We start from the raw sequence: 71006 nt of genomic DNA on the forward strand, positions 1-71006 counted from the left end.
GCCAAGGAATGGTAGACCTGACCCTGAGCGGCTAGTTGGCATTTGCTGCTTATGTCTGTAGCGGTGAACTTCATGGTCTGGGTGCCCTGCACCTCCTCAGGACTCAGTGTCATTGACTAGCTCTTGGCTCTAGGTCACCATGAGACCATCCTGCCTTCCTGCCAGCCCTGACCAGGCTCTAAAGCCCACTTGCCCCTTTCTGGGTGGGGTCTTAAAACAGATGACCTGTGTGTTCTGTACCGCATCTTCTGGGTCCTCCATGCACAACGGCACAAAGTCGGTGTGACAGGGAAACATGGCCCACACTGGTTCTCTGCTCAGGTAAATCGAGACCTCTGGCTATGTCTCCAAATGAACTTCAGAGGAGTTGGAGGAAGCAAAGTCAGCGAGTATCTAGACAGTTGCAAATGTGCTCAGGGCTCATACAGGTATTTAGAGAACTGTGTCCTTAGGTGTCCACAGCAGCTGTATGTGTGATTCTGCAACTTACGTTGCATTACTTTGATAAAAAAAAAAAAATCAGGGCATGGTGGCACACACGTTTGGTCCCAGCACTTGGGAGGCAGAGGCAAGAGGCTCTCCATGAATTCAAGACCAGCCTAGTTTACAGAGTGAGTTTCAGGACAGTCAAGGCTACACAGAGAAACCATGTCCCAAAAAACAAACAAAATAACAAAAAACAACCAAACAAATAACAACAGAACCCCGGGATTTTATCTAAATGAAATTATAGTGGTATCATGAGGTGTATTGTTTAGACTTAGGCATGTGAGAGCCGTGCATATGACGACAACTCAAGCAGCAAGCTCCCTGCCTCTTACTTGGAACTCACTAGAAATGTCTTCAGGAAGGCAAACCAGGTTCCAGAGGTGGTTTCGGTGATATTAGTTGTACTGAGAGTTTCTGACTCCCTGCCAGATTCCAAGGGAATCATCCTGTCCCGTGTCCTCTTAATTTTCTGTGTCTCTATCCAGCCCCTGTCATCACAGAGACACAGCTCCCCTTTTTTCTCTCAGATGGCCCCTTAGGCCAATGAAGGCCACACAGTTCAGGAGGTCTGAGGAGGTAAGCTAGACTGGAAACAATACTCAGTGGTCAGTTTCCATAAACCACCTAGTCCCCCAGCCTCAGAGTGGACAGTTCTGGAGGGGTATGTACCCTGAGGACTTGAGCCCTAGGTGCCCACCACAATATCAACTCATCTATTCCTGTGCCCCCGGCAGCTCCTCTCTTATCTAAACCCCCATTGTCCTCGCCTCACTCTTGCTTTCTGGGTCCTAAGTAAGTGACCTGCACCCAAGTCTAGCCTGTGTTTCACGATCTAGATTTGCTCAAACGTTTGCAGGCCTGTGGTACCCTGGGATTTATGGCGACCCCAGTAAGCTAAAGCCAGGCCCTCCCCTCTGGAATCTTGGGAAGCATATCCACCTATCCCTCCTGGCACGCTGCCTCTCCAGGTACTAGAGCAAGAGCTAGAGGACATTGGGAAAATTATTTTCTTTCTGTGGATGCTCTGCATTGCTGCCTGTGTTTTGTGAAGAGACCAGAGGGCCTCCTCACCCACGGTGAAAGCCACCAGCCCTGTGCCATCCCCCTGTGGAGGCTTCTGGTCACATGTAGCTATTGAATCAACTTGTATCCTCTTTGCTGTTGTTCTCCTTCTTCCTTTTTTTTTTTTCTATTTTCTTTTCTTTTTGGAGACAGTCTCACTATGTAGCCCTAACTGGCTTGGAACTCACTATGTAGAACAGGCTGCCCTTGAACACTTAGATTTCCCTGCCTCTGCTGGGATTAAAGGCACACGCCGCTGCCACATCTGACTGGCACGTGTTCTTAAGGAACTGAATTTTTATTTATTCAAAACTTAAATTAAAATTTAGATATTGCTTCTCAATGCAGTTACTAGGTAAGTTTTAAGTATATTTGACCCACTTAGGCATGTGAGTCTACTTTTCCAACTAGAAATGTTAGAAAACATAACTCAGATTGAATTTTTTCTTTTCTTTTATATAGTTACATCATTTCCTTCTTGCACTTTCTCCATACTAGTCCTCCCGTATAAACCTCTTACTCTCTTTCAAATTCATGGCCTCTTTTTTTTATTAATTGTTCTTATGTGCATATATCCTAGATACATAAATCAGAATGAGAATTTATTTGTTGTTTGTTTTTTGAGACAGGGTTTCTTTGTAGCTCTGGCTGTTCTGGAACTCTATGCAGACCAGGCTGTCCTCGGACTCACAGAGATCCTCCTCCTTCCTCTGTCTATACTGAGTGCTGGGATTAAAGGTGAGTGCCACCACTGCCTGAGTTGGTGCCACTTTTATTGGACAGTTTCTTTTAGACAATACTCCTCTGCGGCTTTCATGTGGAAATCTGCAATGTTTTGTTTTTTGTTTTTTTGTTTTTCGAGACAGGGTTTCTCTGTGGTTTTGGAGCCTGTCCTGGAACTAGCTCTTGTAGGAAATCTGCAATGTTGAAAGGTAAAATTCAATGTGTGTTTCCTATTGAGAAACAGTACCTCCAGACCAGATGCATCATCTCTGTCTCTCTGAGAGGATGGCAGACTGTTCTTCTCTTCTGTGGCTTCAATATGGAAGAAAGACTATTAGGACGAGGTTTTCAGTGAACCTCGTTTCAGATAACCACTCAACTGTATTTGCTGAGGTGCTTTGCAAAGGTGGAGCACAGGTTGGTCTCAAATTCAGTCTTGTCCCAATCCATCGGGCACTGGGATTATCCTTGTATGCCACCAGGCCTGGCAGATTTGGATTTAAACAGGGCCAAGGATCAGTACTTCCAGCATTAGGAGTGTCCCCTTAACTGGCGGGAAGCCAAATGATTTTAGGAGTGTCCCCTTAACTGGCGGGAAGCCAAATGATTGGTTATAAGGTGGCCACTTGACTCAATGGGATCCTAGCGGTACTTACAGCCTTCTGAAACAGCAAAGCCAGAGCCCTGCTGGTAGGAGTCATGGCTAACCTTTGTCCCATTTCTCAGGTCATGAAAGGCCAGGTTAGAAGGGATAAAAGAACCCTCGGAGAAGGCTTCCTGGAGATTTACTCAGTTCTCCCTGGGGTTCTAACCTGAGAAACGCCCATATCCTTAGAGTCCATTCCACCTGGGGTCCTGGTACCTGGGAAGGAAAACCGCTTACCTAGTACACAGTCATGGCTCCATACAGAGAAATTCGTGGAGCAGGTTTGTGTTTATAGCTTAAGGAGAAAGAACTAGATGCATTTATCCATTTTTTTTTTCACACTAGAAAAAAACTGATGAGTAGCTTTCTTGTTCAGTACAGTGGGGCCGTTTCCAGCACCACCCCACAGCTGTGCTTTGGGTTCAGCAAATTTGCGGCTGGTCTGGGAAAGGATCGCCGTTTATAACATTGTTTCTATGGGAGACACATTCCAAGATCCAAACAATGAGTTTAGAAGAGAATATCTGGCTTCCAGGCAGACGGGATGCGCTGGTTGGCATGGCACATTGGGTTTGGCCTCCCTTTCTTTAACTGTTAGGTTATCTTTCCCTTCCTCTTTGGCTTGGGGATCCACTGCAAGGTCGGGGATGTATAGACAGAATTTTGGTGGGAGGTTATAGAATCCGCAGCTGGGTGCTTCCTATTATGCACTAGGTTCTCCAGAGGTCTAAAGATGGAGAAGAGGAGGAGGCGGGGGATGGACAAAGAAACTTGACTTCCTTCACATTACTGTCACGTCTGCCGGCCTGTGAAGTCGAAGGGGCCCACTTACCCTTTAGCGCTCCAGCCCTTTTGGTAAGGAGGCCGGGTGTTAGAAAAGAAACAGCACCCTACCCCGCTAACTGCACATCCTCTGCTAGGAAATCTGCATTCTCTAGGCGGGCTGCTCCCTGGAACTGTCACTGTGCCAGGCGAGCCTTAGGGTCTGGGCCAAATCTCCTCGCTGCTTGCAGAGGGCAGGCTCAATGGGGTGAGAGGAGCCACCTTATCCTCTTCACCCTGGCTTCCCGCCCCCTCCTCATCCACTCCAACCCGTCCGGAAGAAACAAGGGCAGCCAGCGCGAGCTGGGGGAGCGGGGAGCTGGGGGGGGGGGCGAGAAGTCACAGCATTGTCTGTCTTGTTGGGAGGGGAGAAGCTCCGCCCCCTAGAGGGAGAGGGAAAGGAGGGAAGAAAGGCGAGAGAAGAGGGGTGGGTAGAGGAGAGCTACAAGGGTGACGGGTGGGTTGGCCAGGGATCGGCAGATAAAGGCAGAGCTCGGGGAGGCGGGGCGGAGGGGCCAGGAGGGCGGGGCGCCCGCCCCCAGCCGCGCTGTCGCCGCCCAGCCCGGCCCCAGCAAGCCGGTCTCGCGGATCGCTGGCCAAGCACTCTGGAGCACCCCCCACCCCCGCAGCGGCGCCCCCACTTTCCAACCCCTGCGGCGCGCGGATGCAGCTGGTCCGGGACGCAGGCAAGACACAGGGCGCGGGGCGCGAGGAGCCGGGTACTGGAGCGGGATGCAAACGCAAGGTGCGGGCGCCGGTGGTCCTGCCCCCACCTCCCACTACCCATCCCAAAGTTTTCCCACAGAGGCCTTTGGCCCGGCCCCTGAGTCTCTCTTGCCCCCGGCTCGCCAACCGTCCCCCTGAGCCACAAGGTGCTGTCCCATGAGTAGTGCAGGCGGGCGCCCTAGCCCACTCGTTTTCCCCGGGTAGAAAGTTGTGGCTTAGAGTTCATCCTGCCGCTCTAACCCCTTGAGGTTTTTCCAGCGGTGGACCCCTGATGCAATGGCAGGGAAGTGTCCCCCTCCCCGAACTCCCTAGCGAAGTGAAGCGGGATAGCAGGTGCAGGCCTGGGTAGCTTAGGGGAGGTTCGGACTGTAGTGCGCCCCCTGGCTCCCGGGGCGGGGGTCGTGTCGTTGGTCCAGACCAGGACGAGCCCAGCCCGCCTTGGCCTTCAGAGTTTCAGGGCACGCAGTGCTTAGGCGCACTTCCCGCTACCGAGTTTCGTGACCCCTTCTGAGGTCGCTGGAGGCCGGGCTAGGCAGGTGCTTTCAAAAGGCGGCCCGGCCACTTGAGCATCTACAGTGCTTACTCTGTACCCGGCTCTACCCGGAGAGCGTGCTGGAGACAGCGGAGTGGTGGTGTCCGGACAGGGACAGCTCTGGACCGGCCACAGCACCCCTGTGCTTCAGTGGCAAGCTCAGCGCCAGGCTTCACAACGCTGCTCTCGCTTTAGTCCCAAGCGTCCAGAAACCAGGGAGTTAGAAACACTTCGCCCTGAGAGCAGAGGCAAGGGTTACGGTAAGCGCCCCCCCCCCCCCCCCACCCCGAGGAAGATTCCTGCGTGAGGAAGCGGTGGACAAATGATAACTAGTCAGAGCGGGCTCTGTCCCTGCGGTATTGATCCTGGGGGGGGGGGGGGGGAGGGAAGAGAAAGAAAAAGAATTAGAATCACAGTTCACAGTTCTTATAAACAGCCTTCAGATTCAGCCAGGGGATTTTTGAAGAGCACATGAACGAGGAGTCTGAGGTTAATTTGTCATACTTCCAATCCGCATTTGTTAAGGGGAAACTTTTCTACAGGTGGTCTGAGGGTTAAAGAAACCAAGCTATACTGAGTTTGAGAAGAATGCCCCCCTTCCCTCCCTTGTCCCCTTCCTCCCTTGCTTTCTGTCCTAGGGGACTAACTGTGGTGTCTTCCTGAGCGGTGCCCATTTGAGCTCAGAGGCCCTAGAGTAGGGCTGTCGAGTGTGGACAGTTTTCTCCTTTGGGCAAAAACCAGATTCTTGGGACCTGCTACCGTCTAGTGGGTCTCAGGAAGATAGAGAGGAACATGTAATGATGGCTGAGCTTGGAGAGATGACCTTAGTCTGCAAATAAGCATGCTTCTTGCCCTGTAGAAACTGTGGGAAATCCACCTGGCCACCGAGGGATATGGACTGGTAGCCTGTGCTGGGGGTTATGGGAAGCCACACCCATTCCTTCGTTGCCAAATAGAAGAGTGGGGGGGGCAACAAAATATGGGGTTCCAATGCAAATGATGAGGGAGTAGCCTTCAGAAACCCAGCTGGAAGACCAGAGGATCCAAGATCCCACACCCACATCTGTGGGGTGGACCAGGTTGGTCAGCGCATGCTCTGAACTTGCACCTGTGTTTTCTGCAGCCAGCATTATTCTGACTTTGCCCAGGGTGATGGCCCAGAGCGCCTGACCTCCACAGCACACCTCCCTCCATCTCAGTGTGACTTCTCTTTAGAGGTGCCTGCTTTGTTTCTGTTTTGTGGTATTTTAGGGGGAGGGCAGTAGATGCCACACCTTGTTTTCAGTTTTCTTCCTCATTCTGATGTTTGGGTTCATCTGCAGCGTCTCAGAGGCCCCCTGATTTCTCTTTGACTTCTTTGCTGATGCTTCAGAGCCAGGCTCCTTGTCTGGCACTGTGTACAAGTTACTTAGGGATGGCTAAAGATCCTGGCTAGAGGTGCCAAGGGTCGGTACTTTGACTTCTCTACTTCTCATTTGGGCTGGACTCTGGAACTAGCCTGAAAGGAGACCGGCTGTCCAATCACAAAAGAACCTGAGCTGATTGCTGCCTTTAGTCCTCTTTGGGATTCTTAGGCAGGAAGTGTCCTCCCAGCTTGGGGGAGATGGCAGTGGATAGTGCAGAGTGTGGCTGCCAGAGTCCTAAGGAAAGGCCGAGAGGGACTGGGGTGGGGGTGGGGGATTCCTAAGAACAGCCTTAGGGCCTGCCCAAGCTTTCTCTCCTCTCCTCTGGTGAAAAACTGCTCAAGTCTTGTCGTGTACTTGGAATGAAAGATGTCCTGCCTCTGGTCTCAAGTCTTAGCTGCTGAGAGCTGCCTTAGCTGTGTTTACAATGCCAAGGCAGCATCCTTCCTGCCGCTTCCTACTACGGATGTCCTGACGTCCTTCACAGTGCGCTCCATTTATTTACCCCAATGACACACTGTCACCTATAAACACCTCCCTGCCTCCCAGAAGTTTTATTTTGTTTCTTTCTTTTGTGTTGTATTTTGTTTCTCTCTGTAGCACTGGCTGTCCTGGAAACTCACTGTGTAGACCAGGGTGGCCTTGAACTCACTGACATCCTCCTACCTCTGTCTCCCAAGTGCTGGGACTAAAGGCTAAAGTCATGTGCCACCACTGCCCAGCTAACTCCTAGAAGAATCTTTTAAAGTCCTCAAGGCAGGGTGAGCTCCCCACTTAAGCCTGTGACTGCTAGTTTGCATATCCACAGAGGACATGGCTGTGGTCTTAGTGGATGGAGCAGTAGGTACAATAAACATGGACATGCTTAGGTTCCACCCAGTGGGCCACTGCTGGTCATCCCTGGATAAAGACACCAGCGCCTATAAGCACAGCTCAATGCAGCTGCTCAGGCTAGTAGTGTGGGCTGCTGGGAATGCCTGCTCAAGCCAACTGTGGCTACACCAGAGAGTGAAGGCCGTTTGGCTGACTCTAACGACTTCCAGGTTCCCTCTCCCACACTGAACAACTGACAGAAAGATACCCTGTGCTTTCTTTGGCTGTGTCAACCCAAAGTGATTGACAGAACAGACAGAGTCCATCACTGTGTGGTTTTACCAGTGGTTGGCACTCAGCCGAGTTGGCTTAGTTAACTGCTCCGTTTTATGGGTATAATGGGTTGGGAGTTTGTCTTCCTTCCTGTCACCTTTTAGCTGTAGGGTATAGGCCATGTGGATCTGGTCAGTGTCCTCCTTTTGTGTCCTTGGCTGGTTTGTCCTCCCACCAGTGACTGATGGGAGAAGCTATAGAAATGACCTCAGTTTTCTCACTCTGATGGGACTACCTTGGGACGTGCCCTGTGCTGTCTCTAGGGTTCCTTCTTGGGACACTTTCCAACTGCTCACATTCTCTCTCTCTCTCTCTCTCTCTCTCTCACTTATTTTTATTCTGTGAGTACCTGCATGTATGGATTGTACCATGTGACGCTTGGTGCCCACAGAGGTCAGATAAGGGCATTGGATTTCCTGGGACTGGGGTTACACATGGTTGTGAATTTCCATGTAGACGGTAGAAATCGAACCTGGCCTAGACAGCAGCCAGTGCTCTTAACCACTGGGCTGTCCATCGCTCTATTTCTGCCTTCTTGTCTCACATACCCATGCCCCTGGCACTTGAACTTGAATTCTTGTCTCTGCTTCTGGGGGAAATCTACTTAAAACAGACTTTGGTTTTAGTTTTAAATTCATTTAAAGCCTTGTGATCCTCAACCATAAGATGGAAATTCTAGTAACTATCCCCTAGTGATATTCTGAAGACAGTAAACTGTCACCTACCTGGCACACAGCAAGCATTCGGGAAAACGTTTTCTAGTTCTTTGATTCATAAGCAGGAGGCTGTGCTGGATCTGAGAGCGTTGTGATGGTGGAGCATGGGGAACTAGGGTTAGAAAGAGAAGCTATTCGGTGAGAAAATGGAGGTCCGCAGCTTGGACATAGCTCGGTTGTGACCAGTAATACACTGTAGTGGCTAGTTGTCTGAAGTGGGGCATGGGAAAGCCTTGCTTTGGGCACTCACCTGTTTCAGCAGTGTAAATAGTCTTGTTATGGCTGGCTTTTAGCCATCAGCGTGGTGCCATTGAACACTAAGTTGGCAAGACACGAGTTGTGTGAACCCTTTGGCCACAGCTGAGCTGGGATATACCCCAGTGATCTCACATTCAATCTTCTTACACACAGAGAAGGGAGGATCATGACTGTCCTGGGTGTCCAAAATTCGCTCTGACTTGTTTGAGTCACCATGAGAGACAGCTCTAGGGCCCTATGATGGTTACTGAGACATTGCCAAGTCTTTCTGGGCCTCACTTCCTCATCTCAAAGGCAAGGGATTAGGTGGTTTCATGTGTTCCTTCTTGCCCCTGGTTCCTTTAGGAAGGGTCTATTGCATTTTAAGAAAATGTTTAAACGTCTACTCAAGACCAAAGTCTTGAGCAACAAAATGCTTTGCAAAAGCATTTGTATATCCTCGTGGACGTGCATCCCTGGGCACCCTCAAGGGGTGTTAGGGTCTCCTGCTGGATCAGAAGTTCAGTGGACATTGACCCAGGATAACCCTCTCTGCCTTTCATGGCCCATGCAAGATGCAAGGACAGAGAAGGCCTGGGAGGGGAAGTAAGGATGCCTTCTGTGGAAAAGACAGTCTAACTTCCTGAGCACTGTGCAGTTTCTAAGAAGCCAAGTGGAGAGCAGAGTTTCTGTAAGACAATTTTTTTTTACATCCTTGAAGTAGCTTACTCTTTTCTGCTCACCAGACAGTCTTCCAATGGGAGGGAGCCCCTGACTGAGCATGCCACCAAGGATATAATTGAACAAGTGCTTGGGGACATCCCTTGAGTCATTGTTTACGATGCCTACAATCCCGAGTTAGTTAATTATGGTATGGAATATCATGTGGCTTCAAAAGTAAGGGTTACGGATGTGCATCTGTAAACATGGACAGATGCTATGTATTTCTAAGAAGGAAGCTACTAAGAAGGGTACCACTTTTGTGAAACATTCCCTTTAGATTTATGTCTGCAAGGATGGACAGCAATGCACTGATGGCAGGTCTCTCTACATGGCAGGATTTGGGGAGCTCTTGATTTCCAATCTTCTTTTTTCTATGTGTAATAACTTTACATTATAGTGCCCTATTTGAAACCATAAAAATTATCCCTTTGATGGTTTTTATGTGTAAATTTACTGTCAGCAAATCCATGTGTAATCTTGTAGGACCATTGCCACTAAATATTTCATAATATTTGTCACTCTAAACAGGTGCTGTACCCCTTCAATAGTCATTCCTACTCCCTGCTCTCCCCGTCCCTGATTATTTACAAATTGTCTTTATGAATTTGCCTATTCTAGGTAACCCCTATGTAAATGGGATCATTCAATATTTGTCCTTTTATGGCTACTAAACTTCCTGCTTATCCCTATTTTAAAAAATACAAGCAAAATATGTATGCTGTTTGTATAATAGTGAGGGAAGCCCTGGGAGAGAGGTGTGGTGTTTGGTGTCTCTGGTTCCTTTCATGCAGGGCCACAGGGCGCTGGCCTTTCTCCCTGACCTGGGACAGGTGTCACACTCCCACCTCCATCTCAGCCTAGAAGGGTGGAGGTAGATGATTGGAGCTGAGGTGTACAGCCCTGCTGGCTGGGAGCTGACCATAGCTGGATTTGATGGTTGCTAGCTGCTGTGTCTCAGACCCCTACTGCTGAACCATCTCACCGCAGGATCATCTGTGTGGGTGGTGATTTGGGAAGGTGGATCAGTCAGTAGCTGTCGTCTGGTGAGTGAGATTCACTGTTGGGGTTGTTGAGACCAGCTTCATTAAGTATGGACTCCCGGCTTTTCTATTTTAAGCATTTGTGTGTGTGTCCCAAACCCTGTGGCTTACCTGGACTTGCTGAATGCCCTTCATGGAGACCATGAGTATGCCTGTTGATGCTTTGATCACAACATGGCCTGGGGCACAAGGGGACTCTAGTTGGTGGGGTCCACGAAGCTTCAGGTATTCTGAGGAATTAAGTAATAGCTGAAAGTATGGGTCCCCTCTTTACGAAGTCCTGTGCAGGATGACCTTGACCATGGGGCCATTCGGGTGAGAATCGCTGTACTGCGCCCGGGAGGGACTGCTGTGGTATGGGGGCAGGTCCAGCAAACGTGTGTGTACTTTGAACTGGAGCTGAGGTGAAGGTAGACAGGAGGATGTGGTGCCCAGGGCTGGGAAGCCAGGTCTTGTGGCTCTATTCAGGTACTGCAGGGTCACTGAATGGGTCAGGATGCTTTTCTAGGAGGCCATGTTCTAGGATGAAAGCCTTGAGATTCTTGCTAAGGGAGGTCTTCTTGGGTCCGTGAGCCTTCAGTGTATTGACCAAAGGTGGGTCTGGGAAGCTTCGTAGGAAGTCTCTGTATCTGGTTCTGCCTTTTCATCTGCCTGGTGGGAGACTGCCCTTTAGATCCCAGGCACGGAGGACTGTGAAGCCGATTCTATACAAACTGCCACTGAGGATTTTGAAGAGTCTCTGTGTCTCATGGTGCTGATTTTCCTTGTAGGGCTGGTCCACCCATGATGGGGCAGGCAGAGCAGGTGTGACTGTGCTGCTGTGGAGGATTTCCCACGGGATGCTGTGGAAACCCCAGAGATCAGCTGTATGACCTGAGTTTTCCTGTGTTCATGGTTGGTCATTATGTTTAAGAGGTGGCTAAAGTACCCTGTTAGGGCTGACTGCCTGGAGGCCTTTTCCTCTAGTCCAGGGGACCTGTGGGCTCTGGAGATAAAGGGAGTCAGCCATCCTGGCTTTTGATTTTCAACCCTTTTGACTTTCAAGGTGAGAAGTGGAGGAAACTCCGAGATTTGAGTATACAAAGTTCAGATTCTCAGCTTATAGCACCAAAAAAGGAAACCGTGTGGGGTTCCCTTCAGGAAGGGGATGTGAAGTCAGAGGTGAGTCTCAGTATGGCCAGTGACTTGGAAACCACGCTGTAAACAGGACGCGTGGCCCTCACAGAAACCTATCATGGGAGGAAACCAGAGGCGGCCCTTCCTTACCTGCTGGGGTCAGTTGGTAGGTCTGCTGAGCGGGAGGGCCAGCCTGACAATGGGCAGAGAGGGCCAAACACTGAATCAGAAGGAAGTTCAATTGGCCTTCTAGGGAAGACATCTAAACTACCCTATAAAATAGCCCTTGCTTTTGAGACATGCAGGGCGAGAGTGTCTCCCCTTGTTCACTCCGCTGGGGTCAATGCTGTCTCCCCAGCACCCTCTGACCACTTTGAGGCAAACCAATCCCAGGAAATTTCTGTCATGGTTGAGTTTTAGTTCACAGTGGGGGATGAAATATGTACACTGTGGCAGGGCCCCTCTGCGTGGTGACAGAGGGCCTCCATGGACTTCTGGCTAAGTTCTTCCCTCCTGGGTCTGTATATAATGAAGTGCAGGGGGAGGGGTGAGGACCAGCATTCTAAGACTCTGTTCCTCTTGAGCCAGTCTGAATTCTTTCATCTACCTCGTCTTACAGTGGGTGACACAGCTTCCTTATTCCAAAGTGGTCTTGCCCCTTGGAGGGGACCTGCTGAGCAGAGAGGCCAAGATGCAGGGGCCCTTGCTTCTGTCCTCACCTAGGGCTCAGGCACTGGATCAGACCCTTTTCATCCAATCGCATTCCAATCCAGCTGTTGATTCTTCAGGCATACCTGTGTAGGGAGGTCTCCGTGCTCGAAGGGATGGATAGGACTTAGAGCATTATTGGGGCCTGGCACCCACAGAGGGCGTGGAAGCAGGCACAGGTCTCCCAGACCTCACACTCTGCTCCTCATCTCCAGCTCACGTGATATGCTTTATAGCCAGCCTGCAAGTGTTAAGTACTTCCCTGAGTGCTGTGAGCTGCCATGTAAACTAGCCAGACCAGAGGAGGGGTTGTGGATCCTGATTGGTCGCTACCCAGCTGGTCAGAAGCACAGCTTCCAGCCTGGGTCTTGTGACAGGCATATGAAGGGAGGGCATGGCTTAGGGCATTGAGTTCCTAACCTATGAGACCTGATGCTGCCTCCAAGATAGCTAATGGCAGGACTTAGCTGGTTTAGGGGGCACTAGATGACCAGAACCGATTGCTACTTGCTGGTGGGAGAAATCCCTTTGTCATGGGCTTCTGTATTGAATGTGGTGTGACAAGGGAAAACGCTGACACATAGTACCCTAGACACCCCCCCCCCCATGCATACACGCCACACACAGCTCCCTTACCCTCATTCCACACCCCATAACACTCCACACACTCACACTGCCATGTCTGTCTTTACACACACCCTCTCTTAAACACCTATACCCGTACAGAGTTTCTACTTCCTTCCGTGCCTTTTTTTAGTGTGCACCGTGGCCTTTGTTTCCTCATAAGAGATGAAGGGCCTCTGAGTTTCCTTCTATAAACATCCACCGAGAAGGACAAATCCTTTGGGATGCCCAAGGGATGTCCCTCTGTAAACAGGCTGCTCTCCTGGCCAGGCCAACTGGACTGTCTAGGTGTCTCAGGGTGGCTCCCGTCACTCGCTTGGCCAGCCCCAGCCGGTGTGGAGCAGGAAGCAGGTGCTTGGGGCCGTTGCCTCCGAGTCACTTCCTGAAATCTGCAGTAGCTGTGCTGGGGGAATTCAGACCTGAATGTGCAGGTCAGAGGCCCGGATGTTGTGGATGGAGCTGGGCTTTGCCGCCCCCTCTGGTAGGGGAATCCCAGCCCAGCCCCCTGTGGCAGCTCAGTTCTGCTTCTACCCAGGGGCCCGTGGGAGTGAGGTGGTTTGGATGGGGACCCGGGCCTTTGCTAGTAGTGGAGGCTTATTTCTGAGGGTAGGGGTGAGGTGAGGGACAGAATGTGGGGTTTGTGATGGAGAAAAGTGGTTTATTCTCTGGACAGTTGCTATGACTGAGGATCCATGATTGTGATTGCCAGGCCCGAGGTCCTGGACAAGGATCTCAATGCTCTGCCCTGGGCCTGGCTCTTACGGGTCTGCCTTTCCTCCAGTCGGTTTGCTGGACCACTTCCCTTACCCCAAGACTCCCAGCCTCTGGTGAGTGGTGCCAGATCCAGCCTGCACTGTCTCACTTGCTAAGACCGTCTCAGCTACGTCCTGCACTAGGAAGCCTGGACTCTGTGTGGCCCGAGACAGTCCTCGAACCTTGGACCTTCCATTTCTTCTCTGGGGCTGCTTCTTCTGTGGTGTGTGGGGTCAACACATTTTCCTCATAGTCAGAATCTCGTGTTGTCTCTCCCCACCCCCCCTTCTCACACCCCCATGCAGTCCTTGGTCACTTACTCTCCTGCTTCCCCACTTTAATCTATCTCTCCTAGCACTGCTAAGGCTTCCGGTGTTCTCCTCCTCAGGACTGGATGTGGCCGGAAGATACACGGTTCTTCCCAGTTTGTACCCACCTCAGGTGTAATCATGACTGCCAAGGTCTGAAGGTGCTCTCTCTTAATGACTCACTTTCTAAAATGTTTAAGGAGTGAAAAGAGTAAAGCTTTGTGTGGGACACTTTGACCGCAGTTCAGCTCCAGCCCTCCCTGTGGTGCTGTGTGCCCCCAGGGCGCTCAGGTGCCGTGTGCAAAGGAGGGAAGTACTCAGCCTGGCCAGGAAGTGGGCCCTCCGTTGATCTTTGATCGAGGCATTTAGACGGAGGTGAAGGGTTCGAAACCTGAGTTTGCTCCTACCGAGTTGGTAGCCACTGTGTGGAATCTCCTGACATCTGTAGATCTTGGCAGGGCCTCAGCCCATAGCCCAAGTCTCCTTCCTTGAGTGGTGCAATGGGACTGGGGCTTCCTGTTTGCCAGTAGCCCTTCTTCCTGCCCTGTTAGCAGGGGCCTGAAACACAGAGGGCTTGTTACCATCTCCTCTCTGCCCCGGCTCCTCCACAAAGCTGATTATCTCAAGTGGCCGGACCAGTTAGTCTTTATAGTATGAAGCACTGTGCGATTGCTCTTAGAGAGGGCTGGGGGCACAGAGGAGGGGTAAAGACCAGTCCCCAAAGGGGAAGCTGCGGCCTCTAGCAAGCATTTCCTTTGCATCAGACAAGGGCCCGGGGCAGACTTCCTCCCTTCTAGTTTGCAAGAAGAGGTGTTTGCACCAGCTCCGTGCGTGCATGATCCCTAGAGATGTCCTGTCACCTCCTCTCTCTCTGGAAGCAGAAGTCACAGGGAGGGATGCTAAATACCAGCTCAGTTCTTTTTTAGACGGCACTGCTCCTCCCTGTTTGAAATACATTTGATATTGTTCTGGGTCTACACAGCACTTTATCAGATTTCACAGTGGCTCTTCCCCGGATCTATGCTGGCTTGACCTGGAGAGACTCCCAAAGACGCTGCTAATCATTGGTTTTCATTGTGGCCTGAACATCGTGGTTTTTTGAAACACTCCCCTTCCTGTCCCGTTCCCTGACCCATGGGTGCTGTGCACTGAGTCCTTTCGTGGTTGCTGAGGGGGGGGGGGGTAAGGCAGGGCCAGGTTCCAGCTACACATCCAGGAAGACAGGTTGGGAGAGGAAAACAGCAACAGCCCCCAAAGGGTACTCTCCATCTGCCTCCCTGTAGGCTGTCCCACCAGGGTCCTGCCCTCTGTCCTGGACCTGCTTTTCTCCCCTGGGCCTTTCCAGTGGACAAATAGGAGAGGTAGTCTCTCAGGGCTGGGACAGAGCCAGAGCCAACTTCTGGGCCCCCTGACCACAGGGAGTAAGAAAGTCAGGAAGAAACAGACTAGGATGAGAGGGATCCCACTGTCTTTGGATGGAGCTGTGACCTTTCTCAGCTCCAGGGGCTTCTTTAGGCCTGGCCTTTGCTCTTCTCATGGGAAACTGGGCCTGTGAGTTTCTCAGGCTTGAGCAGCCCCTCACTGACTCTGTGGAGCCTGGTGTGAGAGGCTGGAAATGCCTGTGAGCCAGGCTTGTGGAAAGGAAGAGGGAGACTTCTTAGAAGGTCAGTGATAATGCCATCACTGGCAGGTCTGTCCCCATCCTACCACCTGGCTGCTCAGAGCGCCAGTCCTGCCTTGGATGGGCAGTTGTTTTACTATGGCCAAACCAGGAGTGTTTAATTCCAGACATGGGTTGGTAATGTAACCAGGGCAACAGCCTGGCTGTGCAGCCATAACTGGCTGGGCTCAGTCACCACCCCACTATGTTAAAGAGACCCGCAATGGTAAAAGTCTGCATAACCAAGCAGTCTGCTGTGAGGTCGCCACCGGCTGGGCTCTGGCCCTTGTGGTGGTCATGACTCGAGGGGATCAGAGTGGTTTGCTTTAGGACACATCTCCCACCAATGACTGTCACCCTTTTAGGGTGGCCCATCCTGTGAGATTCTTACTATTCCTAGAATCCACAGTGCTGCAGGTTTCGGCCAACTTATTTCTGTGCCTTCAGCTTTGTCGAGGGCTGAACTAGGTAGTAAGCCTCTCCTTGAGTGACTAGCAGGCTTGTGCAGAGGCTAGAGAGAGTTTGACCCAAACACATCGAAGGCAGAGATGTATCTAGTTACTTAATGACCTCAAGCAAAGAGTGCACATCTTTTAGACAAAGCTGTTTCTAGTGCCTGCCAGGGTGTGGTGGATGCTGCTGGTACCACCTGGACTCCTCTTACTATTACATGATGAGTGTATTGCCCATGTAAGTCTTAACCTGTGAGGTCACTCTTCCTCCCTGGAGGGGGCAGGGCCTTTGGGCTAGTGATAATGCTGGTGTCACGGGGCAACTCCCTGCTGTTCTTCACACCCCAGGGCCCCTGTGGGAGCAGGAAACCACTTGTCTCCAAGGGAATCAGCATTGCTCCTTAGCTCCCTCCCCGCCCAGCCTTGTCATGTGTTTCTCCCGAAGAAGAAGCTACATCTTGGAGAAACCCCAGGTGCAAGAGTTGTCCTCCGAGATTGGGCTCTGCTCTTGGGTAATCCCTCACCCTGAGAGCAGGCTTTCCTTCACAGCTGCAGTTGAGCCCAGACTCAGCATTGCAGGGGTGATCATTCCTGGGAACCAGGGCAGGGGAGGGCTCAGGATGGGTGCAGCTGGCCTGTGAGGGTGAAGAAGGCCTCAGCAGGTGGCTTTTGTGTCACAGTTGTTGAGTGTTGTAAGGAAGAGCAAGCTGAGGGTGAGTGCCTGTCCTCCAGCACTGCCCTGGTTAGAGGTGGTGGGGTTAGCTCAGAAGGTTAGGAGAGTTTGGGCGAGCCTGCCAACGTTTGAAGCCCGTACGAGGGAAATCATGAGTTCAGTGTGGGGCCTGGGTGGCCTGTCCAACAATAGTAACATTTATAAATGTCTTAGCAGACGTGCTCTGTATTTAGGGACGTTCAGTCTTTACCTTAGTTTCTAATGCACTGGCTTAGAAGTCCCGTGTGGATGACATCCCTGTTCACAGAAGGTCAGTAGAGGTAAAGGTTTAGAGTGCCAAGGAGCAGCTTCATGTTAGTAACTGGGTGAAATTTCTGTGCGTGTGTTCGTGTGTGCGCACACACTCTTTCCTCCCTCCTTTCCTTTCCTTTCCTTTCCTTTCCTTTCCTTTCCTTTCCTCCCTCCCTCCCTCCCTCCCTCCCTCCCTCCCTCCCTTCCTTCCTTCCATTTTTCCTTCCTTCCTTCCTTTCTTTTTTTGACACAGGGTCTCTCTGTGAAGCCTAGGTCACCTGGAACTCTCTACATAGACCAGGCTGGCCTTGAACTCAAGGAGATTCCTACCTCTGCCACCCCTGTGCTGGAATTAAAGACGTGCGCCTCTACACCCTGCTTGCCCTTCTTTCTTGTCCCCTTCTCCTCTTTCTCTCCATTCTTCTGTCTCTCTTCTTTCTCCTTCCCTCTCTTTCATCCTTTCTCACTGTGGTAAATCATTGGGAGTTTCTGCCCTGTGCCCAAGATGCCAGCTGATGTGGCCTCTGGTTCCTTTCTTTTTGTCTTTTCTACAAAGACATGGCAACCACCAGTTTGATCTCAAGGCACTGTGGGACATGATGCTCATAAATGATCCCTCCAAGGCACCTAGAGTACAGCAGCCTACAAATTCTAGATAATAACAGGGAAAGCAGGAGGATTACAACCAGCAGCTGCCATGTCCCCTTTTCAAGGGCAGAGAAACTGTGGGTCACCCTTGGAGGGAGTCTCCAATTGAACCCACATTCCAACGCCACCAACCATCTTCCTTTGACCCTCCTCCTGTGAGGAACTTAATTCTAAATTTCCAGGCCACTGTTCGGATCCTCTGGGGCTTGCCCTGAGTTGTGTGTGAACTTAGCTTCATTTTTCTAGCTGGTTGGGAGGAGATGGAGGGTCCTGCAACCCACCTGCAACTACTTCCCATGTCAGTTCGACAACATGGGAGCCTATGGATGTATTCACCTTACACTCCAAGAAGCATAAAAATAAGGAAAAATATGTGAGGAGAAAGCAGGGCAGCCTAATGTGAGTCTATAGGGCAGATATCTTATGCAGATACAGTAGCAGACCATTTCTGGCTCTGCCCGTGGGAAGACTGTCCTGTGGCTAGAAAGAGGTGCTGAGGAATTTCTACAACTGGGGCTGCCAGATGACTTGACTCTATTAATCTGGCAAGTAAAAATGGTCACAAGAGAGATGGAAAATTTTTCAAAGATTTGTCAATAACTTGAATTTTTTTTTAACTTTTTATTTATTTAACTTTATTATGTTCGTTGGTGTGAAGGTGTCAGATCTCATGGAACTGCATTTTCAGACAGTTGTGAGCTGCCATGTGGGTGCTGGGAATCGAACCCGGGTCCTCTGGAAGAGCAGTCAGTGCTCTTAACCGCTGAGCCATCTCTCCAGCCCATAACTTGAATTTTTTAAAGTTTTTTTTATATATATTAAGCACATTAACTGTCACATGCATTGTGACTATTTCCCCCATTTGCCTTTTGACTTTCTATGGGGTTAATTTTTTTTTTTTTTTAAAAAAAACCAGAAGTTGAAAACTTTGATTTTTTTTTTAAGTATTATGTTTCTGGATTTTGAATCTTGACTGGGAAAGGTTTCTTTTTCTCATATCTAGTTTAACACACACATGTCAAAGTCTTTTACCATTTTATTTTTTGACATTGAAACTTCAGTCCCTCTATAATCTTTTGGTGGAAGGCATAAAAGAGAATTCATTTCCCATCTCGGCATCGTCCCTGTCCCAAGGCCAGCCGGCCCTTTAGTGACATTTTTGGCTAGTATGTCTTTTCTCTGTTATTTGGAGATGCTGCTCACATCCCGTGTTCCCAGATATGTTTGGTTCTAATTCTGGATGTGTATTGTCTTGTTGATCTGTCTATTTCGCCTCTAGTATCAAGTAGATTTTAATAACTACACAGACGGCTCCTATTCTCTAATTGGTATTCCCAGGAGGTTTAAGAGGATGTGGTATCAAAAAGGAACTGTCTGAAGAGCAGGGTAGATTGCTTTCAGATGCAAAACAAAATTACTAAATTATAGGTTTTGAGGGAGACAGTGAACAAAGAGAGCTTTACAGAAAATACACTTGGTGAGTTTGAGACTAGTTAAATAAATCTGAAGAAAATAAGGGTTGGAGATTATGGGTGGAAATGATAGGAGGCTTGGTATATGGATGGACAGATGGATGGTGGATAGATGGGAGATAGATGGACAGATGAGCAGATGGGTATATGGGAAGAGGGATGGATGGATGGATGGGAAGCTGATGATGGACAGATGGCCACATGGATGGGAGGAGGGATGGGGAGGAGGGATGGAAGATGGAAGGATGAATAGGAGACAGAAAGATGGGTGAGATGATGGATGGATGGATGAATAGATGGATGATTGGAGATAGATAGATAGATAGATAGATAGGAGGATGATGGGTGGTTGGGAGGATACACAGATGGAGGATGGATGAACGGTATTAGATAGAGGGGATAAGGGTTTCAGAAGAACAATAATGGAAGAAAGAAAGAATTAGGCAAAGAAAAGACTACAATAGCACTTCTGTGTTTGATGTGAGAAAATTGCTAGTGGTCAGTCTCATCCTTTGTAGCGCATCTCCTGCCATATGCGCTACGGTACGGTTTGCGAGTCGGGCAAGGGCCTGGAGATTGAAATACACACAGAGACACACACACACAGAGACACACACACAGACACACACACACAGAGACACACACACACACACAGACACACACACAGAGAGACACACACGCACACACACACAGAGAGAGAGAGAGAGAGAGAGAGAGAGAGAGAGAGAGAGAGAGAGGAATGTTTTCTTTATTATGGTCCAGGGCAGCTTATATAGGGTCTCCTTGACAAATGGCCATGCCCTAACTCTCAGATGCAAGCCCACCAGAAACCACTCCCTTGCCATCAGGAACTCCTGAGGGTCTCGTGCTCAGAGCAGCTGTAAAACAAGTTGTTTGCTTAGAGCAGCTGCAAACATAGGAAAACAAGTTGTTTACTCCGGCAGGCAGAGGGTCACAGGAAATTCAGGGTCTGGGGGTCCATAGTCCTCAACAATTCTTTACCATTAATGTGATTGTCATTGAAACCTGCCTATAGGAGTCTGACCAAAGTCCCCTACTGCTTTCATGTAGTTCCAGCCAGGCTCCAGTGTCTATCCATTCCCTGGGCTGCACCACCAGCTCCTGACTCCACTATCACCGCTCTCTTGGATACCCTGTCCTAAAGGCTGTCAGCACACCGCATCTCCTGTTTCCCCTCTGTCTTCTAGGGGCTCCTCTCCCTCTGCCCACTCTCTTGGCTGGGCTACCTGGAAGCTTGCCCTAACACTCTCCATTCTCACGACATTATCTGTTCCGACTCAGAGGCTCACACTCCCATCTTGTACAAAGGGTTTGGTTGTTGGTTGTTTTTTATTCTTTGAACTCTTTAGGGGGCCTGCCACCCAGCTTCTAAATAAATACACACAGAGTCTTATTCTTTCTTATGAATGCCCGGCCTTAGCTGAGCTTGTTTCTTGCCAGCTTTTCTTACCTTAAATTGTCCATCTATTAGGGGCTGGAGAGATGGCTCAGAGGTTAAGAGCATTGCCTGCTCTTCCAAAGGTCCTGAGTTCAATTCCCAGCAACCACATGGGGGCTCACAACCATCTGTAATGGGGTCTGGTGCCCTCTTCTGGCCATACACACAGACAGAATATTGTATACATAATAAATAAATAAATATTTTAAAAAATTATCTATCTTTTGCCTCTGGGCTTTTACCTTTCTCTATTTCTGTATATCTTTGCTTTCCTTCTTATTCCATGTCTGGCTATATGGTTGGGTGACTGGTTTCTGGCATCCTCCCCTCCTTCCTTTCTTGATCCTCTGTCTCTTCCCAGAATTCTCCTCTTATTTATTCTCTCTGCCTGCCAACACCACCTACCCTTTCTCCTGTCTTGCTATTGGATGTTTAGCTTTTTATTATACCAATCAGGTGTTTTGAGCAGGCAAAGTAGCACAACTTTACAGAGTTAAACAAATGCAACATAAAAGAACACAACATAGTTGATATGGCAGACCTAGTTGACTTCCCAGGGGAGGCTTCACCCTCTCTGAGGAGCGGATGGGGGAAGGGGGAGGAAGCAGGAGGAGAGGAGGAAGGGGGAACTGGGATTGGTATGTAAAAAATAAATAATTTTTTTTAAAACGCCACATATCTTTGCATCATTAAACAGATGTTCCACAGCATAAACAAATGTAACTCGTCTTAAACTAGTATTCTGCAACAGGTGTGCCTCTGCCTGGACCCATCTACCCTGTGCTGTTGGCACTGACACCTTAAGGGGGGGGTCACTGAATCCAGCTGGTCCCCAGGCCCCAACCTAAACTAGATGTCGTGTCCTTCCTTGGGGGCCACCATGGTCTTGCCCCCCCCCCCATGGAACCGTTTACTCCTTCTGTCTACCTGCCCTGCACACTGAGAGCAGGGAACCGTTTGCTTTGCACAGCTAGTCACACGGCCAGTGCTCGTGGAGTGTGAGAACCTGCAAGGGCGCAGGAAGGGGCCTTTTGGGAGATTTGCTAGGTGAGAGTAACTGCTACTTCAGAAGGAAAGAAAAGCTTTTAAAACACTCTTCCTGCCTTATTGTTTTCTTTTTATACAGTATATACTCAGTTTTTGTAGTTAGATTTTGATGGGTTTTTGAAAAAAACCCAAGTTTTAGAACTTAGACCCCACTGTGTGCTTAGGGTCCCCCTGTTGAGGACACAGGTGGGCTATGACTCTTCCTCTGGCTGTGGAAACCTTTTGTTCATTTCTCATAGTTTCTGGAACAAATCACCCCAACTCAGGGCCTTAAAACAACACAGTTTTATTGTCTGACAGTTCTGCGGGTCAGAGGTCTGGCTCAGTTCCCTTGGAATCCAGTTCAAGGTATGATCAGGGCAGGCCCTTTCTGGTTCCACAAGCACAGTGAATTCTGCTTAATGACAGACATGCTAAAGTCTGTTGGGGAAGATGCCTGGTGCCTGTAGTGTCGAGGTGGTAACTGGCAGGAAGGCAGAGCAGGCGCCTGCCGGAGTAAGTACACTGGAGTGGTGGGGACGGGCTAGCACTGGCTGAGCACGTTTCTCTGTAGTCTAAGCTTGTCTGGAACTTGCTATGTAGCCTGGGCTGGCCTCAAACTTGTGACCCTCCTGCTTCAGCCTCCCAAGTGCTGGGATTGCAGACATGTGCCACCATGATCAGTGTTAGACACCTTTGTGATCGTCATGGCTGGGGCAGTGCTACTGGTTTTGAGCAGGAAGAGGCCAGGGAGGCTGGCAAGCATCATCTAAAGCGGAGGGCAGACCCACGACAGAGCATAATTCAGCTGCACGTGTCAGCAGCTGAAGGCTAGACCCACATCAGAGCACAGTCCAGCTGCACATGTCAGTGGGTGAAGGCTAGACCCACAACAGAGCACAGTGCAGCTGCACATGTCAGTGGGTGAAGACTGGTCTAGCATGGACCAGATTTGAATATGTGGTTTCGTATGCTTGGGCGGTGTAGACATGCATATATTTCTGTGAGATGAAACAAACGAGACAGGGTCTCCTAATCCCTTACTTGTTTTCCCAAGCAATGAATCGCCTTTGACTCTGCACTCCAGGGGCACTCACCGAGCTAGGCTGCACTGCTGGGCATGGCTTATTTGGACATTTCAGGTGGTTCCCTGCCCTCGGTCAACTTCAGTAGACTTTGAGAGGTCCCTGCAGGATGAGACTCTGGTCTGTGGGGCAGATGTCCTTTCAAGAGAAGACTCCTTGGCCATCCTTGGACCAATTTTGTTTTCCATATTTTCCTTGGCTGGGGCAGAAGTCCTGCTCTATCCCGTGGTGTTTTTTCTAGGGTGTGAGGGTACAGGGTTAGTATGGCATCTCATCAGCTCTGCTTACTCTGGGCTGCTCCAGCTGTGAATCTGGGCGAAGAGGAGCCATTCCGGCTGGTTTTGTCTCCTTCTGTCTCCTGTTGGCTCTGCCAAGGTCATAGCCTGGCTCTCAACTCTGGCTTCTCCTTTCAATTACAGGCCTCTCCTTCTGATGAGACGAGAAGGGAAGGATGGACTACACGCACCAAACTGCCCTGGTCCCGTGCGGACAGGATAAATACATGTCCAAGTAAGATGTCTTATAGTATTGCTCAGCCATTGCCGGGGCTCTGTGGGTAGACAGAGGCCACCGGGAGAGGAGTTTCATCTGTGTGAGCAGATAGCAGCCAAATGCGGACTAGTGAGAGCGGGAGAGGTAACCAGCAGCTGTAGACGAACACATGCCCCCAGTAACCAGTCAACCCAGCACCTTTGGGAACTTAAACAAGGCTTCCAGAGAGAGGGATTGGCTGTTGGCTGCTTGCTAGGCTCTGAGTGTGTGTACCCCCAAATTCCCTGTGAAATCTGAAGCCTGTGGTGATGGAGTGGGATGTGGGCTTCTGTCAGAGTGGAAACCTTATCTGTGGAATGAATGGACTTAAGAAAAGCCAGAGGGTGTTGGTGCATCCTTCTGCCACGGGAGGAAGCAGGGAGGAGACGTGAAGGACTGGCCCTTGCTGAATGCTAAATCAGCTGTCGCCTTATCTTGACTTCCTCAGCCTCAACTGAGAGATGAAATCCTGTTGTTTTGAGGCTCCCCAGTCTCTAGTATTTTGTCACAGCTGCCATAAATGGACACAAATGCGGCTCATTGCCTCTGCTGTGGTGTTGCCTAGGGAAAGACAAGGCTGCAGTAGTGAGCCATGGACAGCCATGGCTTTGACTAAAATAGGCATGGGCTTGGTGACACACACCTTTAATCCCAGCAATTTGGGAGGCTAAGACAGAAGGATTGCTGGTTCAAAGCTAACCTGGGCTGTGCTGAGTTCAAAGGCGGTTAGGGTAACTTAGTAAAATCCTCTCTCAAAATTAAAAAGAAAAAGGAGCTGGGCATGTAGCCTTGGCTACACTTGCTTAACAACCCAAGCCCATTTCGTTCCATACTATGAGGGAGGAAAAAGGAGAAGGGTCTGGTCCATGGCTTCCTGTACGTTAATGTCTGTGGAACAGGCTTTGTTGATAAAACACCAGAGGTTGAGTAGACAATGATTCCGATCCCCTTGAGATCAAACCCAGGGCCTCAGGTATGAAAGAGGAACACTAAGCTGTCCCCCTGCAAGTCTAACCATATGTCTTTGTGCCCAGCACAGGGATTTTAGCTCTTGGATGCTCCCCACCTTTAAAAATTATTTAGCTTAGCCGGGGCAGTGGTGGCACATGCCTTTAATCCCAGCACTCGGGAGGCAGAGGCAGGCGGATCTCTATGAGTTCGAGGCCAGCCTGGTATACAAGAGCTAGTTCCAGGACCAGAACCAAAAAAGCTACGGAGAAACCCTGTCTCGAAAATTAAAAAAAAAATTATTTAGCTTATCAGACACTAAATATTTGTAGACACTACACTTGGCCATGTAGAGCTGCATGTTATATGAGATCCAGAACATTCTCGAATCTTCACCAAAGGGTTTCCCTGGAGACTTCTAGTGAGCAAGAATTTTGAATAGCACAGCGAGCTTTTGGTTGGGGTTTTGTGGGGTCACATTTTTCTTTAACTCAGTCCAGCTTGCATAGAATGACTCCTTTACTGAGGTTTAACTTGTCTTGAGTCTCAAGGACTCTCCAGTGGGTTTGACTTCCGCTGGGGTCCACAATCTCTATTGGGATCTAAAATCTTCCTACTGGCCTGCTGGGTTTAGAAGGGCTGAGCTCGGTCACCTCTTCCCTGCGAAGCAGGTGGCACACAAGGTAGGCAGCCTCCCAAGCTGTCACCGGGTGTCCCTCATGGAGTGTAAACAGCAGGCACATGTATCAGGAGTAGAAGATTGACAGGATCCTGAAGGTTCCTCAGGCCCATGTCTGTTCAAGGCTCTCCAAGGGTCTGGCTTCTTCCACTTAACGTGGGACACAGGAGCTTCATCCGTGTAGTATGTGGTAGTTTCGTGTATTCATTGCTGTGTTGCTCCATTGCGTGACGATAACTTCCTTTATTTATCTGTTCTGTTTATGGGAATTTGCTAAACAGCAGGGCTTTGTCAGCGAACCCCAATGTCAGGGACAAGCACATCCTCACCCCTTGCAAACCTCATGGCCTGCAGTGGAATGATCCATGGGAGGGTGGAGAATGGAACTCAGGATGGTGCCATCTTTGTGGGCACTGGGTCAAGCCCTTTAGGGACTGAGCCCATGGTTTACTTTCCTTACACATTTAAACATAGTAGAACTTGAGACCTGTGATCTTTACAATAAGAATGGATTCTATTGGCTGATAAACAGAGCTCAGGGTAAGGCCTGGAGAAAGTTCTGTGATGAGCATCAGGATAGGTTCTATTGGTGGAAGATGCCAAGTACATGGGTCCTCTGTCATAGGGATGAGCTCTATTCACTGCAGGATCATGGAATGAACAATACTCAGGATATTGGGGGATTCAGGCCGAGACAATAGAAGAGCAAAGAATCACCAGGTTGATTGCCCACTTTTCACTCTGGTGTTCCGGTGACTAAGCATCATTCATTTCCTTCCATTGAAGAAAACAGACTCTTGTGATCCACAGTCTTGGTTTCCACAGTGCTTTAAGCTGAGCCTCCTACAGTCTTAAGTTATCTCTATCAACTTCCTAAAAGGTCTGAAAGTCTCAGAGCTTTGTGAAAGCCAATAGCAGTCACCCGGTCCTCACTCACAGCAAGCAGTAGAGAAGGAAGGTCCCCAAGAAGCAGGAGAACTCCTGCTGGCACAGATAGGGCATTTGTCTCTGAGTCTGTGACTTATGATTGCTAGCCTGTGGGTTGGGGCAGAATGCTGGAGATGCCAGTCTTTGTCTACAGGCTGACATGATGTTCCAAGCTGTTTCTTAACGTTTATTTTGACCTTGGTCATGGGGAAAGGTGCCGATGGGGTGGTTGGTGCAGAACTCTCCATGCATGTGTGTACATGTGTGTGTGTGTGTGTGTGTGTGTGTGTGTGCGCACCCATGTGTACAAAGACTCAAAGGGCCACTGAGGCCAGTTGAGGGGGTGAGCAGGAGAGGGAATGCCTGCACTGTGATGGCTTCAGCTGGTAATGTAATTCTCCCCCAAGGAACGAACTTCTCCTCCATCTGAAGACCTACAACCTGTATTATGAAGGCCAGAACCTGCAGCTCCGACACCGAGAGGTAAGGTGTCCCTCCTGCCATGGCAAATGACCCCACCGGGACTTAGGATGTCAATGGGTGTCCTTTTACTTCATTTCATATCTGTCTCTATAGACTGTAAAGAATCTGCTTAGAATGACTTGTGCTCAATTGCACTTGGCTGACTAGAACACATTTTCAAGTGATCGGTACCTGGTGATTTAGTTCACAAAGAGAGAGAGAGCCGCTAAGGGAAGCTGTTGGGGAACAGAAAACAAGGCACAGTGGCTTTCCTGTCTCTTAAAAAACTTCGCTTCGAGTCCCAGTATGGGTTAAATTCCACCCTGCTATTAGGCAAAATAAAGGCGCAATGCCAGTCCTGGCCAGCTGGAAACCATATAAACAGCCCTGCCCACACAAAGCCCTTCTCCCTAAGAACACCAGCTGCCCTAACGTTGTTGCATTCCTCTGCCATCTTGTTTTGTCTCGCCCTCCCCACGAGGATGATCCTCTGGCTCAGGTTGGTTGATCACTGAGCAGATGTTGGGGAAGGTGTGCATGGCCCCGCTCTGACACCCGTGAAAGCTTGGGTTCAGAAGGAAGAAAAGAAGCCTGACCCTCGAGGGGGCTAACTGGCAGCTGGGCTGTGAGCATGGGCCCAGCGTGGCTGGCCTGCTTCTATCCTGGGATTACTTTGTGTAGCCGTGAATGCACAGCCTGGCAGACGACTTAAAAAAGAGTGAGGATTTATTTGTGCTCACATTTTCAGAGGGCGTGGTCTACGCATGGTTTCATGTGCCCAGGTAGAACATGCTAGTGGTGGGAACATGTGGTAGGAGAATTTCTTCACCTCATAGCAGGTAGGGAGTGGAGACGAACAGGAAGTTACTTCAGTGACCCACTGCCTTCAGTTAGACCTCCTTCCTAAGGTTCCCACCAGCAATGACCCAAACATTTAGACCATAGCCTGTGGGAACATCTTGTAATCAAAGCAGAAAGACTCTGTAGCTCCTCTCTTGAGATCTCACAGCCTGAATAGGATTGGGGGGGGGGGGGGGCTGCACTTAGGGAGCTTCTACATTGGACTTCTTGTTGGTCAACAACCTTTGAGTATAGCTTTGGAATTCCGGAAGGATTTCTTCACCTCTTGGGAAGTGTTGGGGTATGTTAGACTATGACAAGCACAGGGGAGTTTTGCTTTAAAAACTCAGCCCGGCAGCTGGCAGACACTTGACACCTTTTAAGGCAACAGTCCTGCTTCAGGAGTGTGTTCTGTAAGTAAACTTGGGGAAAGCGTTGAGTCCCCGTTACCCAAGTCGGGTTGGATTGCTAAACACAAGGGGAACAGCCCGCTCAAGGATTTTGTTCTTGCTTCTAATTAGTAAGGCCAGTTATTTTAAGATCCTGACCCTCTCTCCCTCCCTCCTTCCTTCCATCTTTGTTTTTTTCCTCCCCTCTCTATTCCTTTCTTCCTGGTCTTTTTTAGTTAGGTGCTCATTCTGTAGTTCGTATTGACCTGGAACTGATGGCAATCCTCCTGCCTCAGCTTCCTCAGTACTGGTACCAGAGGTATGAACTATCATACCTGGGGGCCATTGTATTCTGATTTCCTTAAAGTCATTAGGTTAAGGACAATAAGAGGGTTTGATGAATTGCACACGTGTATCTCAGGTTCAGAGACACAGGGGTTTGGGAGCACGTTGCTGGGGAATCTCCCACATGCTGCCTTCGCCCAGCTCAGTCCCTCCACAGAAAGTTTTGTGCTTCTGACCTTTGAGGTCAGCTGCAGAGAGCTAGGGACTTCACAGCACACCACTCGCATAGCATGGGTCCACTCTGAGCTCAGCACCCCGGTTGTTTCGTGGCAGGAGGAAGACGAGTTCATTGTGGAGGGGCTGCTGAACATCTCCTGGGGGCTGCGCAGGCCCATTCGACTCCAGATGCAGGATGACCATGAACGCATCCGTCCGCCTCCATCCTCCTCCTCCTGGCACTCTGGCTGTAACCTGGGCGCGCAGGGGTGAGTGACGGAAGCTGAGGCTCCTGGTCCAGTTCCTAGAACCCCCACTGCTGTCTGCCGTGGGTTTGGGAGGGGGAGAAAGGGGCCTCTGACCTGACTCCATAGACAGGGTGAGGAGGAGCGGTGCTGAGTCAGCAAGGGGAAAGCACTGAGGAACGGGGTGGCAGCGGGTCCTCCCTCCAGGAGAGCCCTGGACTCTCCAGGGTTCTTCTTAGTCTCACTGATCCAAGTTTGCAGGCTTCTGAGAGGGTGCCAACCCACACACATCCTCCCAGCTGGATTTGGGCCTCTTTCCAGGGACATCTAGGATTTGAACCTCCTAACCAAAGCTTTCTCAATCTTGGTGGAAGCTAATAGAAGAAAAGGAATGTTCTATCTGAGGCAGCCAAGTGAGGTCAGCCAGGGGTCTCCTGTACACCTGGACCAGGTCATAGCACACAGGCAGTAAGTAGTCTAGGGGGTCCCCTGTTGGTCCTCACTGCAAGGTCCCTGATCTCCCACCTCCGGTGGCCAAACGAGCAGCTGGTTGCCAGCACCAGGAAGATGTTTTGTTCTCTCTGGGACTTCAGTTTTAAGATCAAGTGACTAGCCTTGTTCCCCTTGAAACTTGCTGAGGTGGGTGGCGTTCAGGCCGGAGCCTGGGTGGAGTTGGGGATGGAAGCTGGGCCAAAACCACAGTGATGTGCTTTCTGCTTTAAAGGGGAACTGAGCCCAGCCTCTCTGCTGGCTGCCTGGAACATTGTTACATTCCACAGCCAAGTGTATCATTCTCCTTAGTTGAGAAATAGCCACAGAACAGCCAAACCCTCGAACCACCTTGGCTCTTCCCAGGAGAAACAAGGAGGCAAGTTGTCGCTCCGCCCACTGGGCATAGAGAAGCCTCCACCCGTGGTTCAGTTCCACTGAACTAGACCCTCGCTGCTCAGCCCTGTTACATTCTGTTCTTTGAGTGAGATGGGTTTGCAAATCCCGTTTTCCCAGGATGCCCTGAGTTGGAGATGCCCTTTAGTCCGCATTCTTGGTTTTTTTTTTTCTCCATTCCCCTTGACAACAAGCTGGTTCTTGAAGCCTGTAAATATTTTAAGGACTTTCAGAAGTGTGTCCCAGATGCTAGCATAACTGAAAGGTTGCAGACAGGACTGTGTGTGAGATACCAACTTCAGTTTCTGCTCCTGACCCCAGAGAGAGGGGTGCCACCTGGGCCAGGCACCTGCTATGTTCTAAAGGGTGCAGACTGAAACTTAGGCAGCTCTGAGGAGAAATTCTTGCAGCTTCTCAATTGTACTTTTCTTCCCTTAACACTATCATCATAGGAACACAGGCCTTAGGAAGCCCCCACTCTTCTCGCCTTGGTCCTTGGTATCAAACAGGATTCTCTCTTTAGGCCAAACCCCCTGTTGGGTTTGGATATGTTTTTCTGAGCTGCCTCCACTTGTCTTTGGGGCTCCCAGTCACCAAACCCGGATCTCAGCTCAGGTGACCTGCTGTGGTCCCTTCTCCCGCTTGAAGCCCTGAGAGCATTCATCACTCGTGAGCCATAGATGCCAGAGGCAGTTTCTGAGATATTCTTCCAACAGAAGGAAACTGAGCCTGGAATCCTGAGAAAATGAGTTCTAGACCCCCACGAGCTTTGAGACTCCATACAGACCACACACAGGCTTTGCTGGGCCTGACAGATTGAGGGCTTATGCTGCTACAGCGGTGGGGCCGGACATCTTTCTCCCGAGTTCCTTGCCCCCATCCAGCACTTAAAATGGGGTCCAGATCAGCCCCCTGGATGCCCAGCACAGCCTGCCTGTCTCTTGCTTGCCTGATGTGTGCTAATGCCCTCTTGCATGGCATGCGACAAGTCTCCCATTGCAGGAAGGGGGCCATGAAATTGGGACACGTCCTCTCAGGGGCTAAACAGATCTGTCCTGTGTGTTTGCCACCCTCAGCACCACCCTGAAGCCCCTCACCATGCCCACCGTCCAGATTTCAGAAGTGGATGCGCCCACTGACACCAGCGAGACACCCAGCCCCACAGGTATGTGAGCTCCAGCTAGAGGCCATGTGGGTGACAGCAGCTGTGTTTTTAACCTGTGGCTTTTTTGTATAAATATATAAAATCCACATGAATCAATATCTTTTTTTAAAAAAAAAGTTAAAAGGAAAGAATTTAAAATCTCTCTCCTCCTCGCCTTTAGTTTCCCTTCCTTAGAGCAGCCTGCAGCACCCTTCCTGATAGAACAAGCAAATGCATGCAAATTCACACAGATCCAAGCAGATGGCCTGCTGTCACCTCCTGGAGTGGTTATGGCTCCTTCTCAACCTCTCTCTAGACAAGTGACAACTTTCGTCAGTAGCCCCAGTCCCTCAGGCCCCTCACCAACAGCAGCCACCATTTGACTTCCTGTCTCGGTGACTGTGTCTGCTCTGAGCACCTCACGTGAGCTGATTCATGAAGTACACGTCCTTTTGTGACTGGCTGATACCCTCAAGGTTCTCCCTGGCTGTGCCCTGAGGTAGCTTGTTTGCAGCGTCTTGCACGCCCTGGCTTCAGGCTTAGCCTGAGTCCGGTGCTGTTCTCAGCCCTGTTTTCTGTGTTAACTTACTTACACCCTCACTATGATCCCACAAGCAGAGGCTCTTGTTACCCCTCCAGAAAACGGAGGCACAACAGGCCAGGGAAACATGGCGGGGACAGAGCTGGGATCTGAGCCTGGGGGCCGGCACTGAGGCCTGTGCTTGGAACCTGTGCGCTGTTAACTCCTCCGTAAATTAAATGTTATGTCTCCTCCAGCAGGAAATCATTTTTATAAAACGTGTTTCTAGGAAAACAGTGGTGCCACAGTGTCAGCCTTGAAGGGAATCGGGCTCCAGCAAACAGTCCATCCCCCCTTTCTTCTCAGACTCCAGGGGCCTGAAGCCTGTGCAGGAGGACACCCCACAGTTGATGCGCACACGCAGCGATGTTGGGGTGCGTCGCCGTGGCAATGTGAGGACATCCAGTGACCAGCGGCGAATCAGACGCCATCGCTTCTCTATCAATGGCCATTTCTACAACCACAAGGTATAGGGGAAACCTCAGGGACATCGCTGCTTTCTGGGCGTCTGCCACTTCAGTGCTATGGCCATGTGATCCTAGGGAAGTGGGATGACCCGCCCAGCAGGTCCTAAGTTACTCCAGGGTCTTGAAGAGGCACTATCTGAAAGACATGGGGGGAGAGAGAAACAGACGCCAAGCAGTATTCCTTGTCAAGGCATCCCGTTTATTGAAGCAAGTTTTATGTCTTATATACTCCTCAGTGAGGAGCTCAGGCAGGGGGGAACTGAGGAAGGGGGAAAGGAGGGAAGGGAAGGAGGGGCTCAGTAGCTAGGCAGCTAAGCTGGGCAGTTACAAGGTCAGTGGCTAGAGCACCTGCTGTTAGTGTTAAGCAGCAAACAAAAAAGACACTCTGAGGTGCCTTCTGGAGCTTGAGTCTCCAAGGTCAGTATACAATGTCTCAGTTAACTTTTAAGTTTTTCTGTCTCAAGATTTCCACCTCAAGGCCCTGTGAGATGTGAGAAAGGAGAAGCCTGAAATGGCTCCTGACAAGTGGGTTACCCAGAGAAGCCAGGCATTTTCAGTTCAGTCTCAGGGTTGTGAATGAGATGGGGGCTTTTGCTGGTTTCTTGAGATACTCAGTACTTTGGGTGAGGAATAGTTTCCGCTAGGTGTGGGAGATTTCAGAAGCAGGCTTAGCTTTCAAAACTGCACAAGCACATCTCATGTCCCCTCTCCTTGTCTTGGCATGTCAATCTGTGTAGTTAATTCCTGCTCCCACCCCTGGCCTCCCCCAGCACCCAACACCCTATGTGAGCAGCACTGATCCCCACTTTATAATAAGAGTACTAGAGACTCCGTAGAGAAAGCACAAGAATTTATTTCATGACTTTGCAAAGTCAGTGGCATGCTAGAGAAAAGGCGAAAGGCTGGCAGGCCATTTGGTACAAAACAAGGGTTTTTATACTTCCCAATTGGCTGAGATCTTTAGAGTGGTACAATCTTCCCCGAGTCTAGTATTATCCCCTCCCCAGATTCCTCGTCCTATCGGCTCAGGATGCAAACTTGTCTAATTTCTACCCTGGGACTTGAGTTTCCCTCCTTTCTCATTCCATGGCCCAGTCATGTAGCAGGCAGGCCGCCTGTAGCTTTTCCACCGCTAGGCTGAACTGAGAGTGTTCTGTCAATCAAATCCTGGTGCCAGCTAGAGAAGACAAGGGCTTGGCGCCTGCCCGCCCGGACCTGCTGCCTCTCTCTGGTTCTCTGACAAGCTGTCAATGCATTCCCTGAAAACGGACCGTGATGATTTACTCTCTTCTCTGCTGCCCTCTGACCCCCAGAGCTGATGGCTGTTTTTGAGCAAGCCTACAGGTGGCAGTTCAGCTCAGGGACCCCAAGCTAGCTAACCCTCCCTTCCTTTCTGCTGCTTAAATCTCACCAGAAGCAAGTGCATGGTGGGAGGGTGGCCGGAGACCACCTCACACCCAAGTGCGTGGTGGGAGGCTGGTCTCTCAGAGGAAGGGTCTCTGAGAATGTTTTGCCTATCTGGTCTCATCTCTAGCCCTGCTCTTTGGAGCTCAGACCTGAACTTGCTAGGGAAGCATAGTCTGAGCTGGGCAAACACTAAGGGCCACTTTGTCTATATCCACGGATGATACTGGCCAGAGTGCTTGGGGCTCTCCTCGACATGTTTTGAATATTGTCCCTGGGCCCCCTACTCGCTGGTTTTGAGACTCGGTCCTTGTCCCCACTCCTGCCCTAAACCAGAGCCCCCTTTGTTGACAGACATCAGTTTTCACCCCAGCTTATGGCTCTGTCACCAACGTCCGCATCAACAGCACCATGACCACCCCCCAGGTCCTGAAGCTGCTGCTCAATAAGTTTAAGGTAAGTTCTCGCCATTGGCTGTGAGCCTCGGGGCTGTCAGGGAGGGAGGTGGGGTGGGGGAGCCTGGCAATTCCATACTCTTCTACAACTCCAGATCCATCGCCTAGAGAATTGTCCCATCCACAGTGAGCGGATGCCCCGCCTCGATTAACCTCAAGATAACTTCCGCAGACCAACAGACTCTAGACATCCCTCTCTGAGACTCCTTTCCCAGTGATTCTAGATTGTGTCAAGATGGCAATTAAAACACCAAGGATTGCTTATTTACTTTTTTTTTTGAGATGAGACCTCATATACTGTTTTTTTTTGAGACAGGGTTTCTCTGTGTAACAGTCCTGGCTATCCTGGAACTCACTCTGTAGACCAGACTGGCCTCGATCTCACGGAGATCCACCTGCCTCTGTCTCCTGAGTGCTGGGATTAAAAGCGTGCACCACCACCTCCCGGGGAGACCTCACTATATTGCCCAGATTGGCCTCAAACACCTGGGCTCAAGAGATCCTAGGCCTTGAGCCTCCTGACTAGCTGGGACTATACGTATGAGTTTAGCTAGTATTCTTTTTATTTTTCCAACGATTTTATTTTTATCTCTATGTTCAGTTCTTTCGTGGGGCTAGGACTCAAATCCAAGTCCTCACACAGAGCAACAAACACCCTCAGCCCTTGCATTCATGTGTTTTTAATTTTTTGTTTATTATTTGTGTATGCGTGTGCCGTGATGCGTGTTCAGGTGCATGTGCCACGATGCATTTGCGGAAGTCAGGTGACAACTTTGTGGAATTGATTCTGTCCCTCCACTTCTGTGTGGGCCCTAGGGATCTAGCTTAGGTTGCCAGGCTTATGTAGCAAGCACCCTTGCCCACTTCACTTCTGACTGCCTAGAGGATTCTTATTTTTCCTGGAAGTCAGTGAAACCTAGGACGCAAGGCTCTGAGTTTGGGTCCCTGTGACCACCTGCCAGACAGCTGGGTGGGGCAAGTTGCCTTAACCCGCCTGTGCCCTAGCTTTCTTATTTGTGGGAGGGTGGTGCTCATTCTCATGGAATGGGATGTCACAGTAGGAGTGAACATATGTTAAGTGTGTGGGCTTCCCATTCTGATATGTGTTAACTATTCCGGTCCAAAAGCTTGACATCTAAAATGCACCAATCAGAAACTTAACGAGCAATGACATGACTCAATTGTCGCCTCGGGTCTCAGGTTTTTGTAGAAGGAAGCTAAGCTGGTAAAGTTCCTGCCAAAATCCGCAAACTGAAAACCTCTGAAATCTGAAACATCCTTCATTGCGGGTGAAGGATGCTCCGCTGCTATTATCTAGCATGTTTGACAGTTCCCTGCCTGTTGCATGTCCTCCTTGGTTGTAAACAAAAGGTTCTTACTTTGTAGAAGCCTAGGCTGGGATGTTCCACTCTTTTTTTTTCCCCCTCTTGATTTAGATTGAGAACTCGGCAGAGGAGTTTGCCCTGTACGTGGTCCATACCAGTGGTGGTGAGTCTGAGGGGCCCAGTACACTTCAGATCCTTCAATTAACTCAAAATAGCAAGTTCAAAGCAAAACCCTCTCTTTTTTCGTTGATGTTTCCTAAAATTCTAAATGTTGTTTGTCCCCGAGCCTGGTGAGCTTGCGGGACAGGTGCCCCAGAGAATGCTGCGTGGGCTGTAATACTAGATCCTCAAACTTAACTGCCTATTAGAAAATGAACTGGATTTTCTCTGGAGGCAGATGCCCAGTTCCTCCTGAGTGGCGCCTTCCAGAGGGTCTGAGGCATGGTAGTGTGTGTGTGCGTGGGGGGGGGGCTACTTTTAACAACACGTATGTTGAGTAGTTCATCCCAGCGCAGTCTGTCTTGTGTGGCTGCATCTCCTAAGTTGCCTGTCCCATTTGAACTCCTGAGTCAGCCACCACTCCTGGTGAGAAAGCTCTTGGGCTTAGCTAAGGGTGCCTTGATTCTATCGCTTTCAGAGAAGCAGAAGCTGAAGAACTCTGACTACCCCCTGATCGCCCGCATCCTCCAGGGCCCCTGTGAACAGGTCTCCAAGGTCTTCCTGATGGAGAAGGACCAGGTGGAGGAGGTCACCTATGATGTGAGTCCCTTTTGTGTGGTGGTCGGTCCTCAGCAGCAGGGGTCGGGGTTGCCGGGGGAGGAGACTTACTGGGTTACAGTGTGGCTTTTTGACCAGAGCTTTGCCCCTATGGCTGTCATGCTTTCATATCAGGTTCTTTTGACAGCATTTGAGGGTGGGCCCTGTGGGGATTGTTAGAGGAATAAATTTCTTTAGACTCCCGAGGGCGCTGGGGCCCTGAGGACTTTGGACACAGAGAACTCAGCAGGGAATTTCTTTCCTTGAGTGTTAGTACAGTTACAAGCACCCTCAAATCCAAGTTCCTTATGACATTCACTCTTTTCCTCATGATTCTGCTAGCTGTTAGCAGCAGCCCTGTGCTCGGCTCGGGTAAGTTTATATCCTATTCAGACCCAGCTGAAGGGCAGCAGCTTCCTGGGCTCTCTTTCCCAGGGCAGGTGGTTGGAGCATGAGAAACCAGTACAGGGGCTGTAGAGATGACTCAGTGGGTAAAGAGCTGTACATATGTGAGGACCTGAGTTCGAATCATCAGGACCCACATATATCGAGGTGTGGCAGCATGTGCCGATGATTTCAGTGCTCTAGAGTAAGACGGAGGGTGGAGGCAGGAGACTCCCTGGGGTCTTCTCCCCTCCTGGGCCACTCTGATAAGGTTTCCCTCTGACCTACACACTGTGGTACATGCAAGCCTTTTCTTGAGCACCTGTTACACATGTTTCACACACATGTAATGTATACATATTACACACAAATAATAAATCTGTGAACAATTTTTAAAAGAAGAAACTAGTCCAAACTGTGGAGGCTCGTTTTAAGCCTCCACTCATTTAGAATGTGTCAAGTCTGCAGAAATTCCAGTGGCTGCCACAAGGGACCCAGGCAGGCTCAGCATTTGTGGGGGAGAGTATTAAATACCTGGAGGAAAGCTGACAGAGTAGGTCAAGGCTCTGGTTTTGTTTGTTTGTTTTCTTCCTTTCTTTTTCTTTTTCTTTCTTTTTTTGAGGAGGCTGAATTTCTCTGTGTAATAGTCCTGGCTGTCCTGGAACTTACTTTGTAGTCCAGACTGACTTGAACTCACAGAGATCCTCTGCCTCCTGAGCACTGGGATTAAAGGCATGCACCACTACTGTGGGAAACAGTTTTTATATTGGTGGCCAAATTCCGGTAATCTAGTAGTTGAGCTACTACTGCTCAGCTGTTTTGTTTTTTTTGATTGTTTGTTTGTTTGTTTTTGGCTGGGGTGGGAAAGCCCTGTCTTAACTCTCTGGACCAGGTCAGTCTCTTCCCTAAAGCAAGTGCCTATTTGGCTACCTAGAGACTGGAGACAGGAGTCTGGGCTGTGATGACTCCTCATATCCCATCTGGGGAGAGCACAGCAGTTTATTAAGGTCTTATTTGGTCTTCGATTTGTTGCAGTTCTGGGGATGGAGCTTAGAGACCACCTCCACCCTCCTAGTCCCAGGAGGGAGCTAGAGCCGACACCCCACACCCCCAACTACACCCCCAGCCCTAGGAGCTCCTTCTCTGAATCCCTGCATGAGAGGGAAGTCCTTTTCTGTGTGAAGTCCCCGGAGTTGGGGTTCACACTAGTTAAATGAGAACTGAGAAATCACAAGATGGAATCCTATAAACTCAGGCTTCTTCATGCAGACTGGACCAGCCTGGGGTAGAATGAGGAAATCCTGGGCTAGTGGGAAATTAGATTTCTGATGGCTTTGTGCCTTGAGGAGAGCCATGGCAAAAGTATTTTGTAACAAGGGGATTTACTTTTCCCCCTCCCCAGGTGGCCCAGTACATCAAGTTTGAGATGCCAGTCCTTAAAAGCTTCATCCAGAAACTCCAGGAGGAAGAAGACCGGGAGGTGGAGAAACTGATGCGCAAGTAAGCGTGGTGTCTGGGTCAGGCTGGGTGTCAGGGCCCCAATCGTTCTGCTGTAGGCCAAGGCCTTTCATTTGTTCTCTGCTGCCCAGACCTGAAGTAATCACACAGAAACTGTAGTAACTGCAGTACTGTTGGGATAATAGCTTAAGCGTATTGCTAGCTAGTTCTTACATCTTAAATTAACCTATTTATTTTTTTTAACATTTACTTTGATTTAATTACAGAGCAGTTTCCTTTTCTATTTTCTTTTTCTTTATTTATTATGTATACAATGTTCCTCCTGCATGTACACCTCCAGGCCAGAAGAGGGCACCAGATCTCATTACAGATGGTTATGAGCCATCATGTGGTTGCTGGGAATTGAACTCAGGACTTCTAGAAGAGCAGCCAGTGCGCTTAACCTCTGAGCCATCTCTCCAGCCCAAATTAACCCATTTCTATTATTTTATGTTTTACCATGAGGCTTGTGGTCTACCAGTAAGGTTCTGACTGGTGGATTACATTTTTCTCCTTTGGCAGCTACATGGCGTCTCCCCGACTGCCTACTCTCCCTCTACATCTCTGTTCGGATTTCCCGCCTGGCTTTACTCTGTTAAGTCATTGAGCCAAAGCAGCTTCTTTATTAATCAGTGGCAATAAAACATATCCACAGCATACATCATTCTGCTGCCCTGTGGGGACAGGTGCCAGAGGGCTGCCTCTGGCAGACCCAGCTCTCAGACAGGGACATGAGGAGTGGCATTCTGTTTTCCGCTTCTTGTGTCAGCAGCTTACTTGGATATGAGATAGCTAAATATCTTTTCCTTTCCTTTTATGAAAGAACTCTGGGAAAGATTGTGCCGGCCTCAAATCTCGATGGAATCTGACTTTAGAAATAGGGAGGTTCCTCTCTCCTGGGTCTTAATCTATTGTCTGTTTCTGTAACCAAACACTCGGGGCTGGGCTATTTAAAAAGAAACGAGGTTCATTTAGCTCACACTTCTGGGGGTGGGGGGTGGGGGGGGTTAAGAGCATGCGCAGCCCACATCTGCTTGGCTTTGGTGAAGGCCTTATGGCACATGGCATGGCAATGATGACCACATATGAGACAGAAAGCTAGAGGGGGACTTGGGATGAGCTTTTTATAAGAACTTGTTACTTTAAGAACTAACTGGAGTCTTGTGAGACTATTTTGACTGTTACCCAAACATCACCATGTGGAGACGAGTCTCCAAACACATGAACTATGGGAGGAAGCACCTTCAGATGATGGTATGGTGCTGTCATAGCTGTGTGACGAGGCTCCCAGAAGGAAGTTAATGTTCCCTCAGATGAGGCTCAGGGTCTGAGATTTTTGAGGGCAAAGTCTGGAGGTCATTTGAGGGTCAGCACAGGTCCTGGGGCATGTCCCAAAGGGGTGCAGGCAGGGAATGCTGAAATACAGATGTCCTGGGAACCTTAGGAAGGTGGTCTGTGCAGCAGAGATGGCCAGAGCCGCCCACTCTAAAACCCTTCACATCCTTCCTCCTTCAGATGTGTTTCTTCTGGAAATTTCACTGGGGTTGAAGAGTTCAGCAAACTTCTTCTGGGAGGAATAGATGATTTCATGTTAGTCATAGAACAGACTGCCTTCTGTAGCTATAATAGAAGGTTGTTAATCTGGTGTTGGAGGATAAAGCCACATATTTATTTCCTGTTTTCAGCAATTAGTATGACAACAACTGACATTTTATTGAACACTTACTATGTCCTAGACTTTAACATAGCCTTTGCTATAGAGTACACACTCCGAGCTTGAGGAGTGTGCCTCCTGGGCCCTGCACCATGGTGCCCACTCCGGCAGTGTCACGGTTCAGGAACATCCTAGAGAAACGGAAGTCACCCGCCAGCCATGAAACTGTGTGTTCAGTAGTTAAGGGTTTCTTCTGTGCGAGCAGGAACTGGTATAGGCAGACCCATCCGGGGCTGTTATTTTAATAGGCTCCCCTAGAAAGTAAATATTGGTGACTTTGTATATTTCAGCCTTGATTAAGGTTCATGAGAGTACTGTGCACAGGGCCTCTGGCAGAGTGAGCACTCAGTAGACCCTGGATGTCTATATCTTCGCGTTTCTAGACACTGTTTGCCACACTTCATAGCCATAGTGAAAAAGCCTAATTTGGAGTTGACGTCTTTCCCTGTCGCCCTAGTAAGGAAGGATGTGTGGAGTAGTGAGAGTAGCCAATGACGTGTGGAGTAGTGAGAGTAGCCAATGACGTGTGGAGTAATGAGAGTAGCCAGTGACGTGTGGAGTAGTGTGAATAGCAATGATGGCGTATGGAGTGGCAAGAGTAGCCAATGACGAGAGCTAAGGAGCAGGATGATTGGCTCTGGTGTTGCCTGGGTGACAGGGAAGCACAAGAGATGTATTGTAGACTGCCATCTACTTCAGGCTGCTTTGGTCCCCAGGTACACCGTGCTTCGGCTAATGATTCGGCAAAGGCTGGAGGAGATAGCAGAGACCCCCGAGACTATCTGAGCCACGGGAGCAAGGGGAATCCAGACACTCCAGGGGCTGCCACTGACCTGAGAAGACCCGTGGGAAGCTAGGCACCGGCCTTCCACACAAACCTCTGCAGCGCCCCAGAAGCCAGCATTGCTCCCTGGAGTAGGACACAGAAGAAATGTTCCCTATTTCTGGATCCCTGTCCTTCTTTGTTTTATTCTCTAAGGAGGCCCCACAATGTGTGTGTTCACATACCTTAGAGTGTGTGTGTTCACATACCTGAGCGTGTGTATGTGTGTGCTCACGTACCTGGGTGTATTTGTGTGCACACTCATATATGCGTACGTGTACGTCTTATGTCCATGTGCCTCCTTGATGTTTTCACATGCAATTAAATTCCAAGCAGCCAGCACAGGTGCCACGAGGTGGCAGACACTGCTCCTGGGCAGGAAGAACAGGGGAGGAGCTAAGGCTTTTGTCCCTTCCGGTGCCAACGGCAGTCACACATACCTGCCCTGTTTGAAAGGGAAGAGGGCTCACCATTTGGATTGGCTGAAGGTTTGTAGCAGAGATTCTTCTCCCCATTTGCCAAGAAGGATGGCTGACTGCGAGATCCTTGGAAATGAGTGACGTGGAAGCCCCACGCCCTTGGGGCAAGTCCAGTGAAATGGAGACATGAGGTCACTGCGGGGCAGATGCAATGTGTCCGCGAGTTTTTGCACTGCAGAGTTATCGTTGGAGATAGCAGCACAATGAATGTCCTGTCCTGTTTGGACACCTGGAGAGAGTGGACTCTGCCTCTGTTCTTGGCTTTGTGGAGGCTTCTGAGTGATTCTGCCCTCTCAATTGTCACTCGAGTTCTTGGTGTCCTTCTTGGCTTGAAGAAAGGTCTTCTGAAATGAACGTACCTCCGGCCTGCTCACCTGCCGGGGCTGGGTGTGTACTGAGATGAATGACATTCAGAAGGTGCTCACCGGTAGGGCTGAAGGGATGGAGAGAGGCTACCTGCTGAAATGATGGGCCTTCAAGTCCCAGCACACAGTCACAGCAGCGGGAGTCGTCCCCACAGGGAGTTGGGGCTTTGCGTTTAAAGTGAACACATTATTCTTTCTGGCTCTGCACACTTGCAAGCTTCTTCACCTTCTACACAGATATGGATTCCAAGAATGAAGACTTGTCCTGTTGTTGATTAAAACAGGGGTCAAGGAAGCTCTTTGGGGAGTCCTGTGAAGTGTGGGCAGAGGGGACAGTGCTCACTTAGCCTCTGAGCAACTATGCTGCTGACATTTAGAATTAGCCTCATCGGTAGAATGGGTAGGAATGGCCCTGTACCCCCTCTGCTAGGGAAACTGTCGTGCAGCTGGCCACCAGTGTGGCTTGCACCATTTGAGATGGGACAGATAGATGGTAGGAGCTTGGTGCTGGTCTGTGAGACGCCACCAGGCAAGATGAGCAGCCTGCAACTGGGGCATTTGAGCCATTTTGCTGGATATCACTTAGTAACTTAGCTCCTCTGCCGGGGCAGCACCGAACATCCCACAGGCAGTGTGATGGAAACCCAGAGGACCTTAGTGTCACTCCTATCTCCAGGGGACATCAGCAAAGCACAAAACTACAAACGGGGGATGCCGCTTCCCTTGTAATCGTAAACTTCGGTGGACTTCAGTAAAACCCAGAATTCAGCAGGGAGCTTTGGGTCCTTTATGACAGCTGAAGGGCAGCTTTGTGGGTGCAAATATTTGAGAAAATGATTTGGATAATTTCTCTCCCACCTATTTTTATCTTGAATGTTCAGAGCCTATATTGCCCCATAATTCTCCTTTGGAACTTGGGGGCCTTCCACAGAGCACTGACTCTCACTGGAAAGGGATTTCTGGTTTGTGAAGGTTCTTCTGTGATCCTGTTAATATGGGACTGTTGCAGAGTGTCGGGTTGCCAGGCTCTCCAAGAAGGTGTTGCCAAGGTGTTGACTTTAAAAATGTGGGGTTCAGAAAGAGAGTTGGGGTACATATCCACTAATCCATCTTGGTCTTTCCCCTAGAATCATTTCTCACATCTAAATAACCATCTAAATATGGAGAATTTTAGGAAGTTGGCTAGGGGTGTGACTCGGTGGTAGAGCACTCCGTGTGTGAGACGCCAACTTCAATCTCTAGTACCACAAAAAAAGAACAAAGAAAAGAAAAGAAAAGCAAGCTAGCAGTTGGGTGTGGTCCCGTGGTAGAGGAACTGCTTAGTGTGGCAGGGCCTGGTGTCAGACTCTAGAGCCAGCCCCACCCCGTAAACTTTGGGAACCTTCAAGATAGCTGCCGCTAAACGGACCTCTGCTGTGGCAACTGGATTTTCTCACCGGTGTCATTTGGGCTCGCGGCTTTGAACTTCAAGACTGATTCGTGTAGGTTTATGTAATTGTGTGCAGTGAACCTGAAATCCTGAGGAATAAAAGACCAACGGTTGGCTGGGGGGAGGGGTGGCAGCTAATCCAACCTGTGAGAAGCGGTTTGGCTGCTTCTGAACTCTTTTTCTCCTGCAAAGGCTTATGTTCCAAGGTGATCAATGCATCAGGCACCGTCAGGTGGGGCGGTGAACTCCAGCCCAGGCTCACATTCTAGTGACTACATCAGTGGGGAGGTGATGGCTTAAAGCAGAGGGGCGGGGGGTATTAGTTGGAAAGGGACCCAAAGCCCAAACACAGCACAGGAGGAGCACACGGCCCACAATGGACAGACAACAGCCAAGGCTGAGGAGAGAGCCTCAAGAGCCGTACTATGGCCCAAGGCCAAGATGTTGGTCTGAGACAAGTTGAGGTTTGCGGGAGAAACATTTGCACCCCTCTCCTTTGCTAACTATTTCTAGAAACTTCCAGATAAAGACATTTTATCGTTTTATCTGTGGCATATGATGATCTTCCAAAATCTGTTGTCCATGCAAAAACATCTTGGCAAGGATTGTGTTTTGTGTGTTTATTTGGTGTCGGGGCTGAGGGTGTGGAAGACGAGGAGGCTGGCCAAATTTCAAGAACACTCAAGAAATACCAGCTCCTATAAAACCAAGTAACCCGTAAACCTCAAAACAAAACCCATATTTTATTTGAAGCTTTGTAACATGGAGAACTTGGGGATCAGGGATACATTTCCAAGAAAGAAATACGGCCAGTGACCAAAGGAGTTTGAGTATCCCACAGCAGCAAGTCTGGGGTGAGGGAGGAGACGGGAGGCCGCCCTGAGCCCACTCCCCCAGCACTGCCTGTTGTGAAGTTCTTACTTGGGTTGTTTTCTGTCCAGCCTGGCTCCTGCCAGATAAAGGTCATCGGTAAGAATAAGCTCACATTCATTCTTTGAGACTAACTGAAAGTGTTCACCGAGTCTTGACGCACACCTCCTTTCCCTCCTATTCCCATTAAACTGAGCACGGAGGTTCCTGACTGTGAACTTGCAGAAAAGCCTCCATCTCCAGGCTGCTGGCTTCTGGGGTTGCTCTTGGTGTCCTTCAGCTTCCCTCTTAGTAGTGCGGAGTCTTTTCTGTTATAACCTGCCTATTAGGAATGGTACACGGCTCGTCTCAACCGTTGGTTCTGAACTAATAAACAGACATGCATAGGCATCTTAACATGATCTGATGAGGCCTCGGTGGGGAACCAAGGGTTTGTAACCTTTTTAAAAAAAAATTTTTTTTTAAATGCACCTGGCTTAGACCTTATTTAAATAAAGCATTGTTAGAAGAAAGTCCCTGTGGATTTGGTCTGTGGGTCTTGGGCGGGGAAGAGGCATCTAGAGGTTGGTTGTAAGGTGGAGGGTGGATGTTGGGCGGGGAGCTCTGCTTCTAGAGATTGGTTGTAAGGTGAGGAAGGCACAGTTTAGCCTATAAGCCAATTTCCATCCCCTGGGGTTTATGGTTTGGACGTGCCCAGACTTAGTTGTAATGTTTTTAGTCCATTTGTTGTTGCTATACCAAAATAGCAGAGGACAGGGAACATAGAGAAGGCTCATCTAGCTCATATTCTGGGGCCTGTAAGGTCTACAAGCACAGAGTCAGCTTCTGGTGGGAGCCTTCGTGATGTACAGCGAGATCAGAGGGGCCACATAGCAAGACTGAGAAAGCATGGTAGAGTTCATTTTGTTGGTGCTGGGAGTTGAACCCGGCCTTGTGCACGCTAAGTACATGCACTTGAGCTGAAAACAGAATCGCTCCTATAGTAGCCCGCAGTCCCACAATCCTTGAGCAGATTATCCCGTTCACCAGGGCAGAGTTCACCCAGTCACCCCACAGCACTTCTCCCACTGGGGACCAAGATCCCATCATGTGAATTTGGGGAACTCAAACCATTGACTGTTTTAGATCAGAAGCAAAACAAGTGTATTCTTCTGTAAGTCTAGCTGAGGCCCCTGGTGCACACAAGTGTGGCAGAAGGAGCTGGGGACCTGCCACATAGCGGGGCTGGATTTCTCCCCGGCTCATTAGGATCTTGAATGAATCTGCTCTGCAAACTAGGGCCTGGGGACCCTACCCTGCTTCGTTGGAAGCACCCACTGAATGTCTCCAAGAGCTTGTCTCTCAGACTGCCCCTCACGTTCCACTCTGGTGAAGTTGTAAGCACACGGTGGCTGGTGGCAATTGTCACCTTGGTTAGTGTGGTGAGTGCTTTAACAAATAAAGCTTGCTTGAAGATCAGAGTGCAGAACTTGCCACACTAGTTAGCCATCATAGAGGAGGCCAGGCAGTGGTGGTGGCACACACCTTTAATCTCAGCATTAGGGAGACTGATCTCTGTGAACTCAAGGCCATCCTGGGCTACACGAGATGGAATCAGTCTAAAAGAGAAACAGAGCCAAGCGGTGGCTGCTCACACCTTTAATCCCAGCACTAGGGAGATGGAGACAGGAAGTGATATGGCTGGGCGGAGAGAGGAATGTAAGGCAGGAGGAGACAGGAGCTCAGGCTTCAGTCTGAGAATTCGTGGAGACAGGATCTTGCCCCCTTTAGTCTGAGGATTCAGTAGAGGTAAAAGGTCTTTCTAGAGGCTGGCTCCTTTATTTCTCTGATCTTTCAGCATTTACCCCGATATCTGACACCAGGGTTTTATTATTAAGACCAATTAGAATTTGTGCTACAGGTTAGGCCATAGTCCAAGATGTTTGATCAAATGCTAGATGCTGTGAGTTTTTTGTTGTTTGATTTTTAGGTGAATTCAATATTTAAACCAATAGACTTGAAGTAGATTGCCCTCCACAATGTGGGTGGGCTTCATCAAAGCAATTGGAGGTCAAAACAAAAAAAAGAATGAAAGAAAACAAAACAGGCTGAGTCTTCAAGGTCGGAGTAGTTCAGCTTCCAACCTGTGCTGTACTTACAACTTGAACTGTAACCTCAGCTGCATAAGCAAGTTCCTTAAAACGTTTTCATTTGTGTGTGTGAGTGAATATAGTCAGATCTCTCTATCTGCAGATTACATGTCATTGGATTCAACCAACTGTGGGTTGGAAGTGGGCAGCTGTAGCACAACGCTTGCTCTACGCACTAGGCTCTACCATACAGTTTGCAAGTCAGGCAAGGGCCTGGAGATTGAAACACACATACACACACACACACACACACACACACACACACACACACACACACACAGAAACAGACAGACAGACAGACAGACAGACAGACAGAGACATGGGTAACGCCAAGAATTCCCCTTTTAGTGTGTTCCAGGGCAGCTTATACAGGGTCTCCTTGACGAATGGCCACGCCCTAACTCTCAGCTGCAAGCCCACCACAAACCACTCCCTTGCCATCAGGAACTCCTGAGGGTCTCGTGCTCAGAGCAGCTGCAAAACAAGATGTTTGCTCAGAGCAGCTGCAAGCATAGGAAAACAAGTTGTTTACTCCGGCAGGCAGGGGGTCCACAGTCCATAACAAGCAGTATTTATTTATTTACTTTTAATTCCATGACATTCCCAAAGGCAAACTTGTGTGCTCTACAGAGTCCAAGCGAATACAATGATTGTAGGCATGGCCTGCCACAGCTCCTGTGTTCCCCAGTTCCTCTGTCTTGCTCCAGCATTCAACATTGGTTGGCTTGTATCTTATTCAGCTAATTCCTTGTAAATTACACACACACACACACACACACACACACACACACACACACACTTGTTCTGTTTCTCTAGAGAGCCCTAATACAGGGGAGGGAAGGTTGGTTTATAAAGCTTGAACATGATCAACAGTTGTCTTCCTGGGGAAACCTGGCCAGGAAGGATAAATAATAACCATAATCTGTTTTCTAGAACAAGAAATCAACCAAGAAAGGACTGTAATGATGTTTCCTCAAAATGCAGCAGATTTTTATGGTGCATGTCACAGGATTGTTTGTGACATAGACAAGAGACAGATGGTTGGTTTGGGGTCTCACAAAGGTCCAGGCAGGCAGCAGACCTCATAAAAGTAAAGAGTGTCCGGATTACCCAACAAGGATCCGCGACTTGCAGGGCAACTGGTGGTTCTCGCTGTGCTTTGTGGAAATGGGTTTGATTTGGCGCCATGCTGTCTGCTTCCCATGCTGTAGTTCTTACCTAGTGGGGTTCTCTGTGAGGACAAGACTCTACCAGCAGATCTGAGGTGCACCTCAGTAAGGTACTGGGGTACTTAAGTATCAACAAAAGCTACTCAAATGGAACTTGGGTGAAATGGCCATTGCTATGTTTCTTTAAAGTGATCCCAAGCCAAAATGACCCCCTCCAAAACCGTCATCACTTATGATTCAAAAACACATGTAAGTTACACACACACACACACACACACACATATACATACATACACACACACTTACTCTATACAAGTGACACATTACAAATACATACTTTTTAAATGTGTACATTAATTTTACAAGTTTTAAACGGCAGGCACATTGGTAGGAAATGCATGGCAAATTAGCACCCATGCTTATCCTAGTCACCGTTGAGTGGATACAGCTTTTATCAATTATACCTCAATAAAACTGATTTGATATATAGCATGAAGTTGTTATCACAGTAACATTAATTAACATATCCATCATCATGCAATTACCACATTTGATGTGTTGGGGCCAGGGCTGTAATGTAAGGGCACTTGGGTTCTACTTTCCCCCCACATTTCAAGTAAACATTCACACTTCCATGCTGAGTTCTGGAATTGATTAGTCTTTTAAAATATATCAATTAATTTTATATTCATGGGCATTTTGTCTGCATCGCTATATGTGTACCCTGTGCATACCTGGTGCCCTCAGAGGCCAGTAAAGCGTGTTGGGTCCCCTGGAAGTGGAGTTACAGATGGTTGTGAGCTGCCACGTGGGTCCTGGGAATCCAGCACACATCCTGGAAGAGCAGCCAGTGCTTTTAACCACTAAGCCCACTCTCCAGCTGTGACTGATCGTCTGAATGATAGTCTCTATCCTGACTCTTTGGATATGACCCTAAAAGGCACATGTGGCAAAAGCAAATACCTGGAACTCCGCGTGACTGCATGGAGCTGAAAAACTTCCCTGCAACGAAACGAAAAGATAGCCCACAGGATAAGTGGTGCCTAGAGGCCAGCGTCCTGGGTGTCACTCAACAACTCTTAACTCAGAATGTCCCCTGCTAGTCACTAAGCCCCTCTGTGTCGCCATGGTCCTCCTATCCACACCTGCATAACCGCCTGGGGTCAGCAGTACCAAGGCCGAACACCCCAGGCTTCTGGAAGGGTAACTGATGCCAAGACTGGGGCAGAAGGAACAGGACAGTGTGGGTGTGCCCAACTAATGGGAGATAATTATGTCTCAGAGACGTCTGGGCTATAATTTTGGGAAGAAACTGTTGAGAACTCCCACACATACCAAATAACTGTCTGGTACTTCCAAAAGCTTTGGTCCCAAATGATCCTAGGTAAAGATCTAAAGATAAGGACTATATATGAGAAATAGAATTTTGGTTAAAGTTCCATAACAAGATTTTGGCAATAAAATAAATTGCTACAAAAATCAAATAGTTTGGCCCAAAGTTCTTGAACAAAGAAAACTAGAAGTAACAACATCTTTGTCCCATTAAAAGAAACCAGAACGTACAGACTTAGTTTAAAATGTTCAAAATAGTCTCGAGAGGAATCAGGAGAAATATTAAATGAATTTTCAAAGTGGCTAAAATAATGAGAATGGATGCAATACATTGTATTTCTAGGAATAGAATCTAATAAAGTTTAAAATATAGAGAAATGGAAAGATATACATTATAGATTAGAAATGGAGCAGTCTCCCCAAATTTATCTATAGATTCCGCTAACCTCAATACACCAAGTAGGTGTTTCATGCCTTTTATGATAAAGGTTCAGCTAAAATTAAACTATAAACATAAATGTCATTCAGCCATTGCAAGTATAATTTAAAAAGTGATGTCAGACTATCGTGCCGGTAAACCTTAACTGTCGATACACCGTTGAGTTAGTTATCTGAGAAGAGAGCATCACCCGAGGGATTGCCTGGACCAGATGATCCAGGGCTGTGTCTTCTCAGAATTGTTTTGATCGTTAACTGAAGCAGGAGGGCCCAGCCCAGCATGGCTGGTACCACTAGGCAGGTGGTACTGAGCTGCACACCAAGCTAACTGGATATAAGGCGGCTTTAGAGCCAGCTAGCAAGTTGCTTTCCCCTGCTTCCTGCTGTTCTTCTCTGGCTGGGAAGTGAGTTTCTTGGTCAGAAATAATGCCCTGTGGAACAGCAAGCGGGCCTGCCTTCAAGATCATGCCTTGGGTTCCCGTCTTGACTTCCCACAATGAGGGGTTATGGTCTGGAACTGTACGCTGAAATAAACCCTTTTCTCCTCTGAGTTGCTTTACAGCAGGGTGTCTGTCACAGCAGCAGAAATGAAACTAGGACAGTTGTCATGTAGATAAAGGAGCATGCTTGATGTTAATGCAGGAAGATGTGGAAAAGTCCCTGAAAGCAATGGCCTAACGGTGGGGTTATGTTTCTATTACATGGGCTTTTTATATCAAATTTCCTGTTTACTAAGTCCAAAGGTATGGAATGATCTCTCTCTCTCTCACACACATGCATGCACACGCACACATACACATGCACACACACACGCACATAATCTTTTAAAAAATGAAAAAGAACTAGGCACAGAGGTAATGTTCCCCTGACCACTCAAGCCCTCTCGTGGGGATTCCGGCTGATGTGGATCTTGTACGCAGACCGCTCCATGCTCCCCCACCCTACATGGGCACCTGAGACCTGGGCTACAAGTTCAAGAACCAGGTGAGAGTTGAGAGGTAGTGGCAGTGATGGTTTATTGCTGAACTGACTTGGAAAATTATCAGATAGAATTAATAATGGTCTCAGATGTTTTCTGGTGCCCACTCAGGGATGTAGACACTAAACCAGCAACACATGGCCTGAGAATTACCCAGCTGACTGATCTTAAAATGCCCCAGGAATTCCCCACCCTCAAAACCTCAAGGATCCTGAAAAACCCAAGGAAATCCTCATATCAGTGTGTCTGAGCTTTAGTGAGTAACAGAGTTAACAGGAACTTTACTGGGCTACAATAGTTCCTCATTCTGCAGAGGGGTGGGTGGAGATTTGCATCTCTCTTGAAGTTCTCAAGAGATGTTGGTGTTTAGATCAGTGTAGTCTGGTGCTTCTCTACATGAATCTGATGCATTGCCATCACCTGGGCAGTTTCTCAAAATACTGATGGCTCTATTACATACTAAGATTCAGATTCTATTTTGGGGGTGTGTGTGGCTTCTAAGGCTGTTTTTCTTTTCTTTTTCTTTAATTAAGAACCGTGTGTGTGTGTGTGTGTGTTCTGTATGTGGTTTGTATGTAGAGTATGACTGTGCTATCTGTGTATATGATGTAGGCTCGTGTGTGTGCAGTTGCATGCCTATGCCCATGTCAAAGGAGGATGGGCAGGGTCCTTGCAGCAGGCTCTGTAATACAATTTCTAATCTAATTCCTGTCAAGCTTTTCTCTTGCTGTGTGCCTTCCTGTATGCACTAAGCTTGAGAACCAGGCCACCAAACAATCCTATAAGCTTCCAAATCCAAGTCCAGACCGCCCTAAGCAATGATGCATCATCCCGTGCAGAACACTGAGACACACATCAAAACAACACTAAGCTGCCGGACTCCTGTTACTCAACCTTGCATGACTCAAAAGAATCCTAAAAGATCCTGGATGACCCCTAGTGGCCAAAACTCTTAAAGGGAAGAGGAAAAAAAAAGAGAAGAAAGAAAGAAAAAGAAAACTTTCAAAAGACCTTAGCAATTGGAAAATATCCTAAAATGCCTTAGAGAGTCAAATACTGTGTCTAGCTGGCATAGCCTGTGTCCTGACTCCTGCTGAGGTAAGAGATTTTCTTGAACCCAGGACTTTGAGGCTAGCCTGGACAACACAGAAAGACTCTATCCCCCAAATAAGCAAGTTTGGGCTACAGGTATGGTTCAGGGTAGAGTACTTGTATGAGACTCTAGGTTCAGCACCTCACACTTCAAAACAGAACAGAATCGAACTAGTTTAGTAACATAAATGTTAAAAGTCAAAATGACCCCAACTATCATAGGACCTGGAATGCTCCTACTGTAAAATCTAAAAAGTTTAAAATCCAAGTCCTTAACCATAGTAACCCTAAATAATCTCAGATGAATTCCAGAATATTCTGCTATAGCAACATCCTAAATGTCACCAAACATCCTAAATAGTCTTAGTGGCTTCTAACAACTCCAGAGGTTCCCAAACCTTAACTGAATCAATTCTAAACATTAAGAGTCCAATGACAAAAAAAGCACCCGATGACTTTCAAGAAGGAAGGAAAGACAGAAAGAAGGAAGGAAGGAAAAAAGGGAGGAAGGAAGGACAGAGGGAAGGAAGGAAAAAAGGAAAACCGAATTCTCCAACTCCACCTAAATGTTCCATCCCTAGGTCCTCTTGGAACCCTGTTGCTTCCCACCTTCTGGACAGCCATTGTGCTGCCATCTCTCTGGCCTCACTGCCCCTCAAACACGCCAAACACCCTCTGCTTTTAGGACTGGAACTTGCCACTCCCTGTTTCTGGAACAATCTCTCCCAGCTTATCACAAGCTTGTCTCCTTTCTGATGGAGCTCAGCTCTCGGTGGTGATGTTCCTGGACTGAGCAGAGCCATCAGCCTCGGTCACCGTTGGCTTTGGTTTTCTTCAAAGCACTTCTCAATGTCTGAACACTTTCTGCTAAAGATTTAGACTCCACAAAGATGACCTGAATTCCCTGAGTGGTGCCTGGCCTTTCATAGGCACTATGATATTATTTGTGTAAGGAACGAATGAATATCCAGATGTATCTTAAGCACAATGACCTTGAAACTGCAAGTTTCGATATGAACAAACCCAGCATCCCAAGCTAAATTCTCTAGCAACCTTAATCCCCTCTAAAATGACTTTAGCTGGAACCATGGCTCAGCAGTTAAAAACACTTACTCTTGCCGATGACCTAGGATCGATTCCTGGCTCACAACCATCTGTCACTCCAGTTTCCAGGGCAGCTGACACTCTTTGCTACCTCCACAGGCACCAGGCATGCGTGTGGCACACAGATATAAAGCAGGCAAAATACCCATACGAGATACCCATGTAAACAATTTAAAGAAAACTTTAAAAAATGACCTAAGTTCATCTCAAATTATCTAGGATCCCATAAATCACTTTAAATAACCCTAAATCTTTTTTTGACACTGGACCGACCCAAATGGCCCAAGACTTAAACAATCTTAAAGATTTGGAGGAGGTGTAAATCATGAAAAACAACCGTAAGTGTTGAGTGTTCCTCCATGACTTTAAAGAGGCCAAATGTCACAAACTGCCCTTAAAGAGCTCTAAGGTATGAGGACGGTCAGTATTTTTGAAGGGCACTCCTTCCCAACTCTCAGTGTAGAACATGTTCTGAAGAAAGGTGGCTGTCACTCTAAGAGTTCTAGAGCGCCCGGTCATTTAAATGAGCCCACAGCCCAAGTGTCTAGTAAGTCTACAGCCAGAGCTTGACACTCGAAATGACTGCAAAGGAGCCCAAGCCGTTTCATTAGTCAGCTTTCCATTGCTGTGGCAAAATACCTGAGAGAATTCATTTAATTTCATTTTGATTTACTTGTTTATTAAGACAGGTTGTCCCCATGTAGTCTTGACTGGCCTGGAACTCACTATGTAGACCAGGCTGGCTTTGAGCTCACAGAGATCCACCTGCCTCTGCCTCATGAGTGCTGGCATGAAAGGTGCACACTGCCCACTCAGCTACCTGAGACCATTTAAAAGTGTAACAAGGTTATTTTGGCTCATGGTTTCAGGAAGTTCCAGTCTGGTTGTGTGGCTTTGGACCGCGGTGCAGTGTTGCATCATGGTGGAGCAGAACTTTTACCAGGAAATGAAAGAGAAAGGGGGAGGGTCAAATATTCCTCCTAAGGACAGACCCCTAGTGACCTGACTTCCTCCAACAAGGCCCCATTCCCTGATATTTCTACCACTTCTCAGCAATGTATTGGCAGCCAAGCCTTCTACAGATGACATTTGGGCAACGTGTATGATCCAACCCATAATACTGCTCGAGCCCAGAGCTTTACCTTAGATGTGGAAAGGGATTCTTGACTGATCATGTTAAAAATGTTGACTGAGATCCATCACAGCTGGTGAGGGTCTTGAGATCCCTCCTACCAAGCTTTCAGAGTCTAATACCGCTGGTGGGCCACAGAACACTCGTTAACAGAAACCCTGGAAGCTCAGTATACCTGAATGATTCCAGGTCAATTCCCAAGAAAACTAAAACCTGAACTACAAAGACCTCAGACAATTCGAAAGACCCTGAGGTTTCTGAAATGACCCTCAAATCCTTCAGTTCAAAATTCTTCCCCATGGCCCTAAAACTACCAAGAATATCCTTGAACCCCAAGGCTCCTATAGACTCTTAGATCTTATACCTGCCCATAAAGTTTCAGCTGTATGCAAATGACTCTGAAGTTCAATGGTCCAAAAGACCCCAAAGACCCAAGAAATCCTAAATGCACCTAAAATTCTCACACTGCCCAGAAGTGTTGTTGTTTAAAATTTCCCATAAACCCCAAAGGACGTCAAGCAGTTTCAATGGAACCAGTCTCAGCTATTATGACTTAGTTCCTAAACGTGCTCCAAAGGCCTGTACTCTGAAAGGGCTGCAGCAAGTAGGCCAATGTCTGCTCGAAGCAGGTGTTGAGACTCAGGCCGCCACGGGGTGAGCAGCTCTTTCACCATGCACTTCCCGATCTGATGTTCTGCTGCATTACAGGCCTTAGAGCAGCAGCACCAAGCAGCTACAGATGGGATCCTCTGAAACCATGAGCCCAAATAACAACTTCATCGTTTTCGGCTGTTTATCGCAGGGTTGTTGCCATAGTGACGGATAACAAATTTTCCAGTTTCAAGGATGTTAGAGCTAACAACTTCAAAGACTTTCACATCAATGACTCAATAATCTTCAGCCCCAACAGGCAATAGAGCAGACATTTTGACAACAGTTCATCTGAACTACATCACTTATTAATGATTGAACACATTCATGCCTCTAAGCAAAGCTCTGATTAGGTACTTTGACTTTAATTCTGCTTAGGGATCTATTGCCCCTGAAGATCTGGAATTCTCAATGATGATGGATTAATGTATGATTGACCTCAATACTGTGGAACAATTCTTTTCTACACTATGAATATGTCTTACTCTCACTGGTTAATAAAAAGTTTACAGACTAGTAGCTGGGTAGGAAGTTAGGTGGGAAAGCCAAACTGAGAATGATGGGAAGAAGGAGGGCGGAGTCAGGACAGCCAGCTGCTGAGCAAGCAGGATGTGTAAAATAAGAGGTAACAAGCTACTAGTCATGTGGCCAAGTATAGATAAACGTATGGCTTAATTTGAATGTAAGAGTTAGCTAGTAACAAGCCTGAGCTATCAATCGAGCCTTTATTTAGTCAGTTATTTAGGACTGAGTAGTCAGGACAGGAAACTTCAGTTTACACCTTAACTCCCCCCAATACTAACAAATTTAAAGCCTAATTAACCATGATTTCTTGGATGTCCTAAAAAACAAAAAACAAAAAACCTCACCTCCACTCCAGGTGGCATTCCAAATACTTTTTTTTTTTTCAAGACAGTGTAGATGGAAGCTGCCTGGTCCCTCAGCCATTCAGCCCAAAGAAACACACTGAGGCTTATATTAATTATAAACTGTTTGGCTTATTGCTCAGGCTTATTATTTATTAACTAGCTCTTACAACTTAAGTCAACCCATAATTCTTATCTACATTTAGCCACGTGGCTTGTTACCTTTTTTCAATGAGTCATTCTTATCCTGCTTCCTCTGTGTCTGGCTTGTGACTGACTATCTGCCTTTCCTCTTCCCAGAATTCTCTTAGTCTGTTCACCCCACCTATACTTACTGCTTGGCTACTGGCCAATCGGCATTTTATTAAACTGAGTGACAGATCTTTACAGTGTACAAGAGCATTCTCCCACAGCATTTGTTTACAATGTTGTCACCTTACAGTCTACTGTCTGATATTAAGGGTTCTTTCTAAAACATTTTGGACTGAGGTAGAGGTAAGGGCCAGTGGCTGGCTGTTTTGCTTTTCTGACCTTTAGGTTGAACCCCACTATCGTTTTTTTATTAGACATGCTACAGACAGGGTTCTTCTGTGTATGTCTGGTTGTTCTGGAACTCACTCTGTAGACCAGGCTGGCCTTGAAATCAGAGATCTCTGCCTGCCTCTGCCTCCAAGTACTGGGATTAAAGGTGTGTGCCACCATGTCCAGTTAGACACTCCGAGTATTTCTTTAGGGTCCTCCTAAATAATTCTGTACGGTTACCCTCTCTCAGTCTCACTTGCAAGGCCAAGTCTCTCCCTCCAGAGTTCACAGGTTTCAGGGTTCCGACATGATGTCTTTGGGGATGTTTTTCAGCCCACTGTGCTCTGGAAAACCCAAAGTTGTTTGGGAAAGGTGAGGTTAGACAGAAAGAATGCTCTTGATCAGTGGTCAAGAAAATGCACAACGTGGGCCGACTGAACCATAAACATCCTGGTGCTAACTGCAGCCCTAGCTCCTGGCTTCCCTTCTCAGCCAGCTCTCTAGTTCATTGTCACCACACAATGCTGGGGCATTCCCCAGACAGCTGGGAAAGCTTGGGTTCTTCCCCCCACCCTGGAATTTGACACTAGGAACAATTAAGGTCCTGGACATGGAGACAGAAAAGGGCATATTCAGGATTTTCACCTCTGCAAAGACAGCACATCCCAGAGGAGGAGCCAGGCAGTGACTTTTGAAGGCCAGCTTATTCTTTGTAAGCATGCAGGACATGTTACAGTGACCTAGTTTTTTTGTTTGTTTGTTCCAGTTTGCCTCACCTCTGATGAGGTCATTTCCAGTCTCAGGTTGGTTTTCCTGGCCTGGTGCTTGCGGTTGCCTTGGAGCTCAAAGCCTACAGGTATCTGCTAGACAAACATAATGACAGAGCCCTGGCTTCACCTTGTCTGGGCTCTGGTCACCAGGCCTCCTTAGCCCATTCTGTGGAACCCTAACGGGACATTTGCAGAGCACAGGCCAGTGGTCTGGCAGTGTCCTTCCTTCTCACGATCGGAGACCATATGCCTCTTTTCTTTGACTCACTTTTTGGCAGTACTGCTGGCAATCTCTGGGAGCCTGCATTGCTACCGTCGTCTGCTTACTTCAACTGAACCTGGCACCTTCTTACTTTCCTGGGACCGGTACTTCTCATGGTTTCTAACTGTGGCTAAGGTATTACTTGGTTCCCAAGTGCCCATCTACTTTCCAGAGTACTTCTATCTCTGGATGCTTTATGGCTGCTTCCTTGCTCTTCTTTAATCTCTGCCCAGCTGTGGTTCCTGGACTGACCAGGGGAGGAGTCTCTCTACCTCCCCTTCATCTCGAACCTCAGTGTCTTCCAGTTGCACCTAGAATGAACTTAGAACTCCTACATAATCTTCGATACCCCCATCCTAGCCCCCAGCGGATCCTTAACCCATCTTACACACCTGTGATCTTGCTCCTCCATCTACCCACACCCTCACTGCAGGAGGAGATAGCAGATCTTGGCACGGCCAGTTTATTCCACTTTGTTTTCACTGTCCAGGACTCAGTCCCTCTTGACAACCCAGCTAATGCCTCCCGTCCCCAGGGACTCTTCTCACTGGACACCTGGATATGCTGTGATAGTGGCGAGTACCTATAATATCCCAGCACTTGGGATACGAGGTAGGAGAATAGGGAGATTAGGCTACATAGTGAGTTTGAGGCTAGCCCAAGGCGCACTGTGAGGCTATCTCAGACAACCCGAATAATCAAACACCCATGCGGTCAACATTGCGGTCCCAATCCAGCCTTTTCTCAGCCACCCTTCACCTCGTTTTGTTTCATCTATCCTTGCAGCTGTAGGGTCTTGCTTGCTATCCATTCCTTTCTCTGTAGTGGAAGCTTCCAGAAAGCAGAGCTCTCTCTGTTTTGTTCACTGCTGTATTCCTTCTGTTCAAAACACCTTTCTTGTCTGCGCTGCAGGTGTGAGTGGCTTTCCCAATGGAATGAGCGAATGGCCACTGATTTCTGGATTAACTTACATCTGCGAGGTTAGAAACAGGCTTCCCTTGGTTGGATGGAATTCAAGTCTATGCACCCTTGGCTGGGGGCGTTTCTGCCTTTGGCTCCTGAGTCAGAGTTTATCAGCGTTCTTTCTTGTGTTTCTCCGCAGCCCATCATACCTGTGCCCTCCAGCCAGTTCCGCTGTGTCATGTGATGCTTTAGCACAGCGTCACAGGGCTCTGTGATGACATCACAATGCTAGACCGTGACGTCACGATGCTAGACTGTGACATCACAGTGCTCCATGCGATTTACAGTATGAACTGTGCCATCACACTGCTGCAGTTTTGCTACCACCATGTCCCACTCTGACAGCTCGGTGCTGAATGGTGACATCACCGCATTCTAGTGCATAGTTACAATGCTCCATTGTGATATAATGTGACATTGTGTTATTACATTGTTCCTTTGTGCCATTACCATGTTACAGTTTAACATTACAGTGAGCCAGTGTTCATTGTGATATCACAGTGTTCCGTCACAATACTGTATTGTGACGCCATTGTGCTAACTTAAGACATCTTGGAGCACTTCCATCAGGAGGTGCAAACATATTTCTTTTTCCCTCTGGGATTTGGGGTGATGGATGAGTGCGTGAGACAGTTTATGTGTCTTGGGGACATCCGTCACATTGGCCTCCGTCCAGGAAGGACCTCCAACTGACGCTCTTCCAGCATTCACTAGGGAAGGTCCAAAGAGCTCCTCAGTCAGGGGACTGGAGAGATGGCTCCGTGGTTAAGAGCACTGACTGTCCTTTACAGAGGGCCTTACAGAGGGCCTGGGTTCAATTCCCAGCCACCACATGGCTGCTCAAAACTGTCTATAAATGCAGGTCCAGGGGATCTGACACCTTCACAGCAATGTACATATTTTAAAAATTTAAAAAACAAGAAAACTCATCTCCAGAGGACACTTACAGATAGGCAGGGCACACTGGTGCCTCTAGAAGAGTTTCAAGGTCATTGTGTATCCTGATTTGGAATTAAGGAGATATTGGCCCCTCTTTCAACCTGTCTAGAAGATGGCTTATAAAAAATGAAAAATATTAAACAAAACAGCAACAACACTCCCTGAAAGGCATCTTTCCAGCTGTCCATCAACTGTGGAAGTCCTGAGTTGGGCCCTTGTGCATCCTGGGCGATGTTAGGACGCCCCCTGGTGGTGCTCCTGGTGGTGATGCTATACCATAACAATGCCAGCTTTAGCAGGGCTGTGTGTGTGTGTGTGTGTGTGTGTGTGTGTGTGTGTGTGAGAGAGAGAGAGAGAGAGAGAGAGAGAGAGAGAGAGAGAGAGAGAGAGAGAGAGAGAGATTCTCTGTGTGGCCCTGGCTGTCTTGGAACTCCCTCTGTAGATTAGGCTGGCCGCAGAGTCTGCCTCCCTGTACTGGGATTAAAGGTGTGCATCACCACTACCTGGCACCTTAGTGATTGGAAGCATCACTCCAGTACCTGGCAACCATTCTGGGATGTTTGATCATAAATATCACCTCAGCTCCTTGTCACACCCCTATATCCAAAGCGTCAGGAATGTAATATTAACCTGAGGGCATCACCCTAGCCCTCTAACACCTCTATATCCAAGAAGTCTGGGATGATTGGAAGCCCCCTGGAAGTTGTCCTGGCTTGGACTTCAATTCCCAGCCTGCCAAGCGCTGACCCCTCCCTGGGGAGGGTCAGGACCACTCTCCCAGGCTATTTAGGCTTGCACCAGAAAAAATACATGGTTTGTGTTTTCATGTGCGTGTATGTGTGTGTGTGTGTGTATGTGTGCTCTCTGTCTTTCCCCTGCCATGTCCCCGGCCACCAGGGACCGCCGTCTATTAAACATGGGCATTTGATGTGTTTTAATCTGGTCTGATTGGATTTCTTTGCGCCAGCTGAGAGACTCATCTTAAGATTTTTCCTAACACCTAGTACTTCTGATTGTAGGCCAGGTTAGCCACATTCTTTACCTTGATGTCCTTACTTGGTTTGTACCTTTGGTTCACCTTGTACAAGGTAAGAGGAAAGATGGAATTGCTTTCTACCTTGGAGCTATGCTTTCCCCAATTCAGTCGTTTTGGACAAAATTTATGATCAATTTTGCACTTTGGTATTTTCCCTCCCTCCATCCCTCCCTGCCTTCCTTCCTAAATTTGAGACAAGCGCCCAGTGGTTTACAGAGCCAGGCCATCCTGGTCTATTGTGTGAGTTTCAGGAGAGCCAGGGTTACACAGAGAAACCCTGTCTCGAAAAACAAAATAAATGACTAAATTTGAGACAAGGTTTCACTGTGTCACCTTGGCTGTCCTGGAATTCCCCATGCAGACCAGGCTGGCCTCGAACTCACAGTGATCCGCCTGCCTCTGCCTCCTGAGTGCTGGGATTAGCTGTGTGCACCTCCGCTCCCAGCTCTTTTCATGTTTACTGAGTCAGAATTCTCAGGTTCAAAACCTGATTCTCTCTATTGTGCCTGTGCTCCCAACCTCCATTTCTTCATCAGCCCCATGGGTATATCATTTGTTCTTGTCTGCTGGGGGCTGTAGAGACGCTCAGAAACAACTACTCCTGTTGTTATTGGTTTTACTTAGAAAGAAATCCTCATGGAACTCCGGAAAGACTAGGCCTGAGGGGACAGTGCAGTTGGCCAGGCAAACGTGAGGTCCTGAGTTCAAAACCCGTACAGAAAAGCTGAGCCTGGTCATAAAAGCTTGCAATCCCAGTGCTGGGGAGGCAGGGACAGGCAGATCTCTATGGCTTATTGCCAGCCAGTTGAGCCGATTTGGTGAGGTCCAGGCCAGCGAGAGATCCTAAGTCAAACAGGAGAGTGAATGAATGGTGCCTGAGGAGAGAGACCGGAGATTGCCCTCTGGTCTCCACATGCTCATACCAGCACATGTGTGAGCGCACGCCCCGCCACACACACACACACACACACACACACACACACACACACACACTGCTAAACACACAGGTCTCTGAGTTAGCATCAGTAGCTAGGAGGAAATGCTTTGAGAAGGTTGGCAACAATGATCCTCGGCAGGGGCTCTGTCTTGTTTATCTCGAGCATCCTTACTCCTTGGTTTTGAGGACCTCAGTATTCGTCTACACGGGGACACCAAAGCACAGACTTTTCTCCTCTTGAAAGGATGCCTCTGATGAGATCGGATCTGGGCTCATCAGTCCTGACAGCTTCATATGACCCTACCTGTGGGGGCCTGGCCTCCAAACGCTCTCATTCAGAGGAGCTGGGAGTACCAAGGCGCATAGAGACTCATGGGGGCATGGGCACCTCCACGTTCATCTATCCAGGATTTAGACATGAGTTTTAAACATTTAGAAAAATCCCCATCTGCTGAACTCCATCCCTGTCTTCTGAGCCCCGTGCCTAGTCTGGCAGTGATGTCACCCTTAGTAGATTCCCAGGCAAAGGCTTGCTTTCATAGTTGTCATCCGCCTGCATAGGACAAGAGTTGCTGGGCCAGCTGCAACTTCTCCCCGGGGGGCCTCAGACTTTCCTCTGCCTCTTTGTTCAGTGGGTTTCCTTTCTGGCCAGCCCCTAATCTTGCTAATATCAGGAAGCAGTGACAAAAGCCGGAGCCAGGGTGTCCTTCAGCTGGTCCCCACAGTACCTTGGTGTGCTGGCCCTTGGGAACAATGGTGCTTGAGAAAGTCTGCCTTCTGTTTCCTCAGGATGGACACCTTCATCTTCACCTCCTGTTTGGACCGAAGCTGTTTCTCTGGGTTCTCTGGTTCTCTGGTGGAGATGCCCACTGGGAATTTTGCCTCGAGGAATGAGGCTTCCCAGCACTAAGGTACAGGATAAGCATAGGAGGACTCTGTGCCAAGGAGAGGGGGAGATAAGCTGTGAACTTGAATTTCTCTGTGTGGCGTTGGAGTTTCTTATTCTTCAAAAAAAGGGGACAGAGTGTAAGACTGGCCACACCTTGATTTTCCCCCTACATGTCCACAGGGAACTTTCTAAGGTCCCCTAGCCATGTGCTCTGTCAGAAATCCCTCAACATGCTAGTCCACCAGGGGAGCACACAGAAGCCTCTGCCTTCTGTCTGTGCTTGTCTCTCCCTCTCTCCGCCTGTTTCCATCTGTCTCTCGTCTGCCTGTCTGTCTTTGCCTGTCTCTGTCTCTGCCTGTCTCCATCTCTGCCTGTCTCTGTCTCTGCCTGTCTCTCCCTCTCTCCGCCTGTTTCCATCTGTCTCTGGTCTGCCTGTCTCCGTCTCTGCCTGTCTTTGCCCTGTTTGGAGCCACCTTACCTTGTGCCAGGCTTGCTGGTGGTAAAGCTCCCTTGCTCCTGGCGGGGCAAAGTCTGAGGTGTGTTGTGCATTCTCTCAAAGGGTCTTCCCTGTACTCCTGCACAGAGCATTGCATTCGAACTCCGCCTCAGGCTTTGCGGTGGGGTGGACCCCAGCTTGTGTCATTACTGTTGGTAAGCTTGGGTTTTGAATGGAATGATAAAGGACAGAAGATGATTCTTTCCATGACAAGACTGGATTGAACAACATGGAGACTTCCTCTAAGGCTGAACAAAGAATAAAGTCATTTGTGGTCCCAACAGACAGTATTTGGAGGGGCCGCTGGGGGCCCCAGGCACATTCTTCATTTACACTTGGACATTGCCTTTGTCAGGGGTCAGAAGTCACCTCAGCCCGCTCTTCAGCTAGCCTGCCAGGTCTCATGCATCTGGCAGGGCCTCCACGAGTGGGAAAGAGCCCAGAGTTTTCCCTGAGAGGCTGTGGCAGACAGAGAGGGCCAACAAGCAGAAGGACCAGCCATACTACCCATTTCGGAGAGCATCCTTGCAGATCTGGCCTCTCTGAACCTTCGATCAGGGCTCCTACCTCTTCACTGTCCTGCTTTGGGTGGGCAGAGGGCAGGTTCACAGGCAGAGGGCGTCAACTGCCCCCTCTCCCCCTTTATACTCTGGGTGGGAGATTCCAGCAGATTTTCCAGTCTTCCTGGTGCAGAGTAGAATTCTGTAATAGAGTTTATTACAAAGTGAATCAAGGGTCAAGCAAAACGGCTCTGCCAGGAAAGGTGCTTGCTTCCAGTCCTGATGATCTGAGTTCGAGTCTTCAGAACCTGCAAGATGAGGAAAGATGCTCTCAAGTCAAGCACTTTCCTCCACACGCATGCTCTGTCATGCGCGTGCCCCCCCCCACAAAAGCATATGCACACTCAATAAATAAGTGGACAAATGAACATAAAAGAGTTTTAAAGGGAGGAGACAAAGTGTGGTCGTAAAAATACGAATGTGGAAAAAGCATAAAAAAGAAAAACAAGTCAGGTGGTGGCGGCGCATGCCTTTAATCCCAGCAGAGGCAGGTGGATCTCTGTGAGTTCGAGGCTTGCCTGGTCTACAGAGAAAATTCCAGGACTGGCTCCATAGCGACAGAAACCCTGTCTTGAAAAACAAAAACAAAAACAAAAAAGAAAGAAAGAAAAAGAAAAAAGAGTGCATGTGAGATTTGAAGCCTGTGCCCCTGCTGAGACCCTTCTTCTTTTGCTGCTGCCTCACAGTTTTGGTTGCTAGTTTTAAAGTCAATGATAGGCAATCAGTGTCTTGGCCCTTCCATATTTAAACAGTGTGGAGCTGAAGGGCATAGGGGCTATGGGGATGTGGTCATCGTGGGTCCCCGTGTAACACCTGACAGGGGAGGAGGTGGTCCAGCATGGCAGTGATGTGTTTAGGGGTGACGCCCTGTAGTGGGCCTCTTTGTCCCCACGCCACCCCATTCAGTCCCCAGCAGACCTCAGCTGTTGACCTCTGTGTCCAACGACCAGGTCACCAGGTCCAAGAACAACTCCTCTGACTCTGTCCTGGGTGCTTGAGTGTGGAAGGGTGAGACACCGGTGGGCCACTGGTTCTCAGGCCTAGACAGAGAAAGCAAAAGAGGTTTTCTCATGCTTTGCTTCCCCAGTTCTGCCTCCAGGCAGCCGTCTCTCCTGCTGCTACTTTAAAGAATCTCAGGTCCATGTCTTGAAGCAAAGCCTCCCTTTCCCATGAAGGCCCCTTCTGTTTTCCCTGGTACTGTGTCCTGCTCCCTTCTAACGCTTTGCCACCCCCAGGCCTGACCGTGGCTCCGAGGTCTAATGAAGCTCATTCCTAGGAGGATTATTTGTCAGTTCCTTTCCCTAACCAACTTTCTGCTGCTGCTTCTTTATCTCAAGGACCAGCTTCTGACAGTTTCCACAGGACATTCCTGATCTGTTACAGCCTGCACATGCCTTCAGGTCGGTGTGTACGCATCTTCAGGTTGGTATGCATGCATCTCCAGGATGCTTTTCTGTGTCTCTGCCTGAGTATTCATACAGAGGCAGACTCCCTTGTCCTCCCACAGACTCTCACAAGCCTCCTGTCAGGAGGACCCTATACCCCACCCTTGCAGGAAACCACTATTCATCTTGCTCCCTTGCACGCTTAGTAGCTGAGGTTGCACTTGAGGTGCTAATCTTGCCTCCACCTCCCAGAGGATGGGATTACAGGTATGCACCATCACACCTTGCTACTATTCTCATTTCTGTTATCTTAAAGTACTGGAGCCTACACTTAGGCAGAAACATTGGCACACACCTGTTTTCCTAGCTGTTTGAGAGACGGAGGCAGAGAGATCCTAGTTCAAGGCCAGCTTGGAGCAACATAGTGAGAATTCATTTTCAAAAAATGAAAGTTTACCTTACACAGAGTCAGTCTATCTGTCTGTCTGCCTGCCTATCTATCTATCTATCTATCTATCTATCTATCTAATCTATCATTTACCTATCTATTATATATATACACATATACACATATGTATATATATATATATATTCTATCTGTGATGATTAGTTTTATATCCACTTAACATAAACTTGAGTCATCGAAGAAGAGGGAGCCTCAATTGAGAAAAATGCCTCCACAAGATTCAGCTGCAAGACATTTTCTTAATAAGTGATTGATAAGAGGGTCCAGGCCTCGTGGGTATCTTAGTGTTCTATTGCTGTGAGGAGACCCCATGACCACTGCAACTCTTATAAAAGGAAGCATTTCCTTGGGACTTACAGTTTCAGAGATTTAGTTTATTATCAATACAGTGAGAAACATGGTAGCATGCAGGTAGACATGGTACCAGAGAAGCAGCTGAGAATGTGTTTGGATCTGCAGGCAGCAGGAAGAGAATGACACTGGGGGACTGGCATGAACTTTTGAAACCTCAGCGCCCACTCCCCAGTGACAGACTTCTTCCAACAAGGCCACACCTATGCCAACAAGGTCACATCTCCTGGTCCTTCTAAGTATGCCGCTCCCTGGTGACTAAGCATTCAACTATATGAGCCTATGGGGGCCATTCTTTTTTTTTTTTATTTTTTACTTAATTTTTGATTGCTCTTTCTTCTTTTTCCCCCTCCTCCCACCCTTCTCCCCCTCCCCCCCACTCCTCTCCCCCCCCCCCCCCTCTCCAGTCCACAGAGCAGTCCGGGTTCCCTGCCCTGTGGTAAGTCCTAGGTCCTCCCCCCTCCGTCCATATCTAGGAAGGTGAACATCCAAACTGGCTAGGCTCCCACAACGCCAGCACATTAAGTAGGATCAAAACCCCCTGCCATTGTCCTTGGTGTCTCATCAGCCCTCATTGTTCGCCATGTTCAGAGAGTCCGGTTTTATCCCATGCTTTTTCGGTCACAGTCCAGCTGGCCTTGGTGAGCTCCCCGTAGATCAGCTCCACTGTCTCAGTGGGTGGATGCACGCCTCGTGGTCCCGAATTCTTTGCTCATGTTCTCCCTCCTTCTGCTCCTCCTTGGGACCTTGGGAGCTCAGTCCAGTGCTCCTGTGTGGGTCTCTGTCTCTATCTCTATCCATCACCAGATGAAGATTCTATGATGATATGCAAGATATTCGTCAGTATTGCTCTAGGATAGGGTCATTTCAGGTTCCCAATCCTCAGCTGCCCAAGGAACTAACTGGGAACCTCATCTTGGGCACTAGGGAGCCCCTCTAGGGTCAAGTCTCTTGCCCACCCTAAAGTGGCTCCCTTAACTAAGAATTGTGGTTCCGTGCTCCTATGGGGGCCATTCTTATTTAAACCACCACGGTGGGGGATGCCACCCCTGGGCTGGTGGTCCTGAGTCCTATAAGAAAGCAGGCTAAACAAGCCGTGGTGAGCAAGCCAGAAAGTAGCACCCCTTCATGGCCTCTGCATCAGATTCTGCCTTCAGGTCTCTGCCCTGCTTGAGTTCCTACATTCACTGCTTTTGATGATGAACTGTTATGTGGAATTGTAAGTGATATAAACCCTTTCATCCCCAAGTGGCTAACTAAGATTCTATCTATCTATCTATCTATCTATCTATCTATCTATCTATCTGAAGGGACCCGAATACTGCAAGGTGCTCCCCTCTAGACCCTGGATTGGGCACAGACCACACGCAAATAGCAATTTCCAAGCATAAACCAAACACAGAGAGTTCCTTTATTAAGCAGGGCAAAGAGGCAAGGTGGCTGGATCTGAATCAGGCAGAAACGGTGGCAAATAGCTTTGCAGGTCTTTACTTTAAGAGGGAAAACGTGGAGGCTTGTGTTAGAACGAACTAGGAAGTGTTGGTTAGTTCTGGTTGAGCATTTCAATTAGGTTAGTCAAAATAATGAATTTTGGTTGTTGGAGTCTGATGTTTTGATAGTTGGACCTTGGTGAGCACTCTCAGGAATAAGTTAGGGTTTTAATAAGGAAATAGACCTTGGTGGCTAACTCTAGGAATGTAATCTAATGGTTTAACAAGAGAGGGGGTAAAGGACAAAACCTGTTGGTGTCATGTTTGCCATGCTCAGGCCTGCTAGAATTTTTCACTATTTATTCTTTATTTACATACACACACACACACACACACACACACACACACACACACACACAGAGAGAGAGAGAGAGAGAGAGAGAGAGAGAGAGAGAGAGAGAGCTCAAGAACTCTGTAGGATTCATTCATTCTGGGTGTAGTATTACAGCAATCCACTCCTCTGGTTGTTGGATAGTATTCTATGGCATAACTAGAACATCACTGTGTTGTGGGATATTCTATCACACTGTGAACCCCTGAGCTTGCATTTGCATTAATTAAATAAAATCAACCTTAGGTCAGGAGGTCGAGTTAGCAACTAGCTGACAGAACGTAATCATAGAGAGTCTGAGGGTGTCTGGTCGATGGATAGAGAGACACTTAGGAAGTAGTAGGAAGGGACTTAGTGTAGCACAGGTTCTTTTGTTTTGACGAAGAGGAAGGACACTCTCTTTTGGAGATTCCTGCAAAGAGAGAAGGTGAGTAGTTGCTACTCAACCTGAGCCAGCAGGTTTTCACCCCAACCTCTGACTCCAGTCTTATTGATAAATAGAACACAGGTATTTAATTACAAGCTACATTTGGCTCGGCCTGAGCAACCAGTAACTGTGGAGCTGCAATTACTGAATTACTGTCTGAAACAGCAGTAGATTAAAGTGCAGCCTCTGTGCCCACAGCAAAACAACATCGCCGCAGCAACCCCTCCGTCCCTGGGGCTTTGGAGCCCGTCTCTGTTGTGGCTATTGCGGATAGGTGACTGAGTATTTCCATGTATATTTTTTTTGTAGCCCTGCATATGACTTAGCTTTCTTCCTCCCGTATCGGGATCAGCAGTTTGCTGTGTAGTGGCACTCACTGTAGATTTGTGTTTCAGTGAGACTGAGTGCCTTCCTGGGTACTCACTGCCCATTGGAATCCACCTCTCACTGCTTTCTTTCTTCTTGTTTGTTTTTGAGATGGGGTTTCTCTGAGTTGCTGGCTAGCTAGAATCTATTCACCTGCCTTAGCCTCTTGAGGACTGCAGGTGTGGATTTCCCCCTCGCCTTTTATTTGTATTTTCTTTTACATTATGGCAAAAATGTTGCCTTTATCCTTCTCAAATTTTCTTAAACCCTTGTTGACTTATATATTTTTTTCCTTTCATGCTTTTGTAGTCTTTCATATTACAAGGAAATTTTCTATATGAAATAAATACAAAATTGCACTATTACACTATGAAATCATTTTTTTTTAATTACAACACTGTTTGGCCTATTAGCTCAGGCTTCTTATTAACTAACTCTTACATCTAAAATTAACCCATTTTTATTAATCTGTGTATCACCATGAAGCTGTGGCCTACTGGTAAGGTTTCAGGATGTCTGTCTCCTTCAGCAGCTACACAGCATCTCTCTTACTCCACTTACTCTCCCTATATAGCTCTGTTCTGATTTCCCACCTGGCTTTGTTCTCCTAGGACATTGGTCAAAACAACTTTATTCATCAGCCAATAAAAGCAACACATATACAGAAGGACATCCCATATCATCTCCCCTTTTCTATCTAAATAAAAAGGAAGGTGTTAACTTTAACATAGTAAAATTACATAAACAAAACAGTTATCAAGCAAGAATTATGGTTACAATATTTAGTCCATTTACATTTGGCAAATTAAGGAAAATATTCTATCATCTATCTTATCTTTGTGAGTCTAAAGTTTTACATCTAATTTATCTTTTAGCATAACTAAGGAAAACTATAACTATCTGTCTTCATCTCTTCAAAAACCGCAGCAGGATATAATATTACCTAAGTAAATCAGAAGTGCATTGTAAGCAACTTCCAAAATTCTAGAATTGACAGAGACATCTCGCTGTCTGGACAGTCTCCTAAGTTCTTATGTAACATTGGGGCACCTACAGGCCCATAGTATCCAGCAGACTTGAAGCAGGAAACTTGAAAATCTGTTCTGTCTTGTGCTGTCAAAGTTCATCAGTTGTCTTTTTCTGTGTCCTGTAGAATGTCTGGCAGTTTCTTCTTTGAAGCAGGAACCCTGAAGGACTGTCTCACCCTCTTTAGGCAAGTTCAGCAGGTTGGCTTATATTTAATTGCACAGGCATCAGACAAATAGAGTATCACCAATTCTCATACACAGCCCTGCACACTCAGCCTGGTTACAGAAGCTGTCTGTGCTGTCTGGACAGTCGTCTGCCATCTCTTAGTTTCTGCAAACATTTTCATAACTTCGTTTTTTTTAAATGTGTATTTTCACTATTTTAAATTATGTATACATGTTTATCTCTGTGTAGGTATGTACACATGAGTTTAGATGCCAGTGGAGGCTGGAGGCATCAGAACCCTTGGGAGCTGAAGTGACAGGAGGTTGTGAGATGCCTGATGTGGATGCTGGGAACAGAGCTTAGATCCTCTACAAGAGTAGTAAGAGCTCCTAATCACCGAGCCACCTCTCCAGCACCTCCCCACCCCCATTGCTTGTGTGTACGTGTGTGTTTTAAAGGAGTGTGTTGTTGTTGTTGTTGCTTAGAATGGTTTTATAATGACAGAACAACCAGGAGACAGTACAGAGTTCCCATATACTCACCCAGGCCTTCCACATTGTTGAGGCAACTGATTACAGGCTGAGCCAGTGCACATGCGTTTCTCTCTGTCAAGTCTTTCCAGGCTCTTCGGGGCTGTGATTTTTCCCTTGTTGTACATGGCTTGAGAAACTGAAGAGTTTTACAGCTATCTCTCTGCCTGTCTGATGCTTTCTGGTGCTTAGACCAAGAGCCACAGGGAAAGCTAGTGGTCTCCACGCCAGGAGAATCTCAGCAGGATTTATGGTGCTGCTGTTGACCTTGACTGCTAAGGTCTTGTTGACATCACCTGGCTAGTATTTAATTAAAATTTGCTTCAAATTTGGCTTTAAAATTGTGGTAGTGGTCTTGTTCTCAAGCGGTGGGAATAACAGCATCTCATACCTTGCATATTCTGCCTGTCATAAAAACTGCCACTTCTCTAAGCGTCTCGGGACTGGTGCCAAAATCTTGGTGCCAGGTGTGTTGGTTACAACCGGGATGTCATTCCTTTTCCATCTTCTTAGCAGACAGAGCAAGGAAATGTATATGTATGTACTAATGGTGTGCACACAGATATGCACAGGTTTCTATATGTAACTTCCTGTAGCTGTGTTAAGCTAGACCAGCTATTAGGATGGCTCCATCACCACTCAGTTACCGTGCGCACCATGGGAGTCTCCTCTTGCTTGCCCATAAATCCCCATTACGTCAGTGAGAAGACGGACTCCTCCTTCCCGCCATCCATTTAATTACTTGTACATTTCCACTTTGTTTGTGTCAGGCTGTTACGCTAGAGCTTCGTGGGAATGACATCATTAGCCAAGTACATCAGTACGTATGTACTTGGGAAGGCCGTGTGGCTGAGCAAGGGTGGGATGACTCAAAGTTGGTCTGTGGAGAGTCTAAATGGAACTCCAGGTATACCTGGAAGTCTAGTAAAGGCCGTGGTCACTTAGGGATCAGGTCTCCCCAGGAGGCGCCCTGCATCGTGTATACCCACTCCATTTCTTTAAGAAGTATTGGCTGATTTTGCATTCACTCCCTGGTTTTAGATATGTGACCAATGAATAGAAAAGACTGCTTGGTAAGCTTGTGCTTTGGCTCCTCAAGGCCAACAGCTTATATCTGTGTCAAAAAGGAAGCATTCATACAAGCAAGGCCAGGTGGTTTACATCTGCAATCCCAACACTTGGGAGACCGAGGGAAAACAGACACAGGTTTGAGGGCCATCTGGGCTACATAGTGAAACTGTGTCTCAACTCCCTAATCTCCACCCTGCCTGGTCCCAAAAAGAAGAAAAGAAATTCATACACATTTCTGAACAGAAATGTTTCTTTATGACCCTAATACTGCACGGCGAGATGGCTCAGGGGTTAAGAGCACTGACTGTTCTTCCAGAGGACCCGGGTTCAATTCTCAGCACTCACATGACCACTCACAAGTGTCTGTGACTCCAGTTCCAAGGGACCTGAGACCCTCACACAGACATACATGCAGGCAAAACATGAATGCACATAAAAATAAATAAACCTTTAAAAAATAATAACATACAGAGTAGAGAAAGTGCTTGGGGGACCTTGGCAGTGTGTTGGGAGGCACATGCTGGGCTCTGGTGAGCCTGGAGAGCCAGGCAGGCTTTAGGCCATATCCTGGACTTATTGAAGGAGTCATGGCCTGTGCATAGTGGATTCCTAAAAGGATTTTGAGTAGATGTGAGATCAGTTTGTTCTGTTTTCTTTGCAGACTCTTACATGTTTACATCTTGAGGCGTTTCTGATAAAAGGATGTTCTCATAAATACTCCCATTTCTTTTCAACAATTGCGTACTTTTTAGGGTGCGATTAAACTCCGGAGCAATTAGACTTTTGTGTGAGTGAGAAGGGAAGGACATTTATACCAGACAACACTGAGCTACTTATGAAACGTTGCTATGGCAATGACATACATACCAGAATCTCCTAAGTGGCTGTGGGAGGAACAGGAAGGAAGAAGTGTGGCTTCCGTGGCACATTCACTCACTGACTCATCCGTCCCTCCCTCCATTCACTCACAGGCCTGAAGTGCTGGGCTCTGTGTCAGGTGCGTGTCCTTGTGCTGGAGGACCCACAGTCGCTTGGGAGAGGCAACAACACCAGCTAGGACAGTGTGGCATAACCCACTGGGTAAATGTAAGGACACTTTGAGCTCAGAGGTGAGCTTTGCTGTTTTTGAAGCAGGTGGGGGGCAGTTGGGGAGAACCCTAGGTGTGGGGGATAGCCAGTCCACATGGATAGACTTGGGCAGGAAGCTGGTAGGATGGGCACATAGCTCCATGGCAGAGGCCCTGTGCTGACTCAGAGACTGATTGTGCAGGAGTGGCTTCTTGGCTGGCCTGTGCTCAGCAGCAAGCCCTCACACCCTGGTGGGTCCCGTTTCTTGTCTCAAGGTGCATTTCACAGATCTGAGCCGTGGCTCGGGAAGTGGGGAGCCTGGGGAGTACCCGTCCCTTCCTTCACATGCATGTTCTCAGTGTGAGCCAAGAAGCAGATCTTATGTAAACCTTCTCTATAATTAGAAGTCAAAACTATTCTCATCACATGTATGATGCATATGTATACAGTCTTATGTTAAAAATGACATCTTTTAAAGAAAGCAATTGCCCTAGATTTCAAGTTAAATACTGTGCCAGATGTTTTCAGCATATGTGGTATAAGGTCTTCAGGCTGAGCTATGGTGCACATTTTCAGTTAAAACGTGAATGCCTAAACATGTTTATTGCCTGGTATGAGTGTTAATATTGATTATTAATATGACAGGATGCAGAACCATTTGGGAGACAAGCCTCTGGGCACACGTGTGAGGAATTATCTAGATTAGGTTAGTCAAGGTGAGAGAGGACCCACCTTAACTGTGGTCTAAATAAAAGGAGAAAGTGAGCTGTCTTCGTTACTTTCCTATTACTGTGATAAGACGTTATGATCACAGCAACTTATAAAGAAGGTGTTCAGTTTGGACTTACAGTTTCAGGGAGTTAGAGTCCATGAGGGCAGAGCAAAGGCATGGCAGCAGGAACAGTTGAGAGAGAGAGAGAGAGAGAGAGAGAGAGAGAGAGAGAGAGAGAGGAGTGACATACCTCCTCCAACAAGGCCAAGGCTACACCTCGTAATCCTTCCCAAACAGTTCTACTGATGGAGCACCAAGTATTCAAACACAGGAGCCTCTGGGGCCATTCTCACTGGAACCCTCATGGGAGCAGAGTGCCACATTCATCGCCCTGCTTCTGAATTACAGACCAACGTGACCCTGACTCAGGTTCCTGCAGCCACGCCATCCTTTCTATGATGGGCTGCACCTGCTAACTGAGCCCAAATGAGCCTTCTCTTTCTTATGCTGTGTTTATCAGGCATGTTGTTACAGCAACAGAAGAGTAAGTAATGTAGCCAGTGTCACTGGTAGGTGGGAAGGACACTGGTTGTCACTGGCAGGTGGGAAGGACACCGGTATTCTAGAACTTCAGAGGTTGGTTAACCTGCTCACTAGGCTTGGCATTTGTGGAATCACCTATCTTTTGCCAAAGTAGCTGAAGTAGAAAC

The 71006-nt window shown here is 48.2% G+C and overlaps 1 protein-coding gene across 3 annotated transcripts; it reads left to right on the forward strand.

Annotated features, from left to right (window-relative positions):
* Nucleotides 1-4185: 4185 nt before the first annotated feature.
* Rassf2 (Ras association domain family member 2) lies at nucleotides 4186-43151 on the forward strand. Of its 3 annotated transcripts, none has more exons than XM_041670568.1 (11): nucleotides 4186-4487; nucleotides 22960-23050; nucleotides 26033-26108; nucleotides 27935-28086; nucleotides 30024-30112; nucleotides 30978-31138; nucleotides 32897-32998; nucleotides 34434-34485; nucleotides 34960-35081; nucleotides 36865-36962; nucleotides 39390-43151. In XM_041670568.1, exons 2-11 carry the CDS (start codon nucleotides 22992-22994, stop codon nucleotides 39457-39459), a joined length of 981 nt encoding a protein of 326 aa, XP_041526502.1. In that variant the 5' UTR covers nucleotides 4186-4487; nucleotides 22960-22991; the 3' UTR covers nucleotides 39460-43151. The 3 variants fall into 3 exon arrangements, with proteins under 3 accessions (XP_041526502.1, XP_041526503.1, XP_041526504.1); XM_041670569.1 differs by having other exon boundaries at nucleotides 4186-4428; XM_041670570.1 differs by lacking the exon at nucleotides 4186-4487 and adding an exon at nucleotides 5066-5260.
* The last annotated feature ends 27855 nt before the right edge of the window (nucleotides 43152-71006 follow it).

This window comes from Microtus oregoni, unplaced genomic scaffold (genome assembly GCF_018167655.1).
Source record: "Microtus oregoni isolate MIOR12 unplaced genomic scaffold, Mior012 000020F_ref0000438, whole genome shotgun sequence".
NCBI classification, from domain to species: Eukaryota; Metazoa; Chordata; class Mammalia; order Rodentia; family Cricetidae; genus Microtus; species Microtus oregoni.

What these genes read in the sequence shown, in the direction of transcription:
- Rassf2 (XM_041670568.1), top strand. Translation starts at nt 22,992, where the DNA reads ATGGACTACACGCACCAAACTGCCCTGGTCCCGTGCGGACAGGATAAA. An exon ending in TGCAGCTCCGACACCGAGAG is followed by an intron (nt 26,109 to 27,934) that starts GTAAGGTGTCCC and finishes GTTTCGTGGCAG; the next exon opens with GAGGAAGACGAGTTCATTGT. An exon ending in GTGGAGAAACTGATGCGCAA is followed by an intron (nt 36,963 to 39,389) that starts GTAAGCGTGGTG and finishes TTTGGTCCCCAG; the next exon opens with GTACACCGTGCTTCGGCTAA.